This window comes from Pieris napi, chromosome 18 (assembly GCF_905475465.1).
Source record: "Pieris napi chromosome 18, ilPieNapi1.2, whole genome shotgun sequence".
Lineage (NCBI taxonomy): Eukaryota > Metazoa > Arthropoda > Insecta > Lepidoptera > Pieridae > Pieris > Pieris napi.
In genome coordinates this window covers 2236299-2308387 of record NC_062251.1, presented here as the reverse complement: position 1 = coordinate 2308387, position 72089 = coordinate 2236299, and the positions used below count along the sequence as shown (strand labels likewise).

General features: G+C 35.6%; 3 protein-coding genes and 1 long non-coding RNA gene across 7 annotated transcripts; 2 read left to right on the top strand and 2 right to left on the bottom strand.

Moving 5' to 3' along the window:
• Positions 1-3798: 3798 nt before the first annotated feature.
• Positions 3799-4992, bottom strand: LOC125058841. The gene is made up of 2 exons (XR_007118544.1): positions 4020-4992; positions 3799-3938 (listed from the first exon to the last, which is right to left on the bottom strand). It is a non-coding gene; the product is annotated as an uncharacterized LOC125058841 (long non-coding RNA).
• A 29046-nt stretch (positions 4993-34038) lies between these two features.
• On the top strand, positions 34039-44131 carry LOC125058557. The gene is made up of 8 exons (XM_047662655.1): positions 34039-34133; positions 35247-35279; positions 37552-37677; positions 38976-39186; positions 40313-40420; positions 41074-41221; positions 42475-42664; positions 43992-44131. Exons 3-8 carry the CDS (start codon positions 37564-37566, stop codon positions 44112-44114), a joined length of 894 nt encoding a protein of 297 aa, XP_047518611.1. The 5' UTR covers positions 34039-34133; positions 35247-35279; positions 37552-37563; the 3' UTR covers positions 44115-44131.
• Positions 44132-46495: 2364 nt separating this feature from the next.
• Positions 46496-48501, top strand: LOC125058848 (piggyBac transposable element-derived protein 4-like). The gene is made up of 2 exons (XM_047662995.1): positions 46496-46728; positions 46912-48501. Exon 2 carries the CDS (start codon positions 46912-46914, stop codon positions 48499-48501), a length of 1590 nt encoding a protein of 529 aa, XP_047518951.1. The 5' UTR covers positions 46496-46728.
• Positions 48502-50210: 1709 nt separating this feature from the next.
• On the bottom strand, positions 50211-71888 carry LOC125058608. Of its 4 annotated transcripts, none has more exons than XR_007118453.1 (11): positions 71518-71888; positions 70838-70953; positions 68076-68197; positions 66870-67036; positions 61824-62090; positions 60235-60399; positions 59561-59587; positions 57785-57868; positions 56374-56616; positions 51383-51706; positions 50211-50812 (listed from the first exon to the last, which is right to left on the bottom strand). XR_007118453.1 is itself a non-coding variant. In XM_047662714.1 (10 exons), exons 1-10 carry the CDS (start codon positions 71773-71775, stop codon positions 51626-51628), a joined length of 1530 nt encoding a protein of 509 aa, XP_047518670.1. In that variant the 5' UTR covers positions 71776-71888; the 3' UTR covers positions 51371-51625. The 4 variants fall into 4 exon arrangements, 1 of the variants encoding a protein (XP_047518670.1); XR_007118454.1 differs by having other exon boundaries at positions 56383-56616; XR_007118455.1 differs by lacking the exon at positions 59561-59587.
• Between the last annotated feature and the right edge of the window lie 201 nt (positions 71889-72089).

Here is a 72089-nt window from a genome sequence, read left to right as displayed (position 1 = left end):
CCAGCCTCACCAGGCCTAGAGAGTGGATGCTGGTACATTGATTCAGGAGCTGCAATGCACATGACAAACAAGAGAGATTGGCTTTATGACTACGGACCTGCTTTAGTAACAAACATTAAAGTTGCAGACAACAAAATATTAACAGTAAAAGGCTGTGGTAAAGTAAATATAGAAACATATGATGGTGAAAGTGAATTAAAAATTGGTACAATACAAGTAAAAAATGTTTTATATGTGCCAGATTTGGCTGTTAATCTTCTGTCAGTCCGCCAAATGACACAGAATAACTGTCAAGTAAAATTTAGTAAGAATACATGTAATGTTTATAAAGAGTCTAAATTAATTCTCACTGGATATATAAAGAACAATTTATATGTGGTTCATAATGAAACTTATGCTTTGATGTCATCTGTACATCTATGGCATCAAAGGATGGGTCATCTAAATTATAATGATCTTCAGAAACTTAATGAGTCTACAGAAGGAGCAGATATAGAATCAAGTAGAGAGGAGCATGTGGTATGTAATACTTGCTTAAAAGGTAAGCAAACAAGGCAACCATTCAAACATGCTGGCACAAGGGCTTCCGCCCTCCTGGAGTTGGTGCATTCAGACGTATGTGGGCCAATGGAGGAAAAGTCTCTCGGTGGTGCCAGATATTATGTCACTTTTGTCGACGATTGGTCTAGAAAGGTATTTGTTTACTTTATCAGCTCTAAATCACAAGTACTCGAAAAGTTTAAAGATTTTAAGCTACTAGTAGAGAATCAATTAAATGCTAAAATTAAAACACTAAGATCTGACAATGGAAAGGAGTATGTCAATGAAGCATTTGATAAGGTTTGTAGGGATTCTGGTATCAAACGTCAACTCACTATACCCTATACCCCCGAACAGAACGGCATGAGTGAGAGGATGAACCGAACTTTAACAGAACGTGCTAAATGTATGCTTATTAATTCTGGCCTACCTAAGAAGTTTTGGGCTGAGGCAGTAGCCACCGCTGCATATGTTATCAATCGCTCACCAACAAAGTCTTTACAATATAAAACTCCTGAGGAATTATGGTCCGGCATTAAACCTAATATCAGTAACATTAAAGTGTTTGGTTGCAGAGCTATGATGCATGTGCCAAAGGAGAAGAGGTTAAAATGGGACTGTAAGTCAAAAGAGGTTATATTTGTAGGTTATTGTTTAGAGTCCAAGGGTTATAGATTGTTTGACAAAACTGAAGGAAAAGTAATGAGAAGCAGAGATGTAATGTTCCTAGAAGAAAGTGTAAATAAAGATTTTGCTTTTCTACCACTTACTGAATCGCAAGTAGTTATAAATGAAGATAATTTAGATGATACTACTGACATGACTTTAAAGGAAATTGATAGTGCAGTCTGTGCAAGTGATGATGATTATGTCCCGGAGCATTCTATATCCAGGAGTGAATCACCTATAAACAGAATTAATTTAAGGCCTAGAAAACACAGAGCTATGCCTACCTTTCTCTGTCAGAATGAAATTGAGAAATCTATTGAGCCAGATCCTGAAACATTGGAGCAAGCCTTGCAATGTGAAAACTCACAAAAATGGATAAGTGCCATGGATGATGAATACAATTCATTATTGGAAAATAATACATGGACTCTGTCAAAACTCCCTTATGGAAGGGTTGCTATTCCCTGCAGATGGGTATTTAAAACTAAAATAGATGGCGATGGAAACGTCACAAGATATAAGGCGAGGTTGGTTATAAAAGGTTATCAGCAGGAACAATATATAGATTACAATGAAGTCTACGCACCTGTTGTGAGATTAAGTTCCATTAGATACCTGCTTGCAATAGCAGCTAAATATCAGCTCAAGATAGAACAGCTGGATGCTGTCACAGCATTTTTACAGGGTGACATAGATGTGGAGCTATACATGTCACAACCATCCAGATATGATAATGGGACAAAAGAAGTTTGCAAATTGAATAAATCAATATATGGTTTGAAGCAAGCCAGTAGAACTTGGAACAAAAAGCTTGATAATTTTTTGAGTAGTATTGGATTTTCAAAATCGAATGTAGATCCTTGTGTCTACTATAAATATGAAAATGAACATGTTATGTTTATAACTATATATGTTGATGACATTTTGTTGTTTCACAACTGTCAGGAGTCAGCAAACAATATAAAAGTAAAAATGAAGAATAATTTCAAAATGAATGAGCTTGGAATTGCTTATTGTTATATTGGACTTTGTATTTCATACAGTTCAGAAGGAATAGCCATTGATCAAACTAGGTACATAGAAAATACATTAAGACGTTTTGGTATGGAACAATGTAACTCAGTAGGAACTCCAATGGAACCGAATATAAAGTTTTCAAGTTCTGAAAAATTTGAAAGTATACCTTACCAGGAAGCCACTGGCTGCTTATTATACATCTCACAAGGAACAAGGCCAGATATATGCTATGCAGTGCATACATTATGTCGATATAATAGTTCTCATACAGAAGAGCATTGGAATGCTGTTAAGAGGTTATTTCGATACTTACAAGGTACAAAGTATCTACAGCTTGTATACAAAAGTAATGTTGATGAAGAAATTACTGGATACTCAGACTCTGATTGGGCTTCCTGTACTGAAGACAGAAAATCATGTACTGGGTACATTTTTAATTTCCAGGGTGCAGCGATATCTTGGAATTCAAAAAGGCAGCAAACTGTTGCCTTGTCTACTACTGAGGCAGAGTATATGGCGCTCTCAGCTGCTACTCAAGAAGCTATGTGGCTGAGACAGTTGCACTGTGAACTGTGGCCTTCTTTAAAGGTTACACCTATTACTTTGTACTGTGATAATCAAAGTGCTATTAAACTTACAGGTACTTACAGTTATCATGCTAGGAGTAAACACATTGATGTTCGTCACCACTATCTGAGGAACAAAGTTGAATGTGGTGATGTCAAGATTGAATATGTGGGCACTGATTCGATGGTTGCTGACTGCCTCACCAAAGCCCTACCGAAGCCCAAACACCAGCACTTCCTCATCGCTATGGGTTTGCGTTCAAGGGAGGCTGTTAAACTGAACGCAACCACTTAATATTATGTAGTCTGTATCTGTCAATGTAATCTGTATCTGTCAATGTAGTCTGTTATAATAATTGTATAGCCCCTGTCTTTTCCAAGAAATTGAGCGGTTCGCACCATTGTCTAACTCAGCTGTTTTATTTATTTCTCTTTACTAAATTCCTACTCTAAATTCTAAAATAGTTTGTAACAGATTTGGATAAATTTTGGTCAGAAGTTTTCTTTTATCCTATAACGAAGTTCTGCCAAAGGAAAAAAATTAAAAATTTTTTTTTCAAAAGTTATGCAAAATCCAAAATTTCACTATTTTCCATATTTTTTAAATTTATGTTTCAAAAATCTCGAAAACTATTGCAATTAAAAAAATCGCTTATGGTAAACTTCAAAGGGGACACTTGGGGCTATAAAAAATAAAAAAAATCCAAAATTTTTTTTTGAAAAATCTCCAATTTGTGAAATTTTGAATTTTTGAAAATTGTCAAAATTGACCGTCGACAATAAATTTTTGGCTCAAATTTTTTTGTGTACTACCTTGTACCAATCCTAAAAGATCCTGAAATTTTCGGAACTGTGTTTTTTGTTTTTTCAAAAATATGAATTTTTGAAATTTGTAAAAAAAAAAATTTTTGGATTTTTTTTTTTAATCAGTTTGGCAAATCGCGTAATTTTGATATTTTGAACAGTTGAAATTTCATTTAGTGGCATAATGATGAGAAAAAAAACATTAATGATATTTGTTTATTATTGGTTATTAATTTATTTAATAGGGCTTTTTACGTGTAAGTTTACTTGACATTCTGTTACGAAAAATTTTTTTTCTTCAATTCTTCAGTTACTGTTGTTGCTCCTTTTCTTTTTCTTAACCTGAAAAATGATAATATGACTTAAATCTTTAAACCCAAACTTAAAATAGATAAAGTACTAACAGAAATTTCAGATTTTTACCTGCTTTTAATATATGGTTCTTCAACGAACTCGTAGATATCTGTATTTTTTAACCGAAAATCCTTTCCTTCCTCAGATGAGGATGAGGTTTTTACTCTCATCACATCATTTGAAATGGGAATAGCGGCATGACAATTTCGGATTCCTTGTACTGGCAGAGCATTTTTAAATCTCTGGTTAAGTTTTTTTTGAGTACGCTGAATCTGCTCATTTGAAACAAAGTCACAATTGATTCCGTGAACATTTTCTTTTGCCCATTGGAATAGCTCATCAGGTGTTTGAATTTGGTCGTCAGCTTTAGATTGGAGGTTGGCTCTGTCAACCTTCCGTTTTAATGTTCCGCCTAAACCATCACTTGGACCTTTTCCATGTGAAGTTGCAAAATAATGCCATTCCGCTGGTATTTGAAAATCTTCCTCATGATGCAGCAAGTTCAGCAAATTGTACCGATTTTTATATTGAGATGCTGCACCATCCGAAAAATAAATTATTTTAGAAATGTCTGGGATTTTATTTTTCAGAAACGATGTCAGTACTTCCTGGAAACTATAAACTGCTGTTGTATTATGCGTCAAGTTGTCTGAAATGATTATCAAATTTAGAGGTACTATATTGTCGACATTTTCATCAATGGATCTATAATAGCAAGCAAATGGATGGATTGTCGCTTGACTATTATTCCAATAAGCTCCTTGGACACTGTTTTGAAGTAAAAATGAGTAATTTTCTGAGAAGTCAGCAACAACAAGTACTTGTCCAACTTCGAGATTATTTTTCGTAGTTTGAAAAAATTCAGCCTGTTGACGAGCAATAAAATCATGCTGAAGGAATTTTGGAATAGATTCTACCAAATTATCAACGAAATCATCAGTTGATTTCACAATCGTTTCCAAAGAACATCGATCTACTTGAGTCCATTGTTTATACGTTATTTCATCTACAAAGTTATCATTGCAAATATTTTCGATCGTTCTTCTTAATTCGGTCGAGCCAGGACAGTTACTACAGGTTCCCAAATAGCAGTCACTCGTAGGCCGAGGACAAATAACCATTTTCAAGCAATCTCGATATGAAGAAAACGGTTGACTTTCATCGCTACATTTTAATTTGTCAAGTTTTGCACCATGAAATGACAGTTTAAAATTTTCGTGAATGAGACAGACACAAACTACGTGAGTGCCAGATGAACCTGCTAGAACACATTCCCCCTGAATGCAGACTAGCAAATTTTGAAAAACTGACTTTTTCAAATGGGTATTTCTGCTTGAACAATTGATAAATTTCATTTAAATTACCCAAAATCAGCCGTTTTTGTTTTGGAACCCGTTGACCAATCTCATGAACAGATTTAAATTCTTTTTTACCTGGTAACTCTCTACTTACATCTTGATTTCGATAAAATTGTTGAATTTTCTCTTCAGTAGTTTTTAATAATGAATGACCTTTGTTTCTTTGTGGAGTGAATAGAATGCCATCTTCACTGACTTTTTGTTTTACTTTTTTCACCATGTATGTAGATGCTTCAAAAACATCAACAATTTTTTCTGTTGACCAACTTAAAGGCAAAACAGATAAAATCTGTAATTTTTCACTCACTTTGCTGCAGTTATTAAATTTTTCTTTTAGCTGATTTATTATTTCTTTTCCGGTTAATTTAGGAGTATCGTCAATATTCAATTGTTTATTTTTAATTGTGTCAGAATCATTTTCCATAAGATGTTCAAAGCATGATTGCAGTTTCGATGTCATCTCATGATATTTCCGTTGAGCGTATGTTTTTGATCGATCTAAATCTTTTTTTTTTACAGGTGATAAATTAAAAATTTTGGCAATAGAATTAAGGCGATCTAGATGTATTTCAGTAGGTGTAAAAGTTTCACCGGTTGAGCTGCACATTTCAGATGTTGAAGTTGTCACATTTGACAACTGCAAGTTCTCAGATAAATTAGAGGACATTTTTTCGTCCACCAGGCTTTGAATTAATATTGGAGTTCCTACTTGGTCAGGTGTTTCGGATGGTTTTGATGATTTGGAAACGGAATCTTCAGAGACACTCTCAACTAGTTGACTTTCTTCGACATTCACAGTTTTTTCAAATATTTCAACTTCATTTTGATGTTCTGGTAATTCACTATAGACTCTTTTAGTACACGAAATGCATAGTTTACTTCCCGGTATAATGGAAGGTAACCTAATCTTACACTGTTCGAACAATTTTAAACTGACTGGTCTCAAAGATTTACGAACTATACTGTCATGAAGTTTAAAGGGATCAGCACAAGATTTTTGATTTGAAGTATATTTGATACGATACTGTTTGTCATGTTGAGAGCAAATAAAACTAACATCTGTACCACTTCTAGAATTCAGAGTAATCTGATCTTCGTCAGAAAAATCTTTGCAATTAATAAATTTTTCTTCAGAGCATATTTCATTCTAAAATAATCCAATCGAACACTTTTTATTTTCCATCACTAATCTCTTATTTTTTCTGCACTCAAAATTTTAACTAGATAATGTCCTCAAATTAAACACTTGATAAGATAATTGTTATAAGTTTAGAATTTGAAGAAAGAGTTATTTCTAGACACTTAGAATGATGACTGTCTTCGAAATAAAAATCAGAAAGGTTAACTTTATCTTACACGTAAAGATTCAAACGTCACGCCACAGATGTCACCACTTCTTCTACTTTAACATCAAATGATAATACAGGTGTCAGTATCATTTTATAAGTGTTTGCGTTGTCGTATAAACACTATATAACACTATATATATAATAATAAAACTTGTATGATCTCAACGATGTATATAATTCGTAAAAAATAAACCGCGGCGTCGGCAGCGAGTTGCACGTGTGTCGCTTAAGAAATCGTGGGCCGTACTGGTGGCGGAGCGCGCTGTGGAATGCGCGTGCCTCGCCCCCCGCCTGCCGCGGAGAACAATAGACTCGGTCTAAACGTAGAAGTTGGTAAGTACATTTTTAATAATTTAATTTTATAATTTATTTTGGTAATTTCTATTTCAGCTACCAATGACGACGAGGACGCCACAATTTTTTTTACGAGTTTTATTTTGAAAATGATCCCAAAAAATGTCATTAATGTTTTTTTTCTCATCATTATGCCACTAAATGAAATTTCAACTGTTCAAAATATCAAAATTACGCGATTAGCCAAACTGAATAAAAAAAAAAAAAATTTAAAAAAAATTTTTTTAACAAATTTCAAAAATTCATATTTTTGAAAAAACAAAAAACACAATTCCAAAAATTTCAGGATCTTTTAAGATTGGTACAAGGTAGTACACAAAAAAATTTGAGCCAAAAATTTATTGTCGACGGTCAATTTTGACAATTTTCAAAAATTCAAAATTTCACAAATTGGAGATTTTTCAAAAAAAAATTTTTGAATTTTTTTTTTAATAGCCCCAAGTATCCCCTTTGAAGTTTACCATAAGCGATTTTTTTAATTGCAATAGTTTTCGAGATTTTTGAAACATAAATTTAAAAAATATGGAAAATAGTGAAATTTTGGATTTTGCATAACTTTTGAAAAAAAATTTTTTAATTTTTTTCCTTTGGCAGAACTTCGTTATAGGATAAAAGAAAACTTCTGACTAAAATTTATCCAAATCGAAAGGGGTCGAGTCCAACTATTGGTCGATTTGACGTGGAATGACCCATATGTTATTAAATTTATGTTCTAAATACTTTTAATTTCCGACTACGTCTCTTTGGAGCAAAAGTATATTAAAAAAACTTACCAATAAATCTTCTCTTTACTACACTATTAAATAAAACTAAGAAATAACAAATATATATATATATAAGATTATATTTCTTTTTATATGGAATTGATTCAAAAAAACAATTGTGTTGCTCTGAAAACGAGGATATTTATTTTATTATCAACACACTATACCAATTACATTATTCTAAACCTAAATAACACTACCTGAAAACAAGGAAACGACATTAAAAGTTAATTATAAAATTATCAATTCCTTTTTAGAACAATTTCACAATCAAACAATACTGAATTTAATAACGATGACTTTTCACTTGTCAAACTTCTTCCAACCACGATGGGTGATGGCGCCATCTAGTACATAACAAAGTAACATGCAAGTTTCTTTACATATACATAAACTACACTAAACTACTGATCCAAATACTTTTGACGACTCATTGGTCTAGTGGTTAGTACCCCTGACTGCGAATCCATGGGTCCCGGGTTCGATCCCCGGCTGAGGCGAACATCGATGTGATGAGCATTTGGTGTTGTTCTTAGGTCTTGGGTGTTTAAATATGTATTTATATGTATAATATGTATGTATATCCGTTGCCTAGTACCCATAATACAAGCTTCACCAGCTTAGCATGGGATTAGGTCAATTGGTGTGAATTGTCTTTAAAAATAAAAAATTAATTAAATCGAAAAACGCGTCCGTCTACGATCGTATTTTCCGCGCTTTTTTCTACGTAATATGTAAGTTAGGGACTTAATACTAGAGTTGCCACGAATAGTGATTTAGCCGAATACCAAATGTTCTGCAACGTTATCGGTCGAAGCGCCGAATATTCGGGCGCCGAACATTCGGCACTAAGTAAAGCGCCTCAACCCCCGTCAGGACCTCCCAGTTCTGGACACAGCACGAAAGATGGGGGCTCGCGAACGTGACATCCACAATCGATGCTCCGTTTGTTCGAACACACGTAGCTTCAGAGCCCCTGTTAGCCACTACCAAACAGTGCGCCGCTGCCCAAAAAATAAAATATGTTTATTATGGAATATAAGATACAGGTATCACTTATTACGTCATTAAATTTGAATCGGTAGACATCCCTACTCATCAGCAAAGAAGACAGAGAGTATAGGCCGAGAGAAAAAGCCGGCGTACAAAAACTCTCGGTACTCTTTTAAAATAGCAAATCATCAAACAACATTTGAAACAAATATCGCAAATTAATTAGAAGTAGCCTGTCTAGCACTACTCCCAGGCCCTTTTATCAACTAGATAATCGTTGACTTTATAGTAAGCCTTTTTACACAGCTTTTATTTAATACATTTCTTAAATTTATTGAAAGGCAGAGATAAAAGAGCCTCTGGGATTTTATTAAAGAAGAGTATCCCTTTCCCCAAAAAAGAATTACTAACTTTAGATAGTCTAGTACGGGGAAATTGCAGCCTGCGTTTGTTCCGTGTATTAACATTGTGCGTATGTTCTATTCTAGTAAACTTATCACTATTTTTGTATACATAAATAATATTTTCATAAATCCAATCCACCAACGCTTTTCCTCGTGGGATGGACTCCGGCGAACCCCCAGGCGACAGACTTTGCGACATTCCCAGCAATGACTAAATGTCTCGGGTGACTCCATTGCACCAGGCCTCCCAGTTCGTTTAGGAAGGCCTCAAATCAGCCAGGGAGCGATTGGGGGAGAAGTAAGTACTCGCGATACACATGTTGCTACCCAACTTTGCTGCCACATAGCCGTGGCCTTTTCGAACTGGGCCAATGCAGGGCGAGCCGTCTGCCGGTGTAACGATAATTGCGGCCAGACCGTCGAGGTCGCCAACCCAGTTCGTTTTCTCGGGTATTGAGTCTTCTTCTTCTCCCCATCCGGTACACTCTTGACAGAGCGGTCGTGATCGCTATGAAGTAGTGGTAATAGAAGAAGCAGATGTGATGCGCTTCACGACGTTTCGCCATCGTTGCCTATCAGAGCTCAGGGTATTGAGTAGGGCTCGGAAATTATACCAATGTTAATATTCCACTGCGCCAGAGTCTGGTACAGTAGGTTTGTGCAGCAGCGCAGTGGTTAAGGTTGCTATGATGAAGTAGGGCCATGTTAATTTGCTGCGGTTTCCATAACCTCCATACACGCATTGTTACGCGGAGACTTTACGGGCGTCTTTTTTTTAGGTGACGAGCGGCGCCTGGGTACCCTCACACTGGGAGCTGTGCAGCTGTTGCCACCTAGTCCGTGATCCGCTTTCCTACCGGCCTCGTTGCAGAGTAGGCACTTGGGTTTTGCGCTGCAGGAGGCTGCCCTGTGATCGGCAGTTGGCTACGATCGGTATCGGACATACGGCTAGCTACGTGCCCGACTTGTAAGCAGCGGAAACACCGTAGCTCTCTTGGTTTTGCAACACTAATATTTGCCGCAACCCATCCGACCAAGAAACCCCGCTAAGAGTGTCTTGGCGCCCGTTACCGGGCAGTTAGCCCAGGCTGCGCCAAGACCCGATCTAGCTAGGTCTAGCCGAGCACTCTCCCTTCGCCGCAATCGCCTCGCGCAATTCATCCGCTGTAACAGAGTCGTCCAGGCCAGAGATCTGGACATCGGCGCATCGGACGGGCCGGAAGATTATACATCTTGATTCTGTCACTCAGTACTATTTTGAGTCGGTTGGCTAAAATGTCGGCTTTTTCCCCACTGCCAGCTCCGGGGATCTGAATTATAGTGGCTCCTGTTGCCGCTGTGGCGAAACTTAACGCCCTCAATTCAACCCCCAACAAAGCGTGTATAACACACACACAATACAAAAAAGCGTCTATATCGCAAACAAGTCATTGTTGTGGAATCAGTGAACTCGACACAACTTTGGAAGAGTAGAGGCTTCGAAATGGTGACCTGGAGTGAATATCCTGACGGAGGAAAATTCTCAACGCAACGTCTGATAACACCAACAGAAAATACAATCAAAGCAACGGAGAACACAGCACTGCATACACAGAAAACCGGCAGCCATATTGAATCTCGTCGTGACGGCGCCCGCGCCGGTTTTTTTTTAAATGGAATCTCGCTGTTGGCCTTAAGGGCCTTTACAGCTCAGCTCGGGCTCAGCTGGGCCCGCGCCGGCCGGTGAGCTAGGCTACCATATAAAAAACTCTTTTGTTAATTTTTGCTATGGTTATTTTGTTGTAAAATTTTAATAAAAACTTGATCATGTAATTATTATTAGAGTGCCTAAAATTAATATTTTGTATTAATTTATTGTGTTTTATCAAATCTGAAGATAGAGACATCTATTGACACCATTTTTTTACGAAAAAGTTCCGTTCCATCATAGAGATGTCGCTAGCTTCGTCGTTACAACCTTTCGTCTTTATTTTTTCCTCTAGCCCCCTTTCGCAACGTGCGATAAGGTACTTCGTTCCGACTTTCTTCCGATTTATGAAAATGTTATACAATAAATAAATAATGTAGTTATTTTATTTGTGAACAGGCATAACGTTAGGTGAAGAGACGTGTTATAGCTTAATTAGAGCTTATGCCCCCAATGGACCCGATTATATTATAGCTGTTTCTAAAAAAAAAAATATTATCAAAATTGCCTTGTTTTTTCTGTTTATGTACCAAGGAAGCAGAAAGTGGAAAGAGATGTCGAATCATAGTTTGCCATTCCTGCCCAACAACTAAATAATATGACAAAATTTGTTTCTTCCGATTTATGAAAATGTTATACAATAAATAAATAATGTAGTTATTTTATTTGTGAGCAGGAATAACGTTAGGTGAAGAGACGTGTTATAGCTTAATTAGAGCTTATGCCCCCAATGGATAAACCCGATTATATTATAGCTGTTTCTAAAAAAAAAATATTATCAAAATTGCCTTGTTTTTTCTGTTTATGTACCAAGGAAGCAGAAAGTGGAAAGAGATGTCGAATCATAGTTTGCCATTCCTGCCCAACAACTAAATAATATGACAAAATTTGTTTCTTCCGATTTATGAAAATGTTATACAATAAATAAATAATGTAGTTATTTTATTTGTGAACAGGCATAACGTTAGGTGAAGAGACGTGTTATAGCTTAATTAGAGCTTATGCCCCCAATGGATAAACCCGATTATATTATAGCTGTTTCTAAAAAAAAAATATTATCAAAATTGCCTTGTTTTTTCTGTTTATGTACCAAGGAAGCAGAAAGTGGAAAGAGATGTCGAATCATAGTTTGCCATTCCTGCCCAACAACTAAATAATATGACAAAATTTGTTTCTTCCGATTTATGAAAATGTTATACAATAAATAAATAATGTAGTTATTTTATTTGTGAACAGGAATAACGTTAGGTGAAGAGACGTGTTATAGCTTAATTAGAGCTTATGCCCCCAATGGATAAACCCGATTATATTATAGCTGTTTCTAAAAAAAAAAATATTATCAAAATTGCCTTGTTTTTTCTGTTTATGTACCAAGGAAGCAGAAAGTGGAAAGAGATGTCGAATCATAGTTTGCCATTCCTGCCCAACAACTAAATAATATGACAAAATTTGTTTCTTCCGATTTATGAAAATGTTATACAATAAATAAATAATGTAGTTATTTTATTTGTGAACAGGCATAACGTTAGGTGAAGAGACGTGTTATAGCTTAATTAGAGCTTATGCCCCCAATGGATAAACCCGATTATAATATAGCTGTTTCTAAAAAAAAAAAAATTATCAAAATTGCCTTGTTTTTTCTGTTTATGTACCAAGGAAGCAGAAAGTGGAAAGAGATGTCGAATCATAGTTTGCCATTCCTGCCCAACAACTAAATAATATGACAAAATTTGTTTCTTCCGATTTATGAAAATGTTATACAATAAATAAATAATGTAGTTATTTTATTTGTGAACAGGCATAACGTTAGGTGAAGAGACGTGTTATAGCTTAATTAGAGCTTATGCCCCCAATGGATAAACCCGATTATATTATAGCTGTTTCTAAAAAAAAAAATACTATCAAAATTGCCTTGTTTTTTCTGTTTATGTACCAAGGAAGCAGAAAGTGGAAAGAGATGTCGAATCATAGTTTGCCATTCCTGCCCAACAACTAAATAATATGACAAAATTTGTTTCTTCCGATTTATGAAAATGTTATACAATAAATAAATAATGTAGTTATTTTATTTGTGAACAGGCATAACGTTAGGTGAAGAGACGTGTTATAGCTTAATTAGAGCTTATGCCCCCAATGGATAAACCCGATTATATTATAGCTGTTTCTAAAAAAAAAAATATTATCAAAATTGCCTTGTTTTTTCTGTTTATGTACCAAGGAAGCAGAAAGTGGAAAGAGATGTCGAATCATAGTTTGCCATTCCTGCCCAACAACTAAATAATATGACAAAATTTGTTTCTTCCGATTTATGAAAATGTTATACAATAAATAAATAATGTAGTTATTTTATTTGTGAACAGGCATAACGTTAGGTGAAGAGACGTGTTATAGCTTAATTAGAGCTTATGCCCCCAATGGATAAACCCGATTATATTATAGCTGTTCATAAAAAAAAAGTTATGTTTCAATGCCTCAAGCAAAGCGAGGCGTAATGGTTGCAGTACATTTGCCTTGAACAAAACTTAGCGAGTAAAAAGTTTAGTTAAGTTGTGAAATAGGCTGCCCGACTCCATACGATTGGCTACCTCTCTGCCATCTTTTAAAACTCTTCTGTATAATCATTTCTTAACCTTATCCTATCCTGATCAATCGTGAATTGTGTAATTCTTATGTTTCCTTTTCTTTTGCATTGCATCACTATTCGCTGTTCATGAATTTGTAAGATTAGCTTTTAAGTTTTTCTTCTTCTTAAAGTGCCTCTCCACTACTGACGGTTGGCGGTCAGCTCGTCAAACTCCTTCTTATTTTTAGCCAAGCGCATCAGCTGTTCTACGCTGGCCACTCCCGTCGGTCCGTTTAAGTTTTTAGTCTGTTATTAATAAAAAAAATTGTATTACTTTAGATTAAGGTTCTATATATATATATATATACTTCTCGCACGCATCATATTTCTATTTTTTTTTTTAGTTTTTCTCTTTAACTAATGTTGCCTGGAAGAGATTGCTTATTAGCGATAACGCCGCCCGTTGCATCCCTTATAATTATTATGTATTGTGTTTCTTTTATTTGCAACGAAGTGTAAATAAATAAAAAGAATGATGAAGACTTGCCAATTCTTTTCCCCTTCTTTGCCTTGATTTGGGAACTGGTAGAAAAATTACGTCCTTGATATGACGTTCATAAATACATAGTTGTATGATATATGTAAAAACGACAACCAGGCGCACTTTAAGATGTTGTCATTGGACAATCGTAGAAAAATATTTTTTTTTAATTTAATTTATTTATTTTCCCTATTAGAAAACTAAACTAAAAACATAATATAAACCTAAGTAAAAACTTAAAACCTAAACCGTTTTACAACTTATTATAAATAATGCAATTCTTGTGAATTTAGTGCAACTAAATATATCCGTCTTACAAGCAATAGTGTTTAGGGTGCGCAAAACACGCGTAAATGGTGCTTGTCTGAGTAAGTTCGTTCGCGCGCGCACTGCCAGCAATTGCGACCTCTTACCACGCCGAGTGTGGTGCTTTAGCACTCGCAGCCCGTCTCTCCAACATTTCCGCATTATAGATTTTTCCTATAAGGTTCTTAAAAAAATATAACGTGATAGTTTGAAAGTTTTGTGCTGCCGTCACATGACCATTAAACTCCGAGTCCGACTTCTCCTTTGTTACATAAGGCCAATTGTTCTGTACGGCTGTGAAGCTTGGACAATTAAAGAAGATACCCGCCGGCGCTTAGAAGCATTTGAAATATGGTGCTATTGTCGCATGCTTCGAATAAGCTGGATCCAGAAAGTCTCTAACGAGAAGGTTCTGAAACGAGTTGGAATGTCGAAAAAACTTTTGCAGAACATACAACGGAAAGTTGAGTACCTGGGCCACGTGTTGCGTCATGACCGCTACCACAATGAATTGTAATGACTAAAATCCAGGGTAAACAGCGTGTTGGTAGAAGGAAGAAATCATGGCTTCGCAACGTTAGAGAACGGGTATTGCAACTGCGGAAGAGTTGCTGCATCTGGTACAGGACAAGACACGCTTCAAGATACTGACGGCCAACCTCCAGTAATGGAGAGGCACTAAAAGAAGAAGAAGAAGGTCCCTCCTTACCTCCAAATTGATATATCGTTTGCATTTAAATTATATTACATTATACAAAAATAAAATACGTAAAACAATAATTTTTATTTATTTTCTCCCAATAATAAAATACTCATGTTTAATCTATATAGCGCGTTTTGAATTCGGAATTATGAATAGAACTGTGGGGCGGTAATTTGAATTTCGAAATATGAATAGAACAGTGGCGTAATTTGAATTTCGAATCACGTCCATTGCTTTGGTGTATTCGAATTTCGAATGAATTCTACTTGTCAAAAATCTGCTTGACCCACGCCTCGCACGTCTCAGTTGCGATTTCGCATAATGCAAATATTGCGCGATTCGTATTAATATCTGTAACAAAAGGTATGTTATAGTAATATATATATGACATATTTTTATCAGCAAGCCTTTCTTTAATGCAAAGTGTACAAGAAGCAGGAAGTGCAGAGACAGCGCCGCCCATGGCCACTCAATGTATGTAGTAAAAGAGACATGTACAGACACATAAATTCATAAGATTTAACGTGGGAGAAAATGAGATAGGAAAGATACACAGTCAACTGTAGTACAGTGAGCTGTAGTACAGTCAGCTGTAGTACAGTCAGCTGTAGTACAGTCAGATGTAGTACAGCCAGCTGTAGTACAGTCAGGTTTAGTACAGTCAGGTGTAGTACAGACAGCTGTAGTACAGTCAGCTGTAGTACAGTCAGCTGTAGTACAGCCAGATGTAGTACAGCCAGCTGTAGTACAGTTATCTGTAGTACAGCCAGCTGTAGTACAGTTATCTGTAGTACAGTCAGCTGTAGTACAGTCAGCTGTAGTACAGTCAGCTGTAGTACCTGTAGTACAGTCAGCTGTAGTACAGTCAACTGTAGTGCAGTCAGCTGTAGTGCAGTCAGCTGTCAACTGTATTTAAAACATTTCTCTGGACAAGTACCTCAAATCTTCAACTATATCCATTTGCGTGATCCCAGGTCGCCTTCACTTTGATCTCTCGCTCAGAATTCCATTTCTCTAAATCTTCTAACATTTCTGAAAAAGTTATTTAAACAACGTTACGTAACGTACGTAACATTTTTTATTTTAATAAAAAACTGGGGGATTAATTGGCAACCCCTTTCGTTTATGATGTACGGGGAATCCCTCGACTGTGTGTAAGTGATTTTAATTTTATTAGAGTTTACACAGAAGCACATTGCTGTTGTTAATGTTGTTAAAGATTGAGGAAATACCGTAATGTCCTCGAAAGCGGGAGATTTGCATCATCAGCTGTTCATGGCATAAAAAAGCTGTCATATTAACTTGCCAGCACAATTGTGCCAAAAAAATGCCAACGAAATTTGGAAAACGGCTAAAGAAAAACTAAAAAACAACGAAAAGTTTTTAGAACACAGGAAGGACATATAACTTAAAAAGCACAGAAAAACGTTATGGTGCGTTACATGGGGGGGAGGGAGCTTCTACAATCTTCAAAAATTGCGTTACGTAATACTTGAACGCTCGGATACTTCATAAATACTTACGATGTAGTTGGAAGTACTCTACCTCCGTCACCAAGAGGTTATAATCAGCAAAGTTATTTGGCAAAATGAGCCGCCGATTTCGTAAATAATTCAAAATGTGTCGAAACATCGCACCGTCTCGATCGATGAAGTAATGCTGTTTTAGGCTGTCCAGCACCAGTGGAATGCTTCCAGAGAACATCTTCCCGAGTCTCGATTCTGGAAACCTGAAGACATAATTTATTTATTAGTAACTAATCTTAATGTGGATAAAAAAATCAGTGGCGCTACAACGTTTTTAGGTCTGAGCCTCAGAATTCTATATCTGTTTCATGATATGTCAATCTAATAGGCAAGTAGGTCAGCCTCCTGTGCCTGACACCCGCCGTCGACTTTGTGGGTCTAAGGCAAGCCGGTTTGTATTCCTTCACCGTTCGAACGAAAGAAAGTCCATTGGTGCACAGCCGGGGATAGAACCTATGAACTCAGGGTTTATGTCCTCTATTTGGGGGGGGGGTCCTTTTATAAAATGTTACGATGCGGGGTGGGGATTAAATTAAGCGTTATTGTTAAAATTATTTTCGACTTTCCAGTACTTTACACCACATAATGGTAACTTTTAGGCATATAAAGAGTCACTGGGTGGTCACGAAACGTTTTACTATTGGGTACAGAGTAAATATAGTTTAAAAAAACTATAAAACACGCTTTTAAAGCACATCAAACTAAAAAGTTAAAAATAATTCCTAATGCACAGAGCGCCCCACGCTTTTTCACAAGAATACCAGTATTTTTTGTTCATTACCATTTTCAGCCTAAATTACTTACTTACTTTTTAGTCCTAGCTGCAATAGGTGTTGTCTCAATTTAATCGTATTGCGTTGTGGACTTAAAAAAAATTCATTGTTTTTTCGAGATAAACCTATGAAATTATTATATTGTCGCTGATTCTTTATAAGTGTACAAAGTTTGAATTAAATCTGTCCGTTTAAAGTGGGTCAAAATCGAGTCCGAAGGAGTCGGTTACATACATACATACATACGTACAGGTGAAGCTAATATAAAGCGTGTAAAAACGTTATGGTGCGTTACATGGGGGGGGGGGGGTCAATAATATCCAAAAGTTGCGTGACGTAATACTTGAACGGTCCTACATACGCTAAGACAGTCAGTGCGTTTTCCAATTACAGCACTAGAGCGCATTTTGCGGCATAATGCTCAACGTCGAGTGTTCCAACTACAGCAACGCTTCGCACAATTGAGCACTCTCAAAACGAATGCTCTCGCGAGCTTCTCGCAAACAATACCAACACAGTGACAGAAAATTGACCAGTATTTTTCTTTAAGTTGGCATTTATCGAAATTTTCGTTAGTAAATATTATTTATTGTTGAAAAATTTGTAAGGCTTTCGTTTCGTCGTAGATTTTGAAAATAATTAAAGTTATTTCAAACTGCTAAAACAAAAATATTAGTATGGATGATACATAGTTACTTTTTTTATATTCCACATTTAAAATATGAATACAATTTTATTTTAAAATTCGGATCTGTAAACAAATTTATTTTACAGGATTATACTTTAGAAAAAATTGAAATGGTTTTGAAAAAGTATATAATTTTTTAGAAATCATTGAAAAATATTACTGAAAACGTAAATGATGTAAACTTCTTACATGAAACTAAATATTTTACTGTTTTAATTTAGCTTGTTAAAACCTTATATTCTTTAAAGGTTTTCTATTATTTCAATAAAAAAAATGTTAATTAAATAATTTGATGATTAAAATAAGCGTAAAAAGTTTTCAACCAATTATTATTGTTTACCACATTATTTATACATTAATGAGGTTGCTAACTCAATTCATACAAATTCAACATTTTTTTTACAACACTGACTTAGCGCACTCTGCTGATGCATTTGAAAACTAATTCACGTTCCAATTAAGCTTCAGCATTATGCGGCATTGTGCGGCACTGAGTCGCAAAATGCTCTGTAATTGGAAAACGCACTCAATGAACATTACATTAGTTTAAGCTATTCACTATTGTAGAAAATTAAGTCAACATAATATTACTTATTAGCCATAATTATTATTAGTGTTACCGAAATGAATAAATGATTTTGATTTGATTTAGTACAAAGTGTACTTACACGGTCAAAGTTTCCAGTGAGGATGTATAAATCACACCACCAACGTCGATATGGACGGGAGCTGTCATGTGACTTGGTTCAGCCACGCGTGGCATACAGAATCTTGCTTCGTTCGACATGTCATTGAACAATTTAGCTTCATAGCGATCCTCGTTCCAATACAGACAATCTTCCTTTACCCGTTGCATTATCTGAAATGTCAATTGTCAAATTTGTAATCACAGCTGTCAGATGTCAAGTTTAAACACGTTTTTAAATAGCCGGGGTTTTCCCCTTAAATCAAGATGGCCAGGTGTTTTTTTATTATTGAAGTGAAACCTCTTTAGGCGCATGAGGGTAAAATTTTTACGGAACGTCACGAAGATGTGCAGCGTTTTTGCCGAAGAAAAGGGATAGAGCGATTGAGAGAGAGAGAGAGAGATTTTATCATTGAAGAAATAAATTAATAAATTAAATTTATTATTTTCGACACTTAATATTTTAATGACAATTAAATTCATTAAATTCCTAACATTCCTTCCTTTTTCCCTCCCTCTAAGTCTTGGTAATATAAAGTAAATTTTGTATAAATATGAACAAGAGTTAAAAATTAGTTTGCCAAAGAAGTTTCACTTCTGACATGTGTACTTTGTACGCACGCACTTTTTTTTTATTCAGGCTAGCAAAATTTGTGATTCCACCCGCGCGTCTCATAGTTCGCGTGAGATCAGACTATACAGTATTTCGCGGAACAAAAATGAATTAAACGCCAAATGCTTTTCATTTAAATAACTCGTAAATTTAATCTATATATATAAAAATGAAACCCGTTTTCCGTTGTCACGACATAACATGAAAACGGCTTGACCGATTTGTCTGATTCTTTTTTTATAATATTCCTTGAAGTACGAGGATGGTTCTTACGGAGAGTAAAATTAAAAAAAATTGAGTGAAAAAGTCTAAAAACATACTATAGCATAACATTTCTATATTCCCAAACAAAATATTCGTAATAATATTTAAAGGCAATTTGAACTTTAATACCATGTCATAAAGTTCAAGTATTAGTGGAGGGGTTCCGGGAAGGTAAATTTTTATTTTTTGACATAATGTATTTGTTGTATTATCAACTTTCTTTTTTTTATCTTACTAGCTAGACCGGTGTCCCGAATAGCAGAAAAAGTATTAAAAAAAAAAAGAATCGACTGTTAGGCGGTACGATGTTCGCCAGGCCAGCTAGTATTTAATAAAATCACTCTCGGCCAAACGAATGTGCTGTAATTCGTTTTATTTTTGGCTCAAAAATACTCGATAGTGGTTTTTGATCATTAGGGGTATTTGGAGGTGGATTATAAAGAAGATTGGTGTATGCCAAAATTAAATCAGTGGCGCTACAAACATTTTAGCTCTGGGCCTCCGATATCTTTACTTGTTTCATGATATGTCAATCTAATAGGCAAGTAGGCGATCAGCCACACACGCCGTCGAGGTTTTTGGTCTTAGGCAAGTTTCCTCACGATATTTCCCTTCGTACGAGCGAATGTTAAATGTGCAAATTGACAGGCCATTGGTGCACAGCCGGGGATCGAACCTACGACCTCAGGGATGAGAGTCGCACGCTGAAGCCACTAGGCCAACACTGCTCTTTAATCAATCTATCTTCCTATTTATCGCAATATACATATGTTTAATGTTTAAAGAAGTTTATTTCTCATTACAAAATATGTATTTTTATTTACATGAGGAACTTAATCTTAATATATATAAATTACGTGTTACGTTGTTTGTCCGCGATGGACTCCTAAACTACTTAACCGATTTTAAATTAAATTTGCACACCGTGTGCAGTTTTATCTAACTTAAAAGATAGGATAGCTTTCATAATATATATATATATAGTTGGCTGCGACATAACTAATACTCTCTTATATATAAATTAAATACATAAAATAAAAAATGTTTATTATGGAATATAAGATACATGTATCACTTATTCCACGTCATTAAATTTGAATCTGTAGACATCCCTACTGATCGGCAAAGAAGACAGAGTATAGGCCGAGAGAAAAAGCCGGCGTAAAAAACTCTCGGTACTCTTTTAAAATAGCTAATCATCAAACAACACTTATTTTAAAACAAATATCGCAAATTAATTAGAAGTAGCCTGTCTAGCACTAGTCCCAGCTTTTATCAACTAGATAATCGTTGACTTTATAGTAAGCCTTTTTACACAGCTTTTCTTTAATACATTTCTTAAATTTATTGAAAGGCAGAGATAAAAGAGCCTCTGGGATTTTATTAAAGAAGAGTATCCCTTTTCCCAAAAAGGAATTACTAACTTTAGATAGTCTAGTACGGGGAAATTGCAGCCTGCGTTTGTTCCGAGTATTAACATTGTGCGTATGTTCTTTTCTAGTAAACTTATCACCATTTTTGTATACATACATTATATTTTCATAAATATATTGCGAGGGAAAGCTTGTATATTAATTTCCTTGAATTTATCTCTCAGAGATTCACATAAGATTCACAATATCGCTACTGCGAACTCACTCGACGAACATTAATAGATATTATTACTTACCGAAAATACACTAAAATATTACACAACTGCCAAAACACAACCAATCTCACCAACAGCCGCGCTCGGTATGAATCATAAACTTTTCAGTTTTCTCTGTAGAGTTACAATGCAAATATTTCTAGTGATGCTTACAATATATCGATGTTTTATAGAACAGGGCAAACGGGCTCATCTGATGTTAAGTAATACTGATACTGACTTTCAATGCCCCTTTTAAGAATTAGCACGGTTCGTGAAGGACCCTAAGTCGAGTTGGAACGCTCAGTTGTAGAACGGCTGACGTTGTGATGAAATTCAGCTGCAGTACACAAAGGTTTTTTACAGAAACTCGGTTTTTCCATTACATCCCCTGAAAGAGGGTGGATCTGCTACAGCTGGAAGCCAGAAAATTTGGCGGGACGTGGCCCAGGACAGAAACTGGAAGTTTCTCATTTCAGAGACTCTAGGTCAACTTATAATTACGTTACATTTGAAAATAGCCGACAACTTCACAAAAAAGTTTTTGTATAAAATTCTGTTTTCGCCTTTCACACGAAAAAAAAGGTTGGCATCATTAAAAATAGCTTTCATTGCATGCAATTAATTAACTACAACTAAATAATCAAAGATTGGACTATAATGACTTTATAGTCAATAAAGTTCAGTTTACATTTGAAAAATTAAATAAATAAATATTTATTATTATTCTCTTACATTAAGTGTAACATAAATTCGATTATTATTCGAATGTTGTTTTTAAATTATGTCCAATGCCGTAGCATGTTCCGTGGGCAACTTCTGTTTCTGTTCTTCTTCTGTTAATATTGTGTCACGGTGCGCTCGCATCGTAAAATTTCATTCTCATCAATTTTTCATAACGCGCCTAAAGAAGTATAACTTCAAAAATTACTTGTAAAATAATCGATAATATCGATACATCGTCGTAACATCACTATTTCATAGGGGCTGGGGTAACGGGCGGGTAGCCTCGAGCGTTTTGCCCCGGGCGACTCGCCGTAGTTATTAAGGAACACCTCGCATTGCTCTCGCGCACCGGGCGATGCCCTGGGCAATACGATACTACATTTTCTCTGAAATCTGTTTGGCCTCTAGCCATTTAAAAACATGTTTTATCTGTCTTAAAACTTAATATATTTATTGGTTACAATAAAATTAATACCAACCACAGTACACACACATTGCACACTTGAAGCGAATGGAATGGCAAAAGGGAATTTTAAATTTTTATTTTTTATTGAAGTGAAACTTCTTTATCGGGGTTGGAAAAAAATTTAGTGTAACATTTTTGGGTTACGCGTCACATTTTTCCGTTACGCGCCATCTTTTGAAGTGAAACTTCTTTATCGACGTATGGGAGAAATTTTGTAGCAGGTTACGCGCCATGTTGCTTTTTGAAGTCAAACTTCTTTATCGGCGTTGGAAAAAAATTTACACACATTTGTCACATTTTTCGGTTACGCGCCATCTTTTTCTTGTCCCTACCACGGTTGATCCGAAGAGATTCGAAGCCATTAGTAACAAAAATATATAATAACGATAAGAATGATAATAATACTAATAATTCTATTACAATTAATGAAATTCTGTAATAATCTTAGTACTACATAGTAGTACAGTAATAAGTTAAAATGAAATAATTGTATTTGTATTCATGTCTATGATAATGAAAGCCTTTTGTTAAACTTTATCTAATTTAACTTTATTTAACCAATTTCTGTAAAGTTGCATATAGTAGATCATTTTTCGAAAAATAAGGTCATAAAGAAGTTTCACTTCTTACGTGTGTACACCTAGTACACGCACACATTTTTTAAAATTGTTTTTGATATGTCTTATCTCATTTTTTCTTTGAGTATTGTTATTTTGTGTGTTTTCGTATGTAATAAATGTTATGTCTATGTAATAACTCTAACCGACGAACATGAATGTCATGAAAGTGGATGAAGCAAGAGAATGTCAGAATAAGTGGAGATACGTGGTCTCTGCCTTTGTATAAAGGCGTGAAATATCAATTTATTTAACACTAGTAGACTCGGCCAAGCGTTGCTGTGGCTAAGATTTTTGTTATATTACATAGTCGTAAACTATTCAAGAGAAACGGCAGGAGAACACCAATCCACCATGCTTTTTTGGTGGTTATGCCATTAAATTGTAGCTTATGTGAAACGTTGGTATTTATTTTAATAAGGATCAATACCTAGGTACGGATAAAGAGCCTTTTCTAGCGGTGGTATTTTTTTGAAAATAAAACATAGCCTATGTCACTTGGGAATAGTGTAGCTTGCCATCGGTGAAAGAATTTTTGAAATCGGTCCAGTAGTTTCGGAGCCTATTCATTTCAAACAAACAAAATATCAAATCTTTCTTCTTATATTAGTATTAATATTGACTTTATAATATGAATATTGACATCACAATTAGTTTAAGACTAAAAAAATAAAAATTACCGGAAAGACAAAAAATTGCGAATTAAAGGTACACTGCCACAGTTTTTATTTTTGTTAAATAACATAATACATAAAAATTATAATACATTGGGTGGCCTTATAGCTAACAAGCGATCTATTCCAGACAACCCTAGTTGGGGAAAAAACTAAAAAAAGAAATATGATGGGTAAAATGCAAGAAGTGCATAACCAAATCTTATAAATTAAAGAATCACCACTTCATTCAATTTTAATTTTTTATTTATCAATGTGTAATTATTATTGTTACTATGTTAAGAATTGTAAATACAATATTTCGTCATAGTCGTAGAATAGCGACGGATCTGACAAATAGTAAACTTTACAGGGCAGCCATTTCAAAATAATATAATCATGTTAGTTTTTGTCATAACTATTTTAATTCATATTCTGTTATTATGAAAATTGCCACACAAACAAAAGGGTTTGTTTTGAAACAAAATAAAAATAATAAAATTAAATTACACAGTTTTCTAGAAAAATCACGTGTTTCTTTCAAATCCGTCACTTTACCGACTGATTAAATTTAAAACATGTATTTTTTTTTAATGTAGCCGTTATATTTAGTCAATGTAGTATCCAAATATGATAAAAAGTGGTTTTTTTTTTTTTTAAATCCGACATTGTTCTACGATCAAGGCGATTTGTGCGTTGGAAATTAGCATGTAAATAACTTTCTAAAAAGTATTAAATGATATATTCAATTAAATATTGTATTGACACGCACGTGCAGCGTGCACGTGCACGGGTAACTGAAAGAATCGGTTTATATGTATTATTATTATTGTGTTTTACGCCATTTCTGTAAATTTATTAAAATGCGTAAACATTATTTTAAAGTTTAAAGTTTATTGAAAATACAGAATAATATAATGTAAACAATAATTAGAAATAAATAAAAATCTGTGGTGCTACAGCCTCTTTAGGTCTTGGCCTCAGATTTAGTGAATCTGTTTCATGATCATTTTTAAATCTAATAGGCAAGTAGTTGATGCCTGACACACGCCGTCGACTTTTTGGGTCTAAGAAATGACAGTTTCCTCACGATGTTTTCCTTCACCGTTCGAGCGAATGTTAAATGCGCACATAGACAGTCCATTGGTGCACAGCCAGGGATCGAACCTACGACCGCAGGGATGAGAGTCGCACGCTGAAGCCACTAGGCCAACACTGTTCACAGGTGTAGTTGTGTAAGAATCGATGTATTGGTGCGCTTCGCAGTCCACGGTATTTTTAGCAATTGCCTCCAGCACAAGATAAATCAATACAAAATTTTAAGAGCATTTTATAGTCGATATTTTTACATTAAACAACAGAACATTGCGTATTGGGGCCACGTATTACGTCATGACCGCTATCACCTCCTTCAATTACGTTAATTTAACTTAATTACGTAAGCAGATAACCCCCCCCCCCCCCATCCTCTTGTCAGCAAAAGTAAGCGAAGTTCTCAAATAAGTACATAAACGTATTAATTTTTTGTAGGAATCCTCGAAAATGCATTTCGTTTTCAAGCATAGACAATGTGTATGTGTAAAAAAGTAAATAATTATGATGACGTAATCACCAAATGATAAAATCAAAGACCCCCTATAGTTCTTCTCGACGACTCATTGGTCTAGTGGTGAGTACCCCTGACTGCGAATCCATGGGTGACGGGTTCAATCCCCGGCTGAGACATCGATGTGATGAGCATTTGTTGTGCTTAGGTCTTGGGTGTTTAAATATGTATTTAATGTCTATCTATATGTATGTATATCCGTTGCCTAGTACCCATAACACAAGCTTCACCAGCTTAGCATGGGACTAGGTCAATTGGTGTGAATTGTCTTTAAAAAAAATCCATTGGTGTACAGTTCTTAATGAGGATTTTTGATATTCAAGATTTTACGTAACATTCTAAAGGATTGTTAACTAATTTATGTATTGAATTTAAATGGTAAGCTTGCTGATGGGGTTCCATTCCTCAGGCTCCGCCCCGGGCGACTCGCTATAATTATTAACATCGTACCCTCGCACACCGCTGCCCGGGGCAAAATACAATTTCAAAAGCGATTTGCCCCGGGCAACAACGAGCTATACTGGCTGTACTGACTTCGGCTATACAATTTCTTGTTGCTATGCAGTGTCGATTTGTTTATTGCCGTGGTGCGAATTATGTCAAATCCGACGTTAGGTGATACCACCGCCCATGGACACTTAATAACAGAGGGGTCGCTCATCTGGAATTAAGTGATATCGCCGCTCCTGGAAACTTAATACCTGAGGGTTCGCGAGTGCGTTGCCGGCCTTTAATCTTTTTTTTATCGAACAAGGGGCAAAGTGGCAGGATGCTAATCCGATGTTAAGAGATACCGCCGCCCATGGACACTTAACAACAGAGGGGTCGCGAGTGCGTTGCTGGCCTTTAAACTTTTTTTATAGGACATGGGGCAAGCAGGCAGGGCGCTCATCTGGAATTAAGTGATATCGCCGCCCCTGGAAACTTAATACCAGTAGGGTCGCGAGTGCGTTGCCGGCCTTTAATCTTTTTTTTTATCGAACAAGGGGCAAATGGCAGGACGCTAATCCGATGTTAAGAGATACCGCCGCCCATGGACACTTAACAACAGAGGGGTCGCGAGTGCGTTGCTGGGCTTTGATCTTTTTTTATCGAACAATGGGCAAAGTGGCAGGACGCTAATCCGATGTTAAGAGATACCGCCGCCCATGGACACTTAATACCTGAGGGGTCGCGAGTGCATTGCCGGCCCTTAATCTTTTTTTATCGAACAAGGTGCAAAGAGGCAGGACGCTAATCCGATGTTAAGCGATACCGCCGCCCATGGACACTTAACAACAGAGGGGTCGCGAGTGCGTTGCTGGCCTTTAATCTTTTTTTATAGGACACGGGGCAAACAGGCAGGGCGCTCATCTGGAATTAAGTGATATCGCCGCTCCTGGAAACTTAATACCTGAGGGGTCGCGAGTGCGTTGCCGGCCTTTAATATTTTTTTTATCGAACAAGGGGCAAAGTGGCAGGACGCTAATCCGATGTTAAGAGATACCGCCGCCCATGGACACTTAACAACAGAGGGGTCGCGAGTGCGTTGCTGGCCTTAAAAATTTTTTATAGGACATGGAGCAAACAGGCAGGGCGCACATATGGAATTAAGTGGTCGCGAGTGCGTTGCCGGCCTTTAATCTTTTTATAGAACAAGGTGCCAACGGGCAGGACGACCATCTAGTGTTCAGTGGAACCGCCGCACATGGACACTCTCAAAGAGGAGTCGCGGATGCGTTGCCGGCCTTTAATCGTCGCCAATTTCTTGTCAGCATCGGAGTTTCTATATATATATGTATAATGGTATCAATCGCTTATACGAGTACTGGGAATAAATAAGGCGTAACTGCGTTTCTCTGTGAATACAAAAGAAACAACATTTAAAGCCTATATTCTAGGTTTTATAAAATAAAATAATATAATGAAAAAATTAAAATATCTTACATATATTATGTCAAGTGACAAATAAAACATAGTCGATCAGACGGCAAAGAAGAAAAATAAAATATAAAAAGAGTTTGTATAGGAAAATATTATGTTTTCCTTACATATATATAATATGTAACTAAATATTGCTTTTATATATGTACCTAAAACTGTTTCAAAGTTTTAACTGGGAATTGTAAAAAGACTTATTTGTATGCCAAAATGGCCGCAGACTCGTCGCCGCAGGCATGCCTAGGGGAACGCGGCAAAAACAATTTTTTATTCCCCGCGTAAAACTCGAAGTACGATTATTATGTTTTTCTGATGGAGGTTTTAATTCAATTTCACGCTGACAAGAAACTAATTAAACAAAGACGTAATGAAACTACTATTTTGTTTCTTATGCGGTAAGTTTTGAAATAACTTAATTCAAACTCAAACTCAAAATATCTTTATTCAAGTGGGTAACCAAGAACACTTTTGAATCGTCATGTTAAATTAATCGTAAATTTACATTTACCAGTTCGCAAGTCAAGGGCGTAGAGCGGGTAAGAAGAACTGGCAAGAAACTTTCCGCCACTCTTTTTAATCGCCAAGTATTGTCATACAAATTCAAATTATCAATCTCTTTTTCTTCAGTTATTTATAAAAGATTCGCACGTGCCAAGGAAAACATCGTGAGGAAACCGACTTGCCTTAGACCCACAGTCTACGTGTGTCAGGCACAGGAGGCTGATTGACTTGCCTATTAGATTGACATATTAAACAGGTACAGAAATCTGAGGCCCAGACCTAAAAAAGGTCACTGATTTTTTTAAGTTTGACAATGTAATCTGTTTTGGCTTTGTATATTGTGTAAGTGTTTTCTTTTTGAAGTGATACTTTAGGCGCCAACGCAACGCAATAATAATAATATTAGCGTCACGAAGATGTGCAGCGTTTTTGTCGAAGAAAAGGGAGAGAGCGATTGAGACCGATTGAGAGAGAGTGCATCAGAGTAGCATGAAGCAAATAGCCATGGAGCGAGAGTAGGGAGCAAGCAAGTGAGAAAGATCGAGAGAGAGAGTGAGATAGAGCGAACGTCACATCACGCACAGTACCTACCATAGACCGAGAGGGGGGAGAGAGCTATAGTGAGAAAGATTGAGAGAGATAGTAAGGGAAATCGAGAAAAAATACACGCTATTGGTTGATGTATTCGTTTAGAAGTTACATATTAGAACTTTAGATGGCAATTCTGTCGCATAACGTATATAATTTATATGTATTATCATTAGCACGTATACAGTGTGAATATAGATACATATATACAAATACATGAAGTGATCATATACAGGTACATGATCATCTATAGGGGCTTTTACCTTAATAATAATTAATTTACAAAGAGGTTTCACTTCTGACATGTGTACTTTGTAAGCACGTACTTTTGTTTTATTTATACGAGGGCGGCATTGAAAATTTCGGGAATCAAGGAAAATGTATTTATTGCTTTTCGAAGTATTCTCCGCGAAATTTGAGTTTGACACGTCCACGTTGAAATTCAGCAAACCAGCGATAAATTGTGGTTTTGGATGGGGCTTCATCACCAAATGCAGAAATAATCCGGTCAACACACTGTTTTTGTGATAAACCACTTCGAAAGTCATAATAAATCATCGCTCTTGAGTCAATTCCATTTTCTCAATGACTACACAAGTTTGACAAAACTTTGAGTGAAGACCGAGAATCTTTTTAAAAAAAAATGTGTGCGTATACTAGGTGTACACACGAAAGTAGTAAAACTTCTTTATGACCTTATTTTTCGAAAAATGATCTACTATATGCAACTTTACAGAAATTGGTTAAATAAAGTTAAATTAGATAAAGTTTAACAAAAGGCTTTTATTATCATAGACATGAATACAAATACAATTATTTCATTTTAACTTATTACTGTACTACTATGTAGTACTAAGATTATTACAGAATTTCATTAATTGTAATAGAATTATTAGTATTACTATCATTGTTATCGTTATTATATTTTTTTTTATTAATGGCTTCGAATCTCTTCGGATCAACCGTGGTAGGGACAAGAAAAAGATGGCGCGTAACCGAAAAATGTGACAAATGTGTGTAAATTTTTTTCCAACGCCGATAAAGAAGTTTGACTTCAAAAAGCAACATGGCGCGTAACCTGCTACAAAATGTCTCCCATACGTCGATAAAGAAGTTTCACTTCAAAAGATGGCGCGTAACGGAAAAATGTAACACGTAACGAAAAAAATGTTACACTAAATTTTTTTCCAACCCCGATAAAGAAGTTTCACTTCAAAAATAAATGGTATTTGATTTTAAAAAAAAGGAGTTTTCAATTAAAAAGATTTAAATATGACAGGAACAGTGGTATTATTACATTCCCGATACTTTTAGTGCAGCCTATGTATGTAGCTAGTAAGAATACTTATAAATAACTTTATTTGTTCACAGGTATACTTCTGATTTTAATGAGCAATTCTGAAGATGGAAGGAAGTCGTTTACGCTATCTAAAAAGGCATTAAAAGCTCTCAAACCGGGATACGAGCAAAAAAGATTAGTTAATTTTAGACATTATCCATCAATTTTCTAAATAAATATGTATTGATCCTATAACATATAATTTCAGTAATTTCGTTTAAAAAAAAATAATAAAAGGACGCTTATTGTGACGTAACTATAAAAGATAGAGACATGCTGTCGCGACATTTTTTATAGATAGTGATGTGTCCTGAAAAATTTTATACATCATTTTGTTCTATCATTAATAGTTTTCGCAGCGCACGCGATTGAAGGAAGTTTTTTGTTTCTAAACCTTGGGTTAGATTATTCAAGTTTTAGTAAGCATCCCTATTCTTTTTGAAATTGAAACAGCCTATGTCACTCGGGAATAGTGTAGCTTGCCAATGGTGAAAGAATTTTTGAAATCGGTCCAGTAGTTTCGGAGCCTATTCATTTCAAACAAACAAAAAAATCAAATCTTTCCTCTTAATAATATTACGATAAACTACACCTTTTCGAAGTCGGATTGTCGTCTGGTTTCTTGTCTCTGTCGATGTTTAATAATTTAATCATAATCACAATTTCAAACAAAATTAACCCAAAACAAAATTTAGTTACTATATTACGCATGGACATAGTATATCTTATTATTTTATCTTCATGAACAATAAGAAAATTAAAACAAATTTAAAAAGTTTGGTCCCTCTGGCAGTGTATCTTTAACACTGGCAGCATTTCCTCGCTGAACTGCGATACTTATTCGTTAAGGAAAGCACCAGCTCTGGGGTCACCGGTACTATCTACCAGGCGCCAACTTAAATCTTTAATAAGCGCCTGTGCAGATGAGGCACGGCCCAAGAGTACTACTTCAAAAGGAACAAAATCAAAGTTGGAGGAAAGACTAACGAGATATTTGAGTATATGAACTAGTTTTTAACAAAATATTTTTTTTTTGTTCTAAACTATTATTTGGACACTTCGATACAAAAACTAGAACAAAAAGTAACTTGAACGCGTGACTTGGTTGAAAGATCCTCAAGTGATCTTCTTTGCCTCACACTTTGGGTTCTAATGAAGGTTTCCTAACGATGTTTTCCTTCATCGTACGAGCACATCAGAATAATTCTTTCACCAGCATGACTGATTTGGGAGGCCCTCAAGCAAGACCAGCACTGCTTCCTGATTTAAATTCAAATTCATTTATTCATTTAGGTAACACAATGTACACTTATGAACGTCAATAAAGAAATACATATTAAATGCTTCTAATTTTACATTTAAAAAAAAGTAAAAATCATTTAATCATATAGGTAACACAATGCACACTTATGAACGTCATTAAAGAAATACATATTAAATGCTTCTAATTTTACATTTACTACCAGTTCTCAAATCAAGGGCGTAGAACGGAAGAGAAGAACTGGCAATAAACTCTCCGCCACTCTTTTTAATCGCCAAGTTTTTGTTTTACAAAATGTTTGTAACTGCAACCATTACACCATGTTCCACATGACATTTTTAATTAACTATAATAATAAATAAAAAAACATAAACAAAGATATGTCCTCTATCATCAGGAGGCATGGTGGAATAGGAGCACGCACTTACATTATCGTGGGAAAAACACGCAAATTCGGTTTATTGGTAAAAAACATATTTAAAAAATTGAGAGTTTTAGTAAAATATTTAACTATTATAGTCAAATTAACAAGTCAGTTAACAGCAGTTAACTTTATCGTAAACTATAACAGGCAATTAGTAAATAAACGCTCTAGTGCGCACAAAGAAGTACAAATGAAATTGTTCCGAACATTTCTGGTATGTATTAATTTTATATAATAACTAGCTGATCCGACAAACGTCGTTTTGCCATGTATAGTACATATATCAATAATAATAAAAAATAGGGGTTGATCGAAGAGCGGTGAAAATTAGGGGTTGTATGTATTTTTTATTGCTGTATCATAAAAAAAATAAAAAATAAAATTAGGGGTGGACTACCATTAACATTTAGGGAGATGAAAAATAATTGTCCGATTCTCAGACATACCCAATATGCACACAAAATTTCATGAGAATCGGTCTAGCCATTTCGGAGGAGTTTAACTACAAACACCGCGACACGAGAATTTTATATATTAGATAATAACCATAATAATATTAACCTTATAAAGTAATGGGACATGAAGGGAAAGTATCTTAAATATCGTAGATAGGGTATTTTACTGAAAGAAGACTATATGTTATTTTTAAACTTAGTAATTCTGCATTCAAAGATTTTCTAAAAATTACTTTTCTCGTCTGGGAATCGAACCGACTTAAATGTAAAAAAAAACACTACTTTTATGATGCCAATCGAAAGAATGACCAAAAACTAATGACTCTTCTTAAGTAACATAGTATTCATTTAAAGAAAAAACTTTTTAACCGGATTGAAGTTATGTATTATTATAAATTTACAATTATTTAACATAATTTTAAATTTAACCGACGTTTCGCGTGCTTTACAGCGTCACGGTAAAGCACGGTCACGGTGACTGAAGACAAAAGGTGTTGGATGTCAAAAAGTTTCACAGCTGTAGAGAAAGTTGCATTATCTGTATTTATTTCCCCGGAGTTGGTATCGACTAAAAGATGGAGGGTTTTGGCAGAAATGGCTCACGGTGTACCAAATTTATAATAATACATAACTTTAATCCGGTTAAAAAGTTTTTTCTTTAAATGTGTAAAGGTTATGTCAATAAAAGACAATACTAAACATAGTATTCATTTATATTCTTCTTAAGTTATATATGTCATAGTATATATTTCAGTAAAATACTCTACGATATTTAAGGTAGGTACTTTCCCTTCATGTACCATAACTTTGGACGACCGGTATACATTAAAATATCTGTGTGCCCTTATTTGGCCTAGGCCTCCAACTGTCTGCAATGTGCCACTCTTTGCCATGTATCAGGTATTTCTTTATCTGGCCTATCCATCTTCTATATAGTTCTTCCGCTTTTGCGTTTATTGTACGTTGTAAAGTTTAGTACTTTCTTTCTCCACGTTTATGTTCCTCATGCCATGAACACAAAAATAAATAACCTAAAGGGTCAATATAATAATAATATGATTGGACAATTCACACCAATTGACCTAGTCCCATGCTAAGCTGGTGAAGCTTGTGTTATGGGTACTAGGCAACGGATATACATACATATTATAGATAGATAGACATATAAATACATATTTAAACACCCAAGACCTAAGCACAACACCAAATGCTCATCACATTGATGTTTGTCTCAGCCGGGGATCGAACCCGGGACCCATGGATTCGCAGTCAGGGGTACTAATCACTAGACCAATGAGCCGTCAAACGTGGTTCGATTCCTGGAGTAATAATAATTGAGGCAAATTAAAGGTGGTCAAGGATTCCAATCGACGCGTTTATTTCGGGACTTAAGCCCCGGTCAAGCCAAAAAAAATGGTCCATTTCGGATCCAAATGAATTCCTTCCATCACTAGGATTTATTAAAAATTTTTTTTATAAATATGTCTTTCCTCCAACTTCTTTTTGTTCCCTGTGGAGTAGACTTGGGTCGTGAGCTTCAAGTGAACAGACGCTAATAAAATATTAAAGTTGGCGCCTGGTAGATAGTACCGATGACCCCAGAGCTGGTGCTTTCCTAAAATATTATTGCATATGAGGAAATACTGCCAGCGATAAAGGAACACTGCCACAGGGACCAAACTTTTTAAATTTGTTTTAATTAAAAATTGTTAATACTGTATATTTGATTTAATAATAATAATATAGCCTTTAAATTCCGAAACTCTGTCACTTTATATATCTGAACTTTAATATATTTTCACTCCAGTATATCTCGGAGTTCGGTTTGCCTCTTGGCAAAGGCCTCCTCTAACCCTTTCCACTGTTCTCTATCTTTTGCGACTCTTCACCAGTTGTGGCCTGCTGTTAGTTTCAGTTCGTCCTCCCATCTCTTGCGTGGTCGACCTCTTTTTCGTTTTCCGTCTCTAGGGTACCATTCCATCACTATTTTGCTCCATTTTTCATGAGAGCTCCGTAGCATATGACCGTCCATCTCCATTTCATTTGGTCAATCTTAGTGAGAATGTCTGTCACACCTGTTCTAGCTCTTATGTCTGCGTTAATTTGTTTATCTAATTTTCTTATGCTCAGCATGCTTCTTTCCATGGCTCTTTGGCAGTGTGCTAGCATATCCCTGTGCTGGTTAGATAGTGCACAAGTTTCGCAGCCATAGGTAAGGCAGGGTAGAATACATGTGTTAAAGACTTTTCTCTTTATTTTTTTGCTGTATATTTGATTATTATTGTCTTAATAACCGTTTCGTTGCATATTATTTTATATTTTTATTTAATAAATAAAAGTTTGTTAATATAAAGATTAATATTTTTTAGATTTTACTTTGGGCCCGATTATCCAAAGCTGATAATGGAGAAGTGTCATCATTCCAATTGGTAAGTTCTGTTCGCAGTACTTACGATTTGATGCGTTGCTGACTATATATTGTTCCCACGAGATAGTAAGTGCGTGCTCCTATTTCACCATGCCTCCTGCTGATAGAGGACAAATCTTTGTTTTTAATTTATGTTATTATTATTAATTACTTAAAATGTCACATGGGACATGGTGTAATGGTTGCAGTTCCTTACAAACATTTTGTAAAACAAAAAAATGGCGATTAAAAAGAGTGGCGGAGAGTTTATTGCCAGTTCTTCTCTCCCGTTCTACGCCCTTGATTTGAGAACTAGCAGTAAATGTAAAATTAGATGCATTAATATGTATTTCTTTACTGACATGTCATAAGTGTACATTATGTTACCTATGTGATTAAATGATTTTTTTACTTTTATAGCGAAAGATTTATGTTACATATTCATTTAAAGTGCTGTCAACTGGTGACAATAAGTAACTAGAAACAAGAAAAATTGCACATCTTCCAAGAGGCCAATGTTTTATAAATGATTACTCAATATGAATGTTGGGTTGTTAAATGTGCCTAAAGGAATATATTACTTTAGGCACATTTAATTTATATTTAGCATGTAAGCAAAACAGCAAGGCTTTTTCAAGTTACACTTCTTTAGGCGCGTTACGAAAAATTGATGAGAGTGAAATTTAACGATGCGCGCGCACCGTGACACAAAATTAACAGAATAAAGTTGCCCACGGAAGATGCCACGGCATTGGACATAATTTAAAAACAACATTCGAATAATAATAGAATTTATGTTACACTCAATGTAAGAGAATAATAATAATAAATATTTATTTATTTAATTTTTCAAATGTAAACTGAATTTTATTGACTATAATGACTCCTTTTCCAGTCTTTGATTATTTAATTGTAATTTATTATTTGCATGCAATCAAAAACTATTTTTAATAATGCCAAAGAAGTATAACTTCTTATGCGCGTACATAAGTATACGCACCCTTTTTTATTTGTTTACTACTGGTCTGTATACTTTATAAGTGATACAATTATTTATTAAAGTTCACCACATACAGTATATGTTACAAGCTATGTCTTCTAAACTATTAATTAACAAATAAATACTTTTTTTCAGCTTGCAAGACTATCATTTCCAACAGTGGAGACAGTATGTATACTTTAATAATATGTCAAGTTTTGCGAAATATAATTTAATTATCTAAATACCCGAACATACTCATAAATACACGTACATACTCATAAATACTCGTACTCATACTCGTACACATTACGTGTACAAAAAATGTCTCTATTCATTACTAGCAATGCCCCGCGGTTTCACTCGCATAGATACCGATCTCGTGGTAGTGGAAAGTCTACTAATTCGGACTATAGATATATTTTACTTAGTTTTTAATTTTGAGATTATTAGATACACACTTACAGTCATTATCTAATCAATATACATATTTTACTTTACATTTATATTTTCCTTATCCAATACATTTTAAAATTCGTAACAAAATTTACGTACAGCGGCGGATCCAAGGGGGTCATGGGGGTCATAACCCCCCCTGAGCTAGATCCAGAACTTAGGTGGACCACTACTTGAACACTACTTGAACGATTTTATACCTTCAATATTTAATTAATTTAATATGATATAATAACTTTGTATACTTAAAGTTAAGAGTATACTTAAAATTTGTTGCTGCAAATTCATTAATTACAAGAAATGTACAAGCTGTTATGTGTTAAGTTTTTCAAGTATACAATAAAGAATAAATATTTTTAAGTACAGCGCTTTCGTACTTTAATAAAATACCTACTTTTTACTTGTATCTATTGTTATCAAAAGTAAATTGCATGCATGCATTTCGTTCAAGCATAGACAATATGTGTAGTCCATTGAAAAGTTACATTTGGGGTTGCGTTTTTTAGAGGACGCAATTTTATTTATGGAACATGTAGGGGGGGTATTTGTATCGACTTTGACTTGTATTGACAAGCTTAACTCCAAGTTTGTGGGGTTGGCGTGCTTGTCCCCCGGCCGCCATCTTGGATAAAGGGGTCCAAAAACCACGTTTTTGGCTATATCTCCTAAACTATCCATCGTGCATAAAACTTGTAAAGACACATTTTGTAGCAAATCGCTGTGTCTACGATTATGTCCATGTAACTTTTTATCATAAATCCAAAATTCAAAAAGTTATAAATAAAAAAGTGATAGCTAGCTACCATTCTAATAACTGATTGATAATATAATTATGTCGAAGATTACCATATCAGCAAGTTGTCTGTGGAATAAATAGGCCTACCAATAAGTAAAATTGTAAGAAAAAAAAAAATTATTTGGAAAATTTGTTTAAAATAAACGAGAGATCTTAAAAGTAAGGTAAAGCTGCTGTTTTGATCGGCTTGTCATGAGCATTGAGGCACCTAGTCAACTTTAGAAATAGGAAATATTTTCACTTTTTTACTTATAACTTTTGAATTTTGGATTTATGATAAAAAGTTACATAGACATAATTGTAGGCACAGCGATTTGCTACAAAATGTATCTCTACAGGTTAAATTTAGGATGGATAGTTTAGGAGATATAGCCAAAAACGTAGTTTTTGGACCCCTTTTTCCAAGATGGCGGCCGTGGGACAAGGGTGGCGACCCCACAAACTTGTTTTTAGCTTTACACTGACCACCTCTACACATCAAAAAAATAAAATTGCGTCCTCTAAAAAACGCAAGGTAAGGCCTAAAAAATGTAACATTTCAATGGACTAGTGGGTAATATTTGAAAAAAAGTCATTAATTACTGTTGACGTAATCACCAAATAAGAAAAAGACACCCCCCTCCCACTATAGTGCTTGCGTAATACTTGAACCCCTATTCAGAGACTGGATGAGCAATACCACCCACTCAAACCCCCTCGAGTAGTTCCTACAAAGCCGTGTTATAGAGGCTCTCGTGTCACTCTAACATGACACTTAAACACAAGATTTTCCACCTTTTTGGTCGGAGCGGAATGTGAAGCTATGGCTGAATATTATTAACAATTCGTCATGATCGAAGAACAATGTCGGATTTGAAAAAATCCAAAATCCACTTTTTATCATATTTGGATATTACATTGACTAAATATTACGGCTACATTAAAAAAACAATCCATGTTTTAAATTAATCAGTCGGTAAAGTGACGGATTTGATAGACGCTCTCTAGCATGTGATTTTTCTAGAAAACTGTGTAATTTAATGTTAGTATTTTTATATTATTTCAAAACAAACCCTTTTGTTTGTATGCCAATTTTCATAATAACAGAATATGAATTAAAAAAATTATGACAAAAAAAACTAACATGATTATACTATTTTGAAATGGCTGCCCTGTAAAGTTTACTATTTGTCAGATCCGTCACTATTCTACGACTATGAATTATTCCAGAAACCCTACAACATGCCAAGCGCAAAAGAAATAGATCCGAGACACAGCTACGCAGAAGAGAAATTCGACAATCTTCTGAAGTACACGACTTATATGAACGCACGGATTAAGGAGCCGCATAATCCAGTAAGTTTAGGCGGTCGTGACCGCCTAACTATTACACATAGACATAACGTTTTTTACTAACAAAACACACGAAATGTTAACTTTAATAAATACTAGTTTTAAAAAAAACACGCTTTTAAAGCACATCAAACTAAAAAGTGAAAAATAATTCCTAATTTTGGCTGAAAATGGTAATGAACAAAAAATACTGGTATTATTGTGAAAAAGAGTGGGTTGCTCTATAGAATATGGCACAGAGCGCCCCACGCTCTTTTTAGGTATTTTTTTTTTTTTCCGGTATTGCATTGTCATCGATCTTTGACAGGTGCGCAAAATTTGAATAAAATCTGTCCGTTTAAAGTGGGTCAAAATCGAGACCGAAGGAGTCGGTTACATACATACATACATACAGGTGAAGCTAATATAAAGCGTGTAAAAATAGAATTCTCACTCTCAAGGCCGGCAACGCACTTGCGAGCCTTCTGGCAGTGTGTGTCCATGGGCGGTATCACTTAACATCAGGTGAGCCTCCTGCCCGTTTGCCTCCTATTACATAAAAGGATTGTGTGGTTTTATGAACCCACGGTAAAAGTGGAACTTTTTTTCACATTATAGACATTTAACTAAATTTTTTGGGAATAATATTCTATTAAGGGTATAAAAATCACTGTATCAATCTTAATTTTATACTTGTAAAATTGTAATAATAATGGGAAATAATAAAAGTAGACTAGTAGTAACTAATATTTTTATTGAACTCTGTGTCTAAGAGAGTACGACATACATAATACTTAACAATTATTTACATTATATACACACTTTAATAATAGTCTATACACTACACGGTCAGCTGCTGCGAACTAATCGCCGCCATATTGGCCTTGGCTGCTATGACGAGCGCCTTTCACATTATCCCTACTCCGCGGCCGACCGTCACGCGACATGCAACACAGACGAAAAAGTTTGAGACGATGTAATAAAAGTTTCATTTTAGCTAGACGGAAAAAATTCTTACGAAAAGTTGTCACGACACTTTTTTGCTATTTGCTATTGTAATACACCGGTTCCCGTCCGATCACCGAAGTTAAGCAACGTCGGGCGAGGTCAGTACTTGGATGGGTGACCGCCTGGAAACACCTCGTGATGTTGGCTTTTTTTTTTCGTCGTAAGATTGGTGTCGAGAAAATCTATCATACTGTTATGATACCAATTAACATATAAATTAATCGAAAGGAATTTCGTTCCATCCGGGTGTCCCTTGACACCTCTAAAGTTTTTTAATAATTACATCCGCATTTAAAAACTTTTAAAATTTTCAGACAGAGCGACGGGAAATATTGGAAACGGCTGAAAAGAAGCTTTTTACCTTCGTCGACAGTCACATTAAGGACCTGAAGAGGCTGCTCTTCGCCACTGACATGGCGCTCATGTCTATGGTACTGCTGAAATTGAACAAGAAGATGGACACGTCGGAGGCGAAAATTAAATCGACCCAGGCGAAGATACCATTTGGATTGTACACGAGTCCAGGTTGGTCTTTTAAGAAAGGTCTTTTTACGGTCTATTCCCATCCCCTTCCTTGTGGTGACTGGTCGTACTTGAATTCGTGTATGCGGTGATGTTAGCTGTTTCGACTATGTATTTGCGTGTTGTTCCCACGAGAATGTAAGTGCGTGCTCCTATTTCACCATGCCTCCTGCTGATAGAGGACAAAGCTTTGTTTTTAATTTTTTTTTTATTACTTAAAATGTTCTCCTTACAAACGTTGTGTAGAACAAAAAACTTGGCGATTAAAAAGAGTGGCGGAGAGTTTATTGCCAGTTCTCTTGCGTTCTACGCCCTTGATTTGAGAAATGGTAGTAAATGTAAATTTACAATTAATTTAATTTATTTTTGACGTTCATAAGCGTACTTGTTTACCTATTAGAATAAAGATATTTTAAGTTTGAGTTTGAACTAAAAAAAATGTGTGCGTGTACTAGGTGTACACACGTAAGAAGTGAAACTTCTTTATGACCTTATTTCTCGAAAAATGATCTACTATATGCAACTTTACAGAAATTGGTTAAATAAAGTTAAATTAGATAAAGTTTAACAAAAGGCTTTTATTATCATAGACATGAATACAAATACAATTATTTCATTTTAACTTATTACTGTACTACTATGTAGTACTAAGATTATTACAGAATTTGATTAATTGTAATAGAATTATTAGTATAACTATCATTGTTATCGTTATTATATGTTTTTGTTACTAATGGCTTCGAATCTCTTCGGATCAACCGTGGTAGGGACAAGAAAAAGATGGCGCGTAACCGAAAAATGTGACAAATGTGTGTAAATTTTTTTCCAACGCCGACAAAGAAGTTTGACTTCAAAAAGCAACATGGCGCGTAACCTGCTACAAAATTTCTCCCATACGTCGATAAAGAAGTTTCACTTCAAAAGATGGCGCGTAACGGAAAAATGTGACGCGTAACGATAAAAAGGTAACACTAAATTTTTTTCCAACCCCGATAAAGAAGTTTCACTTCAAAAACTTTTTCGTAGAAATAATACACATGGCAAAACGACGTTTACCGGGTCAGCTAGTAACGTATAAAGATAGTATATATATATATATATATATATGCTATATATAGCTTCATTACAGAGTTCAAATGTCTGGGAACATCATACTACGTGGCGTCCGCACACAACCAAGAAGACGTCCAAATGATTTTGTCGAGTGAAAGAAAACCGCACTGCTATACTTTTAGAGGTATATCAGTAATTAAAAACCATTTGCATTAAAAAACAACTGAGCGATATCGAAGTCACCATGTGGAACCAGTAGCCCACTGAAGTAGTTCCGAACCAATTCGACTTAAGGTCCTTTAAGAAAAGATTTTAGATTTCTTAAGGCCGGCAACGCCCATGGACATTGACAATGCCAGAGGGCAAAAGCCCGGTATCACTTTACATCAGGTGAGCCACCTGCCCGTTTGCCCTCTGTTATTGCCCGTTTAATTTCCAATCATGACAAAAACAAATTATAATACACGGCATAGATTATTTTACATTTCAATAAATTATTTTGCATAAAATATAAAATACTAATATTTTATAAATTCTCTTTACGAAATTTTAATTTTAAAAATAGAATTTATATAAGGTAATTCACCCTTCTCACTCTCTCAATCGGTCTCAATCACTCTCTCCCTTTTCTTCGACAAAAACGCTGCACATCTTCGTGACGTTCCATAAAAGTCCCTCATGCGCCTAAAGAAGTCTCACTTCAAAAATTGTTATCTCTCATTATTTCTTATTTTTTCATTGATTGTTATAGTTTGTGATTGTATTTTGTGTGTTTCTGTGTGTGTTTTCTTAGTAATAAATGTTACGTCTATATTTAATTAAATATTTTGCCTTTAGGCGCATTTGCGTTCTCCGGCTTCTACCATAGACACTCAGAGACGACGTATGTTGGGCCTCATGCGGAACAATTTCAGGCAAAGGATCCGAGCCAAGGTCTCTACTGCCACTCTGATGATAGCTGGAGTGACGCGCAGTGCATTTATAAGTAATGTCAATTCTTAGAATTTTTAGTTTATGTTACGATGCACCGTCACAAAAAACCGACACCCGCACACCAACACAAAAAACCGACACCCTGAAGTTAGTAGTCAACATTTTAAAATATAAAAAAAAGGATGCGTGTACTTATGTACGCGCGTAAGAAGTTATACTTCTTTGGCTTTTTTTTAAATATTAAATAATTAATAATAAATATTTAACGTTAACAATTTAATAATATTTAATATTTAGTATATTATTCAATTATTAATTATTAAGATATTAAATTGAAAAAATAATAAAAACTCCTTTATTTGTTTAAAATGTACTACAAAGGTCATTATGGTCTTTCAAAATTCTTGCCATAGCTGCTAACTTCACGCATATTCTATTTCTTTTTACTTGTAGATTGTCTTATTCCCATCTCGCTCGCGTACGCTATAATCACACTGGTAATTTTATGTCTCAGGTGCGCGCGCATCGTAAAATTTCACTCTCACCAATTTTCCATAACGCGCCTAAAAAAGTAGAACTTCAAAAATGTTAATTTCTTTGATTATAAAAAAAAATCTGCGGACATAAGTCGCTTTTCGATGAAAAGCCGAGATATTTTAGTGGACAGCAAATCAATTGGATATCCAACACTTAGATTAATAATAATAATAATAATGAAGCCTCATTTATTAATGAATGACCAGCGCTGTGGAACAGTCTGCTCCTCAGCATAATGCTGAGCTGAGCCAGGGCCACAACCACAACACACTTAAAACGTACCTTGTTCTTTAAAATAAAAAAAAACCTGTGGCACTCGGGGACTGCCGCGGTAAAGCTATTGCATAGCATTTTTTATAAACTTATGTAAATTTTTTTCTTTGATATTAATTCAATCTGAGACTAATACGCCTATCCGATCACGCTAAACCGATGTGAGACGCAGTATACGTTCTGTCCCGCTCTAACGCGTATTGGCCGCACCTATATTACGTCATCGTGTGTTAGGTTTATTTCGTTACAGAATTTCTTGATTCGGTCGCCGCGCTCAAAGCCCGCTATAAAATCTATGCAATAACTTAAAATGTTATCTTTCATTCCTTTTATAATTTTTATTATTATTATTTTGTGTGTGTTTTCTTAATAATAAATGTTATACCTACATATGTCTAAGAAAAAATAGTGAAGTTTCGACAAATTCGATCGCATAAAACATGCTTTCAGGCCTCAACAAGAAAGAAGAATCACCCCATATACGCTTTCTTTCAGAATAAATCCGCGCGAAGAATTCCCTGAATCCGTCGAGTATGAACCGAAAGTGTCCTACTGGTGCGGTCCGTACCGGTACTTCATCCCAGCCACGACTGACATACGCTGTATTTTCTCTATATTCTCTATGAATTTCATTCTGAGATTTGGGTATGATGGCGTGACGTATAAAAGCTCGGATCTGTCATTTGTAAGTCAATCTTAATATATATAAATTACGTGTCAAGTTGTTTGTCCGCTATGGGCTCCTAAACTACCGAACCGATATCAATCAAATTTGCACACCGTGTGCAGTTTGATCCAACTTAAAAGATAGGAGCTTACATCTCAATTTATACCCGCAATATTATTTTATTGCAAAATATTTGTTTATTATTAAACAGTCACAATTCTAACAGATGGCGCTGTGTTGAAAGTACCAACGTTTCACAAAGATACAATTCAATGGCATAACTACCAAAAAAGCATGGTGGTCCCCATGACTGGTGTTCTCCTACCGTTTCCCTTGAATAGTTTGCTACTATGTAATATATGAAAAACCTTAGCCACAGCAACGCTGGGCCGGTCTGCTAGTTGTCATATATTTATCATTCGTACATATCAATCACACCTGATGTATAGTGAGATGCGGCCTATCGGAACGCCTGTCCAGGTGATGCCTATATTCAACTATCTAGGGGAGATGAAAGGGGAGTTCCACTCCTTTGCTGTTACAAGAAATGATGATGCAAACCTTGTATTGCACCTGGGGATGTCAACAGCAAAAGGCTTGAACTAGCGTGCTTTGGTGAAGGGAAATATCGTAAGGAAACAGGCACACAGAATGATCACCAACTTGATTAGAAAAACAAGTGATAACGATACAAAATTCTGAAGCCCAGAGTCCAGATCTAAATAGGTTGTAGCGCCGCTGTTTATTTTTGAAGTGAAACTTCTTTATCGGGGTTGGAAAAAAATTTAATGTAACATTTTTTCGTTACGCGTCACATTTTTCCGTTACGCGCCATCTTTTGAAGTGAAACTTCTTTATCGACGTATGGGAGAAATTTTGTAGCAGCACGCGCCATGTTGCTTTTTGAAGTCAAACTTCTTTATCGGCGTTGGAAAAAATTTTACACACATTTGTCACATTTTTCGGTTACGCGCCATCTTTTTCTTGTCCCTACCACGGTTGATCCGAAGAGATTTGAAGCCATTAGTAACAAAAATATATAATAACGATAACAATGATAGTAATACTAATAATTCTATTACAATTAATGAAATTCTGTAATAATCTTAGTAGTAATAAGGTAAAATTAAATAATTATATTTATATTCATGTCTATGATAATAAAAGCCTTTTGTTAAACTTTATCTAATTTAACTTTATTTAACCAATTTCTGTAAAGTTGCATATAGTAGATCATTTTTCGAAAAATAAGGTCATAAAGAAGTTTCACTTCTTACGTGTGTACACCTAGTACACGCACACATTTTTTTTTTATTTTTAATAAAACTCTTGCGCATAATTCCAGATGTACCAAAACGGACAAGTGTTTTACACGGACGAGCCGTGGGCTGGAATGTCCTGTTGGAACTGGGCCTGCAAATGGAGACACAATCAGAACCAGCGATCCAACGAGTTCTTTGTTAATTAAATTGTTTTGCAACTATTTTTTATTAATCTATCATCTAAAATGTCAACTTCAGTTACAAGAGCTGTCAAGCCGTTTTTACTGTGTCAAGATTGACATATTTGAGAGCGGTCAAGAAGGGACTTTAAGGGCCTCATAGCCTAGCGGTCTTATTATGTGGCAGCTAGGTGAGGGGTACCGGGTTCGATTCCCGGTTCGAGGGCAAGTTTTAATTAAATTTAAATTTGTTCTCGGCCTTTGGGAGGGTTGTGCGGTACCGGGCGAGTGCTTAAAACGTACATGGAGGGCACGGTCGAATTTCTAAGGCAAGCAGTGAGTATGCTACCTAAGAAAGGAGACTGAACGTTTAGAACGTAGCAATACGTTCTAGGCCGAGGATGGCAAATTATAAGTGCGAATTATAAAAAATCTTATACTTGACGCTGGCTAATGCACAAACCGTTCCAGAGCCAAAAACGTATTGGATTTGACACATGTGAGTCAAAACTAAGAGCTTATTATTACTGGCATGTGACAGAAACATTAGATTTTGACATACAAGATTTATTTACATTTACTTTAATTCAATTAAAATAAATAAATTTAATAGTAATATGCTATACTTTAGAGAGACGTCCAATTTCCATTGAATAGGTATTTAGTCCGGTCGATCTATGACATTACAAGCCAACAGAATTAAGATCAAGCTGAAACTGAATAAACTTATTCAAAACACAATTAAAAACAACTTTTGGAAATTCTCCATCGTTACGACCCATGGAAAAAAATTGACTCAAGTCCAAAGGTAAAAAAAATGTATTTTTCGCCATTTTCTTCAAAACGGCAAGTTTTAAGTTTTCATAAATCTTAACATGGGGAATTTTTAAAAGTTGTTTTTTAAGGGCCTCATAGCCTAGCGGTCTTATTAAGTGGCAGCTAGGTGAGGGGTACCGGGTTCGATTCCCGGTTCGAGGGCAAGTTTTAATTTAATTTAAATTTGTTCTCTTCCTTTGGGAGGGTTGTGCGGTACCGGGCGAGTGCTTAAACCGTACATGGAGGACACGGTCGAATTTCTAAGGCCTTATACTTGACGCTGGCTAATGCACAAACCGTGCGAGAGCCATAAAGGAAAAAAAGAAAAAAAAATTGTGTTATGATAAAGTTTACTCAGTTACAGCTTGATGGTAATTCTGGTAGCTTCGCTCTTGTTTGTTTGACCTAATTTGACCGGACAATTTTTTTATTTTTTTTAATATTGGGACATTCCTGTATTTTGGGTTATAGTAGACATATTTGTAGTTGGGTTATCGATGTAGAAAATAAAACACTTAGTATAAAACATAACATATATTCAGAACTAAGTGTATAACATAACAACTTACATATATTTGTACATTATATAAAGCTATAAATCTACAAACACCCATACAATAGTCTATCTGGAATAGCCACAGACAATATTCGCATATACTCGGCTGGAAATATTGCCCAAGATTCAACTTTGTTGTAATCTGTGATGACATTTGACATGAAGCGTTAATAAGAAACGGAAAGTCAAAGTTGTGTTATTCAAAATGGCGACCCGTTGAATTAACTAACATTTTACTAAATATTTTTCTAATGAGATAGTACATACGATATAATAAGATAAACAAAATATTGTCAAACGATTTTATTCTTATCTAAACCATAAACAATAAATTGAATGTATTCTTTAATTTATGATTTATGAATAAAATCATGCATCAAACTCTTGCTATTTTAAGTGACAAGACAATTCATATAGTTGTCTCTTTTATTTGTATAACAACAACGCAGGTGCGACAGAGACAGCTACATCAACTGCGTCGTAGTGATTACCAAATCTTTAATACGCAATATTTAAAGCCGACATCTCCATACAATTTAAAATCTATTTATTAACTATTATACGTCACAAGATTATTACTGACAGGCTTCCAATAGCGATTCCGACATCCCAATACTGTTGTTTCCATCAGCCTTGAGACTACACCGAACTTTAATACGAAGTTATAATAGGAAACTGACATGTGAAGTTAGCTATTTCCATACATAGATGGCGCTATTCTTAAAATTTACGCCATAAAGGAATTATAAAAAAATAAGTGGGATTATTTTACGACATAAAATCGTTAATGCTTTTATCCGATGCGCAAGCGCATCTCTGGTGACAGTCATTACCTTGCGGGGGGCGTACTATATAAGGGAGCGTTCAAGTATTACGTAACGCAATTTTTGGAGATTGACCCCCCCCCCCCCCATGTAACTCGCCGTAACGTTTTTTAGTACCCAAGTACAGTACTGTACTCGAGTATTGTAAAACATTTCGTGACCACCTAGTGACTCTTTAGTTACTATTATGTGGTGTAAGTCGAAAATAATATTAACCCTAGATCACTAAACATTAGTCTCACAGGCTACACGACTCTGACGCATTCGCTGTTTATGTATGTTCCCGTTACCGCACCCCCCTCAGCCGCTCAGTACCTTCCTAATTCGGCCAATCAGTGACCCGTGAACTCGCATTGCGTACGCACGCTTCCTACTTCCGGAGATATTACGCAATAGTAGTCTCTCAGGCTAATGTTTAGTAATTGCGCCACAAAAGTGAAGAAAGGTAAGTTATGAAATATTTCTTTTTATTTACGATTTTATCTATAATAACTAATTACTGATTAATGTAAATGAATAATAAATATGTGTGATACTACGAGCAATATTTATTTTATGAACTTATTATCATTTTTTATTTTTTTATGAGATTTTGAACATTTTGTTTTAGCAGTATTTTCTGTTACAGATGGATTTGATACGAGATCAAGATAAAATATTGCAGATTTTGAACGAGTCAGATAATGACGATGACGATTCACCATTTTTTGGACCATCTGGTGTGCCTTCGGACTCCGAACCTGATGACAACTTAGAGGAGGACTTAGTCGAGGATACCGACGAAATTGAAGATGATTCGTCGAGTTCTTCTGATGAAGATCTAAATGTTTCCCGGAGAAGCCGTAACAGAAACAGAATCCTAGATTCTGATGATGATTCTTTGGAGTGTTTGCAGCCTTGTCCACCCATAGCTTCTCACCAGGATCTGGTAATACAACCTGAGAGACCATACATTTATGGAAAAAACAAACATAAGTGGGCAACTACTCCACGCTCTTCAAACACTCGTGCATCGGCTCGAAACATTATTCATTTTGTACCCGGACCTAACAGTGATGCAAGAGATTTGGTAGAACCACTTCCAATATTTCATTTGTATTTATCTGATGAAATGATTGACCAACTTGTTATTTACACAAATGCAGAGATTGAAATAAAAAAGGTGAAGTACAAGGAACTCACTCATACTATTTCTCCAACTTCAGCTATTGAACTAAAAGCTTTACTGGGTCTTCTTATGCAATCAGCTGCTATAAAAAGTAATCATTTACCCACGAGAATATTGTTTGATGACAGAAGGAGTGGTAACATTTTCAAAGCCTGCATGAGCGCTGAGAGATTTGATTTCTTGCTTAAATGCCTTCGATTTGATGACAAAGCTACCAGACAAGACAGAAGAGCATCCGATAAATTTGCACCTATAAGAGAATTCTGGGAGAAATTCATTGGTCATTGCAAACAATGGTACAAGCCAAGTTCCTATCTGACAATCGATGAGCAATTAGTTGGGTTCAGAGGGCGCTGCCCATTTCGAATTTATATACCCAATAAGCCTAACAAGTACGGCATAAAAATTGTAATGGTTGCAGATTCTAATTCAAAGTACGTATACAATGCTACGCCTTATTTGGGTAAAGGAACCAATTGCGATAATATGCCTCTTGCCACACATTTTGTGAAACAACTCTGTGAGCCTGTCTATGGGACAAACAGAAATATTACGATGGACAACTGGTTCACTTCAGTGCCACTTGCTTCAGAATTACTTCAGGACCCGTATAAACTCACACTTGTTGGGACAATACGTAGTAATAAGCGAGAGATTCCACCTGAGATGAAAAACAAAAAATCAAGAAAGATTCATACTTCGATGTTTGCATTTGATGGTGAGAAGACTCTGGTCTCGTATAAACCAAAATCTAACAAGACAGTATTTCTTCTTTCGACAGTACACAGTCAGCCAGACATTAACTCCACTTCGAAAAAGCCTGAAATTATACATTTTTATAATAGTACCAAAGGTGCTGTCGACACTGTCGACCAAATGTGCTCAGCTATATGTGTCAATCGCAAAACCAATAGATGGCCTCAATGCGTGTTTTATAATGTCTTGAACCTGTGCCTAATTAATTCATATGTCATCTATGTGTCGAACATGGTCAGAGAACGGCAAAAACCAATGAGACGTAGGAGTTTCGTCCCAAAGTTTAGCCGATAAGCTCATAGAGCCATGGTTACGAGAGCGGTATAACACTGTCACTTTGAGGAGGGATATAAAAGCTAGTATTAAAGATATTTTAAAAATTGAAGATGCTACTCCTAGTACCTCTCAAGCGCAACAAAATAAGCGTAAAATATGTTCTTTTTGTCCTTACAAAAAACACAGGATGACTAAATATGTTTGCAGCCGCTGCAAGACGGCGATTTGCGGGGAACATACGGTTCCAGTGTGTGCCGACTGCCAAGAATAATTTTTTTTAACCTTTTGTTTTATTATGTGGTAATTTAAAAGACATTCCATATTTTAAGTAGACTTTTTCTAAATAAATACTCTAGTTTTGATAAATATTGCGGTTTTATTTTGTTAGTTTGTAGGACTAATGTTTAGTGACAGAGTTTGAAAAAAAAAAGTTTAGTGATCTAGGGTTAACAGTAACGCGTAATTCAATCCCCGCCCCGCATCGTAACGTTTTACAAAAGGACCCCTCCCCCCACCCTTAACTCGTTACGTAATACTTGAACGCTCCCTAATAGCGGGAAGACTGGGTTGCCCATGGGTCATTGCATGTGCCCTTTTTAATTTAATATTTGAATATAGTTTAAAGCTAACAAATATAATATTAACGACAACATAACTTTCACAAAAACCACATGGACCTGACCATGGACCTTCAGAGCATGGGCCAAGGTCAGTAAAGGAAGCTCATCAGACTGGCTCGACAGATTGAAGGATTGCTGGTGATAGCTGCTATTAGTGGAAATTTCAGGACGGGAGCTGAATGGTTGGTTTCGGAAACCACTTTTTGGGTCACCACCGGAGCAATGTCTGTTTCCCATTAGGGGCCATCCATAAAGTACGACACACGAATTTTAGGACTTTTGAACCCCTCCCCCCGTCCTTGTCACAGGTTGTCACATTTTTATAACCCCCCCCCCCCCCCTCTTTATGTGACGTCACACATTTTTTAAATTTATGTATGTATTTAAAAATAATCGTTGCAATAACAACTTTAAACAATTCGCGTAAGGTTGATTTTGCAAAAATATATGCTTGTAACTTATAGAAAGAGACAGAGATAGTGTTTCAGGACACTTTCGAGCGTTACTTTTATTCGAGACGAGATATATATCTTGGGTTTTTTGTATATCAATGGTTTTAGTATTTAATATTTTAACATGTGACGTCACAAAAGTATTGTATACCCCCCCATGCCCCTTGTCACACGATGTCACACCTCGGTGATACCCTCCCTCCCCATTAACGTGTGACGTACTATATGGATGGCCCCTTATTGTAAAACCCATGGCCGATATTGAATTTTTGGTGTCGTCATTGGAATCGCTATAAATTACAGACCCAACTCTGCGGTCACCTGTCTATTGCTTCTGTCTATTGCTTGGAGAATTTCCTTGGAAACAATTTAGCAAACTTTTAAAATTAACCAGTTTCAAAGCGAGTGAATTTTAATGCGCCAAAAAATTAATGCTACAAAAATATTTTCAAAGGAAAAAGTACAAAGCTGCAATTAACCAATTATTATTATTATATTTATTCTAAGGGTCTGTTTCACAATGTACGGATAAACACTATTATTGCGTTTCACGACTGTCAGATAGCGCTATTTGTCACGTAAAGTCCATCATAAGCTATGAGTCCAATGAATGTCAAATAGCACAATTTATCTTCCAAATAATTTATGTGTTGCATAGCTATTCGGTACTTTATCCATACATTGTGAAACAGACCCTTAATCTATCTATACAGAAAAAAAGCTCTTGAAACTAGATAATTTGACGTTTAGAATACAGGTATAAATCCTATTAAGGTGGACATTTTTGGCTTATGGCACAGTTCAATGGGTACTACATATCACGTGACCATGCCCATACAAACTCCTTTGGAGTTCTTTTTGGTCACCCCTATCCCGAAGTGATTTTGTCTATAATTAAAATCGACCACTGTCATACTACCGTCAAAGTCACACATTTAACACTGTCATTATGACAGTTACAGAACATTTTGACAGTGACAGTACCGCACAGCTTTGACATATTGTTATGTTAAAATTCACTATAACAGTTAAATCGACCCATCATTTAAGGTTAAAACTTTATTCTACTACAAATAATACTGTCCATGCATGTAAAAGACCATGGGATTGAGAGAATATCGCTTCTCAACAGTCGTGACTGACTAACGCCAAACGAATGTATGAAAATGGTCACGTGATCGTGAGCTAATGTCATCGCCATACAAATTCCTTTGGCGTTATGGGACACGCCCGTCGCAGTGTTTTTATCTCAAGCCCCTTGGTCTAAGATCCCGCTATACAACGACCTTCACCGAGATGCTTATTTAATGAAACTTATTTTATATATAATTTAATATGTCAATAAATATAATCCATATGGGTTGCCTAGCAAATTTCAGTCCAGAGTATGTTTAATTAATTTAAAAAAAAAATATTTTTTTAACATTTTACCGGTATGATTATTAGATAAATTCTATACCAATCGAAAGTATGAAGCCCATAGAATATGCAAACGTTAGGTTGTATTTAATCAATTAATTATTTATGTGTATATTTTTTATGTGACACTAAAGTATATATACATCTTTAGTATAAAAGAAGGTTATAGTGATACATATATAATACTACCCTGATTAAAAATATTGATTGAAAAAAGTTCAAAAAATTTACTACATGCAAATTATAAAAAACTTTTTTTTTTAAATATTAATTAAACATACTCTGGACTGAAATTTGCTAGACAACCCATATGGATTATATTTATTGACATATTAAATTAAATATAAAATAAGTTTCATTAAATAACCATCTCGGTGAAGGTCGTTGTATAGCGGGATCTTATACTACCTGGTATAGTAAATCGACCACTGACACAGTCCATCAGTCACATTTGATACAATCGAATGACAGTTACAGTGCTGTCAAAACCGACCATTTTGACAGTGACAATACCGTTATCATCAACAAATTTGACACAGCACCCAACATCATTGACGTTTTCATGACAGTTAAAGTCATAGTTAAATGAATTTCGACATACAAACAGGAACACTGTCAGATTATTTCACCGTGTCAGCATTTTTGACAGGTCTATACAAAATAATAGAAAGGATACAAATATCTCCACCAGCTACCGTTTCCGTTGTCTTCATTGTTGACCTCCTGTGTATCCTAAAATTTACAAACAATATACAAACTAAGAAAGCGTTCAAGTATTACGTCACGCAATTTTTGGAGATTATTGACACCCTCCCCCCCATGTAAGGTAGCGTTCATGTATTACGTCACGCAATTTTTGGAGATTATTGGACCCCACCCCCCCCATGTAACGCCGTGTAACGTCTTTCTGTATTCCAATACGTTTCGTGGCCACCCAGTGACTCTTTATACCTAAAAGTTACTATTATGTGGTGTAAAGTACTGGAAAGTCGAAAACAATAACGCGTAATTCAATCCCCGCCCCGCATTGTAACGTTTTACAAAAGGACCCCCCCCCCCTAAAATTCGTTACGTAATACTTGAACGCTCCCTAATATATTATGGGATGCTACTTGTGTGGAAACGTTAGGCCCGTCTCACCTCGACAAAAGCTGGCGGAATTTAAATGGCTCAAATATCAGTATTTTCTCCAATTTTTTTTCTAGGGTACGTGGGTTTCAAGTGCACAGCTAATTAAAGATTTAAGTTGGCGCCTGGTAGTACTGGTGACCCCAGAGCTGGTGCTTTCCTCAACGAATAAGTATCGCAATGCGAGAAGATGCCAGAATTAAAGAACTAAACATTTTAAATATGTTTTAATTTCTATTTACCTATTACTAATAATTATTATTACTATCTAGGATAAGGCTGCTAGACAGGCTACTTCTAATTAATTTGCGATATTTGTTTTAAAATAAGTGTTGTCTTATGATTTGCTATTTTAAAAGAGTACCGAGAGTTTTTTACACCGACTTTTTCTCTCGGCCTACACCCTCTGTCTTCTTTGCCGATAAGTAGGGATGCCTACAAATTCAAATTTAATGACGTGGAATAAGTGATACATGTATCTTATGTTCCTTAATAAACATATTTTATTTTATTTTTTTATTTATTTTAAGAATATTGTAAATACTGTATATTTGTGGTTGTCGACTCCCGGCGGGAGTCTTCCCCGGGAGATACGACCTCCCATTATTTTTGGGGTTTACTCCTCCCTCAAAGACTGGTAACGCCCCTTTTCGGTCGTCTTGTAAACTCGTTTGCCCCCCTAAACTATACAAAAACTAACCCCAAAACAGTACAACTCCTAAACATACTTAGTTAATTACTAACTACCATGAAATAAATGGACAAGGGTAAGATTCATAGCGCCTTGATTCATCTAGATTGTGATGTTTTATTGCCAGTTCTTCTCTTCCGTTCTACGCCCTTGATTTGAGAACTGGCAGTAAATGTAAAATTAGAAGCATTTAATACGTATTTCTTTATTGACGTTCATAAGTTTAAAGAACTGTATTTCTCATTACAATTTTACGAGAACGAAATACAGGTCACCATCAGCTAGCCCAATTTTAGTCTAATGGGCTCATTCTGATGTGTATCTTTAATGCCCTATTGAACTGATTAATCACGCTAATGTTACGAACCTTAGACGGCAACTGAATAAACAATTGCACAATGACCTAATAAACCTCTTCCCACGAGAATGTAAGTGCGTGCTCCTATTTCACCATGCCTCCTGCTGATAGAGGACAAATCTTTGTTTTTCATTTATGTTATTATTATTAATTACTTAAGATGTCATGTGGAACATGGTTTAATGGTTGCAGCTCCTTACAAACGTTGTGTAAAAAAAAACATGGCGATTAAAAAGAGTGGCGGAGAGTTTATTGCCAGTTCTTCTCTTCCGTTCTACATACTTGATTTGAGAACTGGCACTAAATGTAAAATTAGAAGCATTAATATTTATTTCTTTACAGACAAGTCATAAGTGTACAAAGTTTTACCAATATATTAAATGATTTTTGAATTTTAAATAATTTGGCAAGATAAGCAAACTCGATCGACTAGTATTGCGTGTAGTGGGGTATTTGATTTTATTAGATGATAAGTTACTATGTAGAGAGTTATTTAATTTTTTTTAATAAGGATACGGGTGCTATAAACATATAGTTGTTTAATCGTCAAAATTTTGGTGTCTTGGTAGATTTTATTAGTAGATGTTAAAAAATTGTATCTAAATAGTGCTTTTATTAATTTATTTTGTAGTGTATCTTAGAAATTTTGTTTTTGCATGCTGTACCCCATATTTTAATTAGGTATATGAAATGTGGCTTGACTAAACAATTATAAATCAAATGACATACAGATTGCGGAATGCATTTTGATATTGACCAAAATCTGCCTATAAGTGATTTTAGTTTGGTAATTATGTGTGATATATGAAGTGTACATTGTGTTATCTAAATAAATAAATGATTTTTAATTTGAATTTAAAAACAATGGACATGGAGAGGCGAACGTAACCGCTGTATCTGCTGTTAGGCGGGCGGGATGCGGTCCCGCCTAAGGCGATTGGTGACGCCTTGGGGTTTTAGTGGGTATGAATCTTACCCTTCACAATGGTTATGTGCCGATACTCTCTAACTATAAAAACCTATATCTACTGAAAATTTAACATACAGTTAACTTCAGTCCCTTGGTGTTCTTCAGAATTCTTGGACATGGAAAGATATTTAAAATTTAATCCATATAAATTCTCTCGATAATCGAGCTGTAGTACAAAGGGCTATAGACCCGCCCCGTTACGCTCTGTATTAATAGGGCGCCTAATAATCCTAGAAAAACACTTTTTTAACGTATTTGAAGTTATGTTTTATTATAAACTAGCTGACCTGGCTAACTTCGTTCCGCCCTACAACCTTATAATATCGTTGTTACTTTAATTTAACTTATTTTAGGATTTCATTAATGTAAAGTATTACATTAATACAACTTTTTGCAAATACAGAAATGTTTTATTGCTTGCAATTGCGAAAGAAGAATGGCAGTTTTACACATTAGGCATCTTCTCTCTAGCGTCAATATGGCGATACTGCATGTTAAGCACTTTCTGATATCCAACATCTTTTGATCAGGATCAAAGCATGGTTATGCATCTCCTCATTCACCTCAAGATCGGAATTTCTTGAACTGACACGAACTCGACGTAAAATGATGCGTAGTTTTGTCAACAGATGGCACCATATGGTTTTTGCATTCGTAAAATTAATTAATTAATTTATTGTTATTCGATAACTTATCCGATATTTTATTGCTTATTCTGCTATTCGGGACGGAAACAAATCCAACAAATCAAAAACCATGGCAATCGGTCCAGCCGTTCTCGAGTTATAAGTGTTGTAACAAACACGACTTTCTTTTATATATATAGATTTACAATTATTTTACATAATTTTAAATTTATCCGACGTTTCGCGTGCTTAACAGCGTGCGTGGTCACGGTGACTGAAGAAAAAAGGTGTTGAATGTCAAAAAGTATCACAGCTGTAGAAAAAGTTGTGTTATCTTTATTTATTTCCCCGGAGTTGGACTAAAAGATGGAGGGTCTTGGCAGAAATGGCTCACGGTGTCCTCTCGTAAATTTATAATGAAACATAACTTCAAATCCGTTAAAAAAGTGTTTTTCTACGTCTAAAAGTAATGTCAATAAAAGACAATACTAAATTAAATCCTTTTAAATTCTCTCGATAACCGAGCTGTGGTAGACCCCACAAAGGGCTATAGACCCGCCCCGTTACGCTCTGTATTAACAGGGCGCGAATCAACACGCTACCCGAAGGGGGCATTCGGCCCCCCCTCACCCCTCTCGCGACGGAGCAATGAAGGCTGTGGTAGAATTTTTAGTGTCTCCGCTATTATATAATATCTTAGTAACATTCACAAAAGCAGCAGTGTTGGCAGTAGCTTCAGAGTGCTATCCTCCCTGGAGTGGGTTCGATCCCCGGCTGCACCAACGGTCTATGTGCATAAGAGAACGTTCAAGTATTACGTAACGAATTTTGGGGGGAGGGGGGTCCTTCTGTACAACGTTACGATGCGGGGCGGGGATTGAATTAAGCCGTTATTGTTGATATTATTTTCGACTTTTCAGTACTTAACTTACGTAATACTTTAATGGTAGGGTATAAAGAGTCACTGGGTGGTCACGAAACGTTTTACTATACTTGGGTACAGTACTGTACTTGATACTGAAAAACGATACGGCGCGTTACATAGGGGGGTCAATAATCTCCAAAAACTGAGTGACGTAATACTTGAACGCTCCCTAACGGTATATGTGGCGAAGCCATAGACTTGAAAAGTTGGTGTGTCAGGCACGGGTGATCACCAACTACCTTGCCTATTAGAAATGACGTAACATCGTCATGATCGTAGAACAATGTCGGATTTGAAAAAAATCCAAAATCAATTTTTTTTCATATTTGGATTGACTAAATATTACGGCTACATTACAAAAAATCCATGTTTTAAATTTAAAATTAATCAGTCGGTAAAGTGACGGATTTGATAGAAACAGTGATTTTTCTGGAAAACTGTGTAATTTAATATTATTATTTTTATTTTGTTTCAAAACCAACCCTTTTGTTATGCCAATTTTCATAATAACAGAACAGGAATTTAAAAAGTTACGACAAAAACTAACATGATTAAATTATTTTGAAATAGCTGCCCTGTAAAGTTTACTATTTTTCAGATCCGTCACTATTCTACGACTATGACGGGATACAGAAATATGACGCCCAGACCTCAACAGTAGCGCCATTGGTATATATAAAATTCATGAAAAATATACTCACTTTTTCCCCTTTTTCCTCTTCACTTTCCCCCCGTTCACTTGGTTTAACACTTTCTGTCTTTTCAGTATCCCCTTGTGCTTCACTTTGGGCTTCTACTTTGCTTTCCACATTTTCTTCGTTTTTCTCATTTTTCTCTGTATTTGCTGTTTCCTCTGTTTTTACAATTTTATCATTTATATCCGTCTGTGTTTCTTTATCTTTCTTTTCCAAATCGCACTCTAAATCTGGACCTAATTTTGACGACTGCAAAATTATTTTAATAAAATTATGTGTACCCACACGGAATCAAAACTGTCGATTTAAAACTACCATATGCACAACATGACTACATAATCATTATATACAGGGTGGTCAAAAAGTCGTTGATCAAACGCAAATAGGGGATAGATGAGGTCATCAGCTGCAAAAAATTGTTCTACGCGAGGTCTCTAAGCTCAATCCCTGCAGAGTTATAATTTCTTTTGCATTTTTATAAGAAAATTGATTTTTTTTACTAATTCTTATTAAAATTCGAAAAAATCTACACCTGTATCTTTTTCAAAATATCTACTAGATTGGTACTGATGACATGTTCTTGCGTTAGACATTTCGACGAATTTAATCAGATGGTCCTTCGGTACGGAATGATATGATTACAAAAAGTGACACGAAACTTTTTACTATGCCTATACCTTAGCCAACTAAAGGTAAATGACTAAAATAATGAAGAGGATAAACCAAACGAGACTTAAAAAATTATGAAAACATGAAAGTTCTAAAGAACAAGCTTTACGGAAGTTAAACAAAATATCCTCGTTTAACTGAATTGCAACAAAGCAGTGTATTGATACAATTTAAAGAAAAAATTATATTACTCTTCAAAATTCCCCGGAAAATTATCTAAAAAATCTAATATATGCTGCAATTAGCCAATCAAACCAGTAAAGTTCGTCCAAGCAAATCAGTAAATAAAAAAAGGGTGCGTGTACTTATGTACGCGCGTAAGAAGTTATACTCCTTTGGCATTATTAAAAATAGTTTTTGATTGCATGCAAATAATTACTTACAATTAAATAATCAAAGACTGGCAAAGGAGTCAATAGTCAATAAAGTTCAGTTAACATTTGAAAAATTAAATAAATAAACATTTATTATTAATCTCTTACATTAAGTGTAACATAAATTATATTATTATTCGAATGTTGTTTTTAAATTATGTCCAATGTACGTAGCATCTTCCGTGGGCAACTTCATTCTGTTAATTTTGTGTCACGGTGCGCGCGCATCGTAAAATTTCACTCTCATCAATTTTTCATAACGCGCATAAAGAAGTATAACTTCAAAAATTATGGAAGTTAAAAAGCTTTTAACTGAATGACATCACAATTCAATAATATCCCAATAGGGAATATGAAGAGTTAAAAAACGTTACCTCCATATCCTGTTCGTTTATTTGTTCAACGTTCTCTTCGAAACTCACTTCGTCAGGGCCAAATGGTGTGAAGTCTGGTAAATCCTGAAAAAATACGCAACACCTCAGTGAATGATACACCAAGAACCTTCTAAAAAAGTTTCCTAAGCATTTTTGTGCCATGCCCAACTACAACGCGGTCCGCTACCGCGTTATAGCGTTTACTGTATTTGATCCAGTTCAACAGATTATATTTAATTCGTGCATTTTTGATGTCTGGATTTATTTATTTAAAACTATATCCTATTCACTTAGCACACATATCAAAAGATTTATTCAGAATTTACTTCGAGAAAACATGAATGTACGAGCCAAGCCTGTTTTGCTGACTCAGACTTTCTTAGATTTATAAGCTCGCCGTGTTAAATCGTCGGGAGTTACGCCCCGAGAGCATAGCCAGACGTAAGCACTCTCTTCAACTGTTACTCTGCATTTATTTGTTTCATAGCAATTGACTAAATCATGGGAGTTACGCCCCGAGCGTATAGCCAGACGCGGGCACTCTCTTCTACTGTTACATTGTATTCATTTGTTTCATAGCAATTTACTACATCATGGGATTTACGCCCCGAGAGTATAGCCAGATGCAGGCACTCTCTTCAACTGTTACATTGCATTCATTTGTTTCATAGCAATTTACTACATCATGGGTGTTACGCCCCGAGAGTATAGCCAGACGTAGACACTCTTCGACTGTTACATTGCATTCATTCGTTACATAGAAATTAACTAAATCATGGGAGTTACGCCCCGAGAGTATAGCCAGACGTAGACACTCTTCAACTGTTACATTGCATTAATTTGTTTCATAGCAATTTACTACATCATGGGTGTTACGCCCCGAGAGCATAGCCAGACGTAAGCACTCTCTTCAACTGTTACTCTGCATTTATTTGTTTCATAGCAATTGACTAAATCATGGGAGTTACGCCCCGAGAGTATAGCCAGACGCGGGCACTCTCTTCTACTGTTACATTGTATTCATTTGTTTCATAGCAATTTACTACATCATGGGATTTACGCCCCGAGAGTATAGCCAGATGCAGGCACTCTCTTCAACTGTTACATTGCATTCATTTGTTTCATAGCAATTTACTACATCATGGGTGTTACGCCCCGAGAGTATAGCCAGACGTAGACACTCTTCGACTGTTACATTGCATTCATTCGTTACATAGAAATTAACTAAATCATGGGAGTTACGCCCCGAGAGTATAGCCAGACGTAGACACTCTTCAACTGTTACATTGCATTAATTTGTTTCATAGCAATTTACTACATCATGGGTGTTACGCCCCGAGAGTATAGCCAGACGTAGACACTCTTCAACTGTTACATTGCATTAATTTGTTTCATAGCAATTTACTACATCATGGGTGTTACGCCCCGAAAGTATAGCCAGACGTAGACACTTTTCGACTGTTACATTGCATTCATTCGTTACATAGAAATTAACTAAATCATGGGAGTTACGCCCCGAGAGTATAGCCAGACGCGGGCACTCTCTTCAACTATTACTTTCCATTCATTTGTTTCATAGCAATTAACATTTCATTATTACGCTTATATGCAAGAAAAATATAGAGTAAATATAAAATCCTCTATCTAATTTAAAGCACCCCGAACACCCAGGAACCATACAATGAGGAAAATTTGAAACTTAAAATGAAGAGTGATCTTGCCAATAGAATGAGACAGAAAAGATGGACGCCGCCCCATTGGATGATGGAATATTACCTGTCTACTCCTCCGCTGCGTCCAATTCTAAATGCAGCATACATGTAAATGTTAGTAAGGAAAAATCGATGTATTTCTATATGTAATTATAGAAACCAGGCTATGTATGTCAAATCGAGCCACAACAAGTGTGTCAAAAAGGTATTGGATTTGACATATAGGTGTCATACTTAGCGCTAAGTATAACTCTAGCGAGTTAAAAACCTTGTTGAAAACGTATTGGATGATGGTGATGGTCAACGTGATGATGATGGTGGTGGTGATCATCATGATCATGATGATGATGTTGATGATAATCGTGATGAAGATAAAGGTGATGATGTTAAAGATGGCCGTGATGGTGGTGGTGGTGGTAGTGGTAGTGATGATGATCATCATCATGATTATGGTGGTGATAATAGGATGGCGATGGTGGTTGTGATAGTGTTGGTGATGATTGTTGTGATGATGAAGATGAGGATGTTTTTTTTAATGTAACAGGAGGCAAACGAGGAGGCTCACCTGATGTTGAGTGATAGCGTCCCCCATGGACACTCACATTGCCAGAAGGCTCGCTAGGGCGTTGCCGGCCTTTGATAGTGATGGTGATGTGTCCTTGTGTAAGTATGAGAGTATGTGTGTCTATATACTTATAAATATGCATTGTACGAAGAAATATTTTTATGTATCATTACCTGTTTACCCCTCCGATTCGCCCAGCTTCTATATTCCGTAGCTGCTCTTCTCATTTTCAACAAGTAGTCGGGGGCGGCACGACTCGACGCCCAAGCGGCGACCCCGCCCGGCATCCCGCCCACGGCCGGCTCATCGTAGTACGTTAGAACGAACTCCATACCGGGCTGTACATAAAAGGTACAGATCACATCGAACCCACATCAATGGACCTTTCGATGTGACCACTACGTACTAGCCATCGTGATCATTGAAGAAAGAAGAAGAAGGCATAGAAGGCTGATCACCTACTTGGCTTAGGGGCCGTTCAAGTATTACGTAAGCATATTTACTGCAAATCCCCCCCCCCCCCCCTCATGTCAGAAAAAGTAATCAAAGCTCTCAAAAAGTACATAAATGTATTAATTTTGTGTAGGAATACTCGAAAATGCATTTCCTTTTCAAGCATAGACAATGTGTGGGTAATATGTGTATAAATAATTACTGTTGACGTAATCACCAAATAAGAAAATCAAAGAACCCCCCCCCACCCCTATAGTGCTTACGTAATACTTGAAATTACAAAAATGCGGCCCAGACCTAAAAAGTTGTAGCGTCAGTTATTACCTCACATTAGTTACATAAATATTTAGAGCCCTTTAGTTTTTCCTACACTCATAAATTGTAATACAACATTCTTGTTTCCGAAATGTCCAAAAATTTCTACTTATACTGAAGTGTCACTTAGATGTATGAACCCTTAGATAAGCCAAGATTTTTGTGTTGCAACCCCACTACCCCTAATTTTATGTTAGTTATAAACTACTAAAATCAGCTGTTACCCAGCTTCAAACAAAGTGTTATAGGTATGTTATCTAAAGCTGGCGGCTTCAACACATTTACACTTTGTGCTTGTGTAGTGTCTGTGAATAAGCGCGAGACGTGATGTCAAACTGAAATACAATCACAAATACATGATGAAAAGACTGTCCGTCTCTCTCGCGCTCGGTCAAGCTTATGAGTATAAAAGAGACAGTTATTGTTTTTCTTTTGCTACTGTTTAGGTTGATCTTTACTGTTTTATATTATTATTATTTTATACATGTTTATCTTTTTTCAAACATTACCAGGGCAATCTCGTGAAATGGTGCCCAATGTTTTTAATTATTTTAAGCATCTTAATAAAAACAGTTTAATGAAAAAATGTTATATTTAATTTGACATCAGATGCGACTGGGGTTTCTAAGAGGAGTATTGAAAGAATAGTTAGTGAAGTAAAAGTGAAGTGTGTTGATCTAGATGGAGCTTATGTCTAAAAATGAAAAATTATTTACACAAACTACTCTTATACGTTCTTGGTCGGGCTTAGAACTTTTGGATCCACCCTCGTGTGCACATAATATTTATATTTGACACATTTTTATTTATTTACAACCCACCCAACCTTACTAAAACCAGAGTGGACTAAAATGTATAGCATGGCAAAAAAATCATATTTTGAAACATACTGTATGTGAAATTGCATTAGTGTGAGTACTGTGAACCCGCCAGCTTTCGATAACCGACCTATACGCGCGTACATAAGTACACGCACCCTTTTTTTTTATCTCACCTTATCAGCACCATGTATGGTCTTAACAACCATATGACTCCAATACTCCGTGACTCGGATCGCGTGCTTCGTTTCCGGTACGTCTGGATGTTCGCACGCTTTCGATAGTATAATATACACCTTATTGCCATCCCTCACACTCGCCTGCTCGTCATATTTCTGTCTCGTTTTCGCGTGCACGCTAGTGAAGTCGTACGTCTTTGGTGTCGTTAGCTCGACTTCCTTGTGACGTCTTATGTATACGTAATCTCGATTCGCGAATAGTCTCTGAAATATGTGGAAATATGTCTACAATAAATTACCAAAAGAATTAAAAGATCTTCCGTCTAGATTCTTTAAAAAGCGACTTAGTGAATTACTTTTAGAAAAAATGTACTATTCAATAAATGATTATTTGCATGAAACACCGTAATTGATATAAAGCTAATGATATAATGTATAATATAATATAATAGACTAGATAGTATAAGAATAATTGACATTGAATAATAATGTGAAATACTTTAAGACAAATTTGCGCGCCATCGTGTGTGGCAGAATATGCGAACGATTTATGATTGTATCACCTTAACATTTTGTACCATATTCTTGCAAAAAATAAATTATTATTATTATTATTATATTTCTTTATCTTAATCTACTATATAAAAATAAGTCGGGTTTTTCTTCCTGACGCTATAACTCCAGAACGCACGAACCCTTTTCCACGGTTTTGCATTTGTTGGAAAGGTCTCGGGCTCCGTGAGGTTTTTAGCAAAGAAAATTCAGGAAAAATTTCAACAGAAAAGCGGGATCACCAAACGAAATGTTACATAAAACGAAGCCATCTGGTGGCGAATCGGAGTTCGCCGAGTTTGCTAGTATTATATAAATTACGTGTCACGTTGTTTGTCCGCTATGGACTCCTAAACTGAACCGATATCAATCAAATTTGCACACCGTGTGCAGTTTGATCTAACTTAAAAGATAGGATAGCTTACATCTCAATTTATACCCGCAATATTATTTTATTGAAAAATATTTGTTTATTATTTGATAGTCACAATTCTAACAGATGGCGCTGTGTTGAAAGTACCAACGTTTCACATAAGCTACAATTTAATGGCATTACCACCAAAAAAGCATGGTGGTCCTCATGACTGGTGTTCTCCTACCGTTTCCCTTGAATAGTTTACTACTATGTTATATAACAAAAACCTTAGCCACAGCAACGCTTGGCCGGTCTACTAGTTCTAAAGTATCAAATTCTCGTGTCACAATGTTCCGATACTCCTCCGAAACGGCTAAACCGATTCTTATGAATTTTTTATGCATATTCAGTCGGTTTGAGATTCGGCTACTACTTATATTTCAAACCCCTAAGTGATAAGTCCACCCCAAAAAAAATCTTTTTTGGAATGTTTTTTTTGTTTATTTTTTTTTATGATACAGCATACAAATACAAACAACCCTTAATTTACACCCCACTACGATCAACCCCTATTTTTTATTGTTGATAGTTTTTATCGAAAAAAAAATGGCGATTAAAGAGTGGCAGAGAGTTTATTGCCAGTTCTTCTCTCCCGTTCTACGCCCTTGATTTGAGAACTGGCACTAAATGTAAAATTAGAAGCATTAATATCTTTTTTTCTTTACTGACGAGTCATAAGTGTACATTATGTGACCTATATGATTAAATTTCGACGACTCATTGGTCTAGTGGTTAGTACCCATGACTGCGAATCCATGGGTCCCGGGTTCGATCCCCGGCTGAGGCGAACATCGATGTGATGAGCATTTGGTGTTGTGCTTAGGTCTTGGGTGTTTAAATATGTATTTATACGTCTATGTATAATATGTATGTATATCCGTTGCCTAGTAATAACACAAGCTTTTTTTTACTTTTTACTTTGAAGTAAAAAAAATCCTAGAAATAATATACATTATATGGAAAAACAATGTTTACCGGGTTAGCTAGTATATCTATATAATTATTATTTATATTTATTATAATAGAAATACATACATTATCCTTACAGCCTATGCCAATACGATAATGTCGTGAAACATTAAATAACATATAATAAAGTAGGTACATATATAATACTAGCCGTTTCGCGCCCGCTTTGCTGGACGAATTAAAATAAATTTTATGTTTCATTATTTTATTTTTTTTTCATATCTTTATTATTCTTCTTTTTAACTTCCCGCTAAGAAAATTGAAATATTTCGAAAATCGAGTTTTTAACAGATGTTGACGTTTAGAGGTTCTAGGAAGCCTCCCCGAATGTTTCCGCGGTGAAGTCCGTATGGATAAATTTTCATAAAAGTAAAACAGCAATAAAAAAATGAAGGAACGTTAGAATTGAGATAAACGAAAAATAAATAGCCATAAACCATCTAGGAAAAATTTCGCATCGAATGGTGGTAGTTTCATGTCGATACGATCAGTGGTTTAGGCGTGATTGAGCCTCAAACGAAGACCATTTTCATTATATGGGTCGTTCTTCTTTTAAACCTACAATTTGATAAAGCTTTAGCTCAATTTTTAAAATAAAAATATAAAGCTTTCTTGTCAGTTTATATATATATTCTGATAGCAGATTTTCTATTCTATTGGAAAAAGTGGTTTGCCGAGATGTTTACAGATTTTTGTACGATTTTCTAGGCCTGAAAGAAAAATTCGACAAAAAAATTTACTATTTCGGCACGAAATCTTTTATTTTATTCTATCGAATACTCTTTGTCAAATAACTTGTACTTTTGTAATACATTAATTAACAAAATGAGCTTTTAGAAAATATAATATTATTATAATACATTTGTATGTATAAAATATGTTTTATTCGTGACCTAATTCCACTCCGTCACATTTTCTGCTAATATAAATGTATTTTTTGCTAAAAATCAATTTTTACTATCATTTACAAATAAATACCAATATTACAGATAGCAATATAATCAAATAATATAAATATAAATTTTAAATGTTGCACTAGTCATAACAAAATATATAAAAGACAAAAATAATTTTCCTATCAGGAGACAACATCGTGACGGAGTTTGATATTCTAGGGGACACCAGGCTGCGTTTTGGTATAAAACAGGTTTATTTTTCTAAAATTATTTATTTTGTTATACATCTTTTCAGTCTTCATCATTGTCATATAAAATAACATGAGATCGAACTTAGATAATTATTGAAATCACATTTGAGAACCTTTAGAATAAGAGATTCATATTTTAGTAAATTAAATGATTTTTGCAAATTAACGTTTCCAAAAACATAAAATAAAATAATCATTAAGCCATTGATAGAAAGTCTTATTTTTCGAATATTGATAGTGGCTCTTCGAACTAGAAATATTGTCTCTTCCCTTTTTATTAACATTCGGAGCCTGGAGTGTTTGGTAAGAAGTACCGCAGACAGCAGTTTGATCAGTTGGATCTTTCGTTTTAAGCGTGGCGAAAGGCTGATCTTCATTGGTTGATTCATCTGGGCTGGATTATGTATACATAATATCGTAAAATCTTTTTCGGGGCATTTTAATTGTGTTCATAATATCAGTGAGCATGAAATCTTCCACATCATGAATTATATCGCCTTCAATTTCGTTAGATAAGAAGACGCCCACAGTATATATATATATAGGCAGAGGCTGATAAATTTAGAATAAGACAACAACGTCGTAAGAACAGAATTGTTCACAGCAACAACTAAATACCCTATGGTTTAAGACGAGTTTCCGTGAAAATTTGGTGGACTTGCTTTGTTCCTTTCAGGGGCACAATATTATTTGGAATCGTTGTTGCTACCTTTTCTAAGTCTTAGTCTGTCAAAATGAACCGTTTAAATTTGTTGGCATCTTGAAAGTGGAAAAGAATTGGTACATCTGCAATATAGTTTCCTCTACCTACTATGGCATCACCTTGGCGTTTCATTGTCCCTCCAACCATCAGAAGCTCTTTTTCCATGCCCTTATTCAAAGAAGTTCCAGGATATTTGGCGAAACCCATAATCTTCGAAAAAATTGTTTGCCATTAGGTAAAAGTGTGACAGAGTTGACATGTGACGTAGGGGTAAAAACTTGTTGCTAAGTCGATAACATTTAAAAGCTGACATAGAATTTATAATTTACTAATTGACAACAAAATATTTCTTATAACGTAAGAGTAGACAACAAAAAGTAACAATAATAACTATATTTTGAATCCATTACTTACGTGACGAAGCGGTAGCGGAATAAAAACACACACCTTCTGTCACAGCTTTCGAGCGATTGACGCGCTGACTTTTGATCTCATAGGGGAAAGTGTACCAAGGGGGGGAAGGATCTAAACCTTCAATCACAGGCCACAAAGACGAGCGGCACAAACGCGTATTTCGAAGGACAACCCACGTGACAGAATTTACAAAATAAAACACCAGGCAGTAGGAGACAAGTATTTGATATTTTTTAAATATTTTATTAAAAGTGATAAAAAATAATGGTTTCTATTGCATGATAGGTAATATATTTAGGATCTATAAGATATTTTTATGTTTTGTGTCATCATATAATTTTTTCGTAATATTATGGATTAAACGCAAGCTGAGTTAGCGGGAGACATAGGGAATTTGTATGAGATACACTTCTGTCACGCGAATTTACTACTTTGTCACGTACTTTTACAATTAAATTATTCAATATATTTGTTATTTGATCGTGCATAGCCATTATGCATATAGTACAGTGCATGTTGAAATACAATTAAGAAAAAAATAATAGTAATTTCCTTGTTTATTTTCTCACTGATTGGTGGAGACAACTAATTGTTAAAAAGAAGAATGACCCATATATATATAGATAAAGATTACACACATAATATACACAACATCGCTACTGTAAATTCACTCTAATATAAATATGTCGACAGTGTTGGAGACAGCATTCAGTAGGCGCAACGTCTTTGATAACGGTGATCTGTGCAACAGACTGGTTCTTGCCCTTGGTATCGCAAATAACCTAGGGCTTCGCCGTCACACATATCCCATAGGTACGAACGATAATCTGAAGTCCTACTCACAGGCCAAAGAACCTCCCAATGCATGACCGCCTGATCAGCAATACCATGAGCACCTCTCTGCACCACAGACAACGCAGCCACCGCACTATCCCAGGCCTTTCGATAAGCGCCATCTATTTGTACGGCCGCGTAATCACTGGCTGACACTTCCGGGTACCGGCCATAGACTAGAAAAATGAATAAAGGCGTTATTAATAGTATATTTGGGGGCCTCATAGCCTAGCGGTCTTATTAAGTGGCAGCTAGGTGAGGGGTACCGGGTTCAATTCCCGGTTCGAGGGCAAGTTTTAATTTAATTTAAATTTGTTCTCGGCCTTTGGGAGGGTTGTGCGGTACCGGGCGATTGCTTAAACCGTACATGGAGGACATGGTCGAATTTCTAAAGACAAGCACGAATTATAAAAAATCCTATACTTGACGCTGGCTAATGGACAAATCGTGCCATAGCCATAAATAAAAATAGTATATTTTGTTAGACTGATTGTTTCTTGATTAATTAGACTTTTTGGACAAGAACAAAACAAAAAACTTAAAAAAATAAACATGTTGTAACATGCCTTGTTGCTTCTAAGTTCCAGGCATTTTAATTAAAAAGAAACAACAAAGACAACTTTTAGGTAAAGGTAAAGAGTCACTGGGTAAAGAGTCAGTTGGTCACGAACTACTACTATACTTGGGTAAAACGTTACGCCCCGTTACTCGGGGGGGCGGGGGGATCAATTATCTACAAAAATTGCGTGACGTAATACTTTTACTTAATGCTCCCTTACTATTAAGATGCTTATTTGAATAACTTTTGACAAACTAGTCAAATTTAATCAATCTGATTTTTCAGCAACACAATTTTCCGAATTCCTTGCCTTATCTTCGAATATATATATATAAATTACGCGTCACGTTGGTTGTCCCCTATGGACTCCTAAACTACTTAACCGATTTCAATCAAATTTGTCCACCTTGTACAGTTTGATCTAACTTAAAAGATAGCTTACATATATATATATATGTGTATGTCACTGTCCTCTTAAACGGCTGGACCAATTTGAATGATTTTTTGTCTGGTTTGGGATGGATGGCTTAGATTCACAAATCAGGTACTTTCATACTTTGTTTAATATACTAATCGCTTGAAATATCATGCACGTCAACGTCTGTGGGGTCCGCTAGTAAATATATAAATTTTAAAACATCTAACCAATAACATACCTTTATATGCATATTGCCCAGTTCCCGGCTTGTACTCCTTCCTCCATATAATAACATCAACTGCTTCCATATATGGCACCCAACCGTCTACGGATTCTTGACTAGGTTTCGAGTCTTTGCATCTGAAAATATTGTGTCTAACTTCAATAATGACAACTATACCTCTTTGGGCTGAAGGCCACATTCCAGCACGACTTTGGTGGAGAGCTAGAGCACTGAGGCGCGCAGGCCCATAATAACAATTAGTTATGTAAAACATTAAATTAATGTAATTTTATCATTTTTTTTTTTAATGGATTACACGGCTTGCGATAAAATATATCATGTAAATTTCAAATCATGTTCTATATACATTTTCGTCATAAAATTAATTCAAAGTGTCAAAAATTGGCTATGTTTGGATTTTTTTCCATCACATGGCTTTGTAAGGGAGCATTCAAGTATTACGTAACGAATTTTGGGAGGGGGTTCCTTTTGTAAAACGTTACGATGCGGGGCGGGGATTAAATTACGTGTTATTGTTAATATTATTTTCTACTTACACCACATAATAGTAACTAAAGAGTCACTAGGTGGTCACAATACGTTTTACTAAACTTGGTTACAGTACTGTACTTGGGTATTTTTTTTTTTTTTTTTTTTTTTTTATATATCTGCTCCGCGGCAATCTGTTGCACACAACAATAAGCCACTATTTTGTCCGATACGAGTGTATCCGCTTAGACTTTTTAGCGTGGTGAGACACTTCTCCAGTAGGTGTCTCATTCCATCCTGAGGAATCTATTTTTTAGGGTTGGAACACTATGTCTCTTCAATCTTTTGTGTTGAAGGCTTTGATCTCCACTGAGTTTGAGGGCAAGCTCATTTTTGTGGTTTGAGAGTCTTTTTTGGTAATTGATGCTATATCTTTCTATCTCCTGTTTGACAGTTGGTATATTTAAATCAAGGTATATGTTCTTATTACTGATGTACTGGGGGATATTAAATATGGTCCTCAGTGTTTTGGTTTGGAATCTTTCCAGTATCTCAATGTTACTATTGCTAGCAGTACCCCAAAGCTGTATGCCATAGGTCCATATCGGTTTCAAGATGGCTTTATATACAGTCAACTTACTGTGTGTGCTCATTTGTGAGTGTCGTCCTATTAACCAGTGCATACTGCGAAGTTTTAAGTCCAGTTGCTTCCGCTTTGTCCATATGTGTTTTTTCCACGTTAGTCTTCGATCCAAGTGAATGCCCAAGTATTTTGCATGGTCATCTTGAGGGATTTCCTCATTATTAAGTGTAATCGGTGGACACGTGTCCCGTCTGAGAGTAAAGGTCACATGTGTTGATTTACTTTCATTTGCGTGTATTCGCCAGATTTTGAGCCATTCTTCAATTTTGTCAATGTGGTATTGTAGATGTTCCGATGCGGTTTTTGGATTCGTGTGTGTAGATAGTAAAGCTGTATCGTCTGCATATGTTGCAACCGTAGTCATGTCTGATGTTGGTATGTCGGCAGTATATATGGTGTAGAGAACCGGTCCCAGTATACTTCCCTGTGGTACTCCTGATTTGATCTCATATAAGTCGGAAATTTCGTCATTGAACTTTACTTCAAAACATCGCTTGCTGAGATAAGACTTTATTATATGGTAAAAAGAGTGTGGTAGCATCTTTTTGACTTTATATAATAGGCCCTCATGCCAAACCTTGTCAAATGCCTGGCTAATGTCCAAAAAGACGGCTGAGCAATATTTCTTGTCTTCCAGCGACCTGCTTATAACGTCAACGATGCGGTGAACTTGCTCGATGGTTCCGTGGTTCTCCCGGAACCCAAATTGGTGATTTGGGGTGATGTCACTTAGGTGTGCTTTCATTCTTTTCAGTAACATTTTCTCGAGGAGTTTCCCTATTATAGGCAAAAGACTTATAGGTCGGTATGACTCTACTTCATTTGGTGGTTTACCGGGCTTAGGTAACATTTTTACCTGGGCTATCTTCCATTGTCCTGGAAAGTGGCAGTGTCTTAAGCAGGCATTAAATATGTTAACAATAGCTAATATGCCCTTTTTTGGGAGATTTTTTAGAAGTACGCTATCGATTTGGTCGTATCCCGGTGCTTTGCCTTCCTTGAGGTGTTTTATTTCACCAGCTACTTCGGTAGGGCTCGTATACTTTAGTGGGAGGCACATTTGCAGTGGACTTTCCACATAACTTCTTATTTCGGCATCGTGCTCTGGTCTCAACTCAGGAAATGGTTGGAACACTTTACTAAGGTGTTCAGCAAATAGTGTAGCTTTCTCCGTGTCTGACCTGGCCCAATTCCCGTTACTTTGTCTGATAGGAGGGATGTGGTAATTGGGACGTTTTAATGTCTGTGTCGCCTTCCATAATGAGTAATTTGTGTCCAAACTTGGGGTTAAATTAGAAAGGAACGTTTGAAGGTTATTATTTGTAAAACTTTTAATGAGGTCTTTTAATTCATTCGAAGATCTGTTGAACGCTGTTTTGTCCGCAGGATATCGAGATTCATGCCATATCTTTCTTAGAATGCGACGTTTTGATATTTTGTCTTTGATCGTCTTCGGATATTTGTTAACGTTTCTGTACTTGGGTACTGAAAAACATTATGGCGAGTTACATGGGGGGGGGGATCAATAATCTCCAAAAATTGTGTTACATAATACTTGAACGCTCACTAATGTCAACATTTGCACAGTCCCGTGAGGGGTCCTTATATAAAGTTTACATTGTTGTTTACAAATAAATCTACGTACACACAGTATGAGACTCCATTCTGTTTTTTATCAATCACTAATCTTTTTCCACAACTTGTGCAATAGACAGTCAGCTTAGCCAATTTATCAAGCCCTTCCATTTCATCCAGCAATTCCTGTAATGTTTAAGATTTAATAAGATAAATGCATTAAGTATCTTAAATCATTTCAAGTGACCAGTTGCAGAAATGGCACTGAATATTCATTATGTAAGTTTACTACATATTTTCATTTATATATACTAAAGATTTATTTTAATTATGATGTACTTTTGAGAACCAAAGACAATATTACATATAATCATTTCAATTCACATTCATCTTGGTAAGTAACTAGTAAATACACACCTCAAATAGTTCAATTGTAATTAATAAATTACAATTGAACTATTGTTAATTATTTTTAAATAGTACAAAACTCTAAAAAAAATATTATAAAATTTATTCATATTTCTTCTTATCTCACTACTTCAATGTATGGAAAAACTTCAAATCAACAAATCTATGTAATCCAATGACAATATCACTTAGAAACAACCTTGAGGATATGATTATTATGCACTCAGGCAAACAATGTTAATACAGTATGTTTTCATACTATATATACATAATAGTGGCTTGTACTATTCATAGGAAATAAAATCTGAAAATACGGGTGCAATTGAAACTAATATTATATACCTGTAATTCATTATCAGATATGCCTTGCTCGCAGGGGAACCCTTTATCACGACCTTTACACACCGCCGTGGCCGTCAACAGCAAGGTTCGCCGTGGCCGGAAAATTACTTGTTTGAAACACTGTATAACCTCCCTGACACCCCTGTCACGTCTGAACTTTCTCACTACAGTATTTATAAGATAATTTCGAGTCCATGTATTCCAAAATCTTCGAACTGCAGTATCTCTGAGGAAAAATTTAAATCGCAACGCCGACATGCTACTTGGAATTGGAGAGAAAGTGTACTATTAGGGTGAATGTACTAATACCCCATTGCAAAACTTCGCGCGGTAGTTTTTCCTTCAATAATAGTTTAAGAAGGAAAATGTGTTATAAATTATAATGTACTGCAGTCTTGCGAAACTTAACCTTACAGCGCAATTTGAATTTGATAAAAATGACAAAACTGAAAACACCGTGACACTTGACAATGACAGCAATGGCAAGAAAGTGTTACCATGAACCCTTTTACTACAAATCTGAAACTAAATTATTTTCTACTAAATAGTCATGTCTTATTTTCGGTCACTAA

Coding starts and splice junctions, on each gene's coding strand:
- LOC125058557 (XM_047662655.1), top strand. CDS start 37,564: ATGCCAAGCGCAAAAGAAATAGATCCGAGACACAGCTACGCAGAAGAG. Junction 39,187..40,312: donor TGGATTGTACACGAGTCCAG/GTTGGTCTTTTA, acceptor GCTTCATTACAG/AGTTCAAATGTCTGGGAACA. Junction 41,222..42,474: donor GACGCGCAGTGCATTTATAA/GTAATGTCAATT, acceptor GCTTTCTTTCAG/AATAAATCCGCGCGAAGAAT.
- LOC125058848 (XM_047662995.1), top strand. CDS start 46,912: ATGGATTTGATACGAGATCAAGATAAAATATTGCAGATTTTGAACGAG.
- LOC125058608 (XM_047662714.1), bottom strand. CDS start 71,775: ATGTCGGCGTTGCGATTTAAATTTTTCCTCAGAGATACTGCAGTTCGA. Junction 70,954..71,517: donor TATCTGATAATGAATTACAG/GTATATAATATT, acceptor TAAACATTACAG/GAATTGCTGGATGAAATGGA. Junction 57,869..59,560: donor CGCAGCGGAGGAGTAGACAG/GTAATATTCCAT, acceptor GTATTTTTTCAG/GATTTACCAGACTTCACACC.